The 72,089-nt window shown below is 39.8% G+C and overlaps 2 protein-coding genes across 5 annotated transcripts in view; both read right to left on the reverse strand.

Annotated features, from left to right (window-relative positions):
- Nucleotides 1-16,388: 16,388 nt before the first annotated feature.
- LOC132399837 (tyrosine-protein kinase SRK3-like) lies at nucleotides 16,389-47,174 on the reverse strand. 2 transcript variants are annotated; one of them, XM_059980649.1, is made up of 8 exons: nucleotides 46,747-47,174; nucleotides 45,662-45,780; nucleotides 41,679-41,842; nucleotides 38,732-38,900; nucleotides 33,646-33,804; nucleotides 30,343-30,524; nucleotides 17,970-18,123; nucleotides 16,389-17,869 (listed from the first exon to the last, which is right to left on the reverse strand). In XM_059980649.1, the coding sequence occupies exons 1-8, from the start codon at nucleotides 47,061-47,063 to the stop codon at nucleotides 17,685-17,687; spliced, it is 1,449 nt and encodes a 482-aa protein (XP_059836632.1). In that variant the 5' UTR covers nucleotides 47,064-47,174; the 3' UTR covers nucleotides 16,389-17,684. The 2 variants fall into 2 exon arrangements, with proteins under 2 accessions (XP_059836632.1, XP_059836633.1); XM_059980650.1 differs by having other exon boundaries at nucleotides 45,662-46,172; nucleotides 46,747-46,845.
- A 3,008-nt stretch (nucleotides 47,175-50,182) lies between these two features.
- LOC132399838 (tyrosine-protein kinase Srms-like) overlaps nucleotides 50,183-72,089 on the reverse strand; it is a 44,269-nt gene continuing 22,362 nt past the window's right edge. The window contains exons 2-8 of one of the 3 annotated variants that reach the window (XM_059980653.1): nucleotides 68,938-69,059; nucleotides 66,966-67,126; nucleotides 61,976-62,111; nucleotides 59,506-59,664; nucleotides 53,519-53,700; nucleotides 51,822-51,978; nucleotides 50,183-51,740 (exon numbers count right to left, since the gene is read on the reverse strand). In XM_059980653.1, the coding sequence (XP_059836636.1) occupies nucleotides 51,526-51,740; nucleotides 51,822-51,978; nucleotides 53,519-53,700; nucleotides 59,506-59,664; nucleotides 61,976-62,111; nucleotides 66,966-67,126; nucleotides 68,938-69,059 (1,132 nt within the window). In that variant the 3' untranslated portion in view covers nucleotides 50,183-51,525. The remainder of the gene's footprint in view (nucleotides 51,741-51,821; nucleotides 51,979-53,518; nucleotides 53,701-59,505; nucleotides 59,665-61,975; nucleotides 62,112-66,965; nucleotides 67,127-68,937; nucleotides 69,060-72,089) is intronic. The other 2 variants (XM_059980651.1, XM_059980652.1) reach the window with 2 other exon arrangements.

A 72,089-nucleotide genomic window follows, 5' to 3' on the forward strand; every position in this document is an offset into this window, starting at 1 on the left:
AGTATAAAGCAAAACAACTGTGAGAGAAACACTTATCAAAGAAGCATTCCTACTCTTAACAAACCAAAAAACCCATTTTGAGTAACATACACAGGACATTGTACATCTACGAAATCAATCATTTCATTATAATCATAACAGGAATGAGGAAAAGAAAGCTGAGGGGTTTTTCTGAGGTTTGCACAACCATTAGTTTATTTTGAATGCTGGAAGTGTTCCATATCAGTGCTGGGAGCTCAAATAGATTGACATTCAGTCCTTCACAAGTTAATTTCAGAACAAACTAAGCATAAATGAAAAGAATAACGCAGCAGATGATGGCATTCCAAATGACAAGAAATGCCAAAAATTCTCAACATGTCACCAAAGAAATAAATGGCATTAACAAGTCTATTTGTGTCCCTACTAATTCAGGCAAGAACTCTCTTTGCCTTCTTCACTACCTTATCTATCAATGCTGGCACCTTTGGATGTGAACAATAGCAACCCTTTGTTCACTAATACAGGTCCTCGCATGCCTTACGAATGCCTGATTTATGTATAACCTGTGAGCGAGCTTTTGGGTGACTGACATGATAGATTTGCCAACAGCAGTCAGCTCATGCAACTGTCTGGGTTATGAACAGTTCACAGGAACGTAACTCTGCAAAGGGAGGATCTGTATATGGTGCCCCAAAATGTAATCAGCCCACACTTAGAAACATAGAAAACCTACAACCCAATACAGGCCTTTTGGCCCACAAAGCTGTGCTGAACATGTCCTTACCTTAGAACTACTGAGGTTTACCTGTAGCCCTCCATATTTCTAAGCTCCATGTATCCATCCAGGAGTCTCTTAAAAGACCCTATCATTTCTGCCTCCACCACCACTGCCGGCAGCCCATTCCACGCACTCATCACTCTCTGCATAAAAAACTTACCCCTGGCATCTCCTCTATACCTACTTCCAAGCACCTTAAAAGGTGTCTTGTCGTGCTAACCATTTCAGCACTGGGAAAAAAGCCTCTGACTATCCACACGATCAACGCATCTCATCATCTTATACACCTCTATCAGGTCACCTCTCATCCTCTGTCGCTCCAAGGAGGAAAGGCTGGGTTCACCCAACCTATTCTCATAAGGCAAGCTCCCCAATCCAGGCAACATCCTTGTAAATCTCCTCTGCAGCCTTCCTATGGTTTCCACGTCCTTCCTGCAGTGAGGCGACCAGAATTGAGCACAGTACTCCAAGTGGGGTCTGACCAGTGTCCTGTATAGCTGCAACATTAGCTCTTGGCTCTTAAACTCAATGCCACGATTGATGAAGGCCAATGCACTGTATGCCTTCTTAACTACAAAGTCAACCTGTGTAGCAGCTTTGAGTGTCCTATGGATTCAGACCTCAAGATCCCTCTGATCCTCCACACCGCCAAGAGTCTTTCCATTAATGCTATATTCTGCCATCATATTTGACCTACCAAAATGAACAACCTCACACTTGTCTGGGTTGAACTTCATCTGCCCAGTTTTGCATCCAATCAATATCCCACTCTAACCTCTGACAACCCTCTGCACTATCCACAACATCTCCAACCTTGTGTCATCAGCAAATTTACTAACCCATCCCTCCACTTCGTCATCCAGGTCATTTATAAAAATCACAAAGAGTAGAGGTCCCAGAACAGATCTCTGAGGCACTCCACTGGTTTTCTATTCATTATTTTATTTTTATTGTAACTTATAGCATTTTTTTGTTTTGCACTATACTTCTACCAGAAATTTCACGGCTATGTCAGTGACTATAACCCTGTCTCTGATTCAGAACTACCTTCCCTCACTATCTACAGCAACACCAATTTGCTTGACACCAAAATTACCTCCCACATTTACCTCTAAACAACAGCTAATGAATATGAGCAGGGATAACATGATACAACATTATAAAACATTGGTTAGACCCCATCTGAAATACTACCTGCAGTTCTATTCACCACATAATATGAAGGATATGTTTGAGGACAGGGTAGAGATGAGCTTCACACAGATGTTGCCTGGATTATGGCATTTCAGTTACAAAGAGCAATTGGATAGGCGTGGAGCAAGCTGACTGGAAATCTGCAAATATATTACTTTTATTTGGCTGGATTTGTTCTCCCTGGAGGAACTTGAGGGTTGACCTATTAAAGGTTTACAAAGTATGAAGGAATTTTTCCAATAATTTCACAAAGACTGATGTTAGACTGAATAATCTATAATCACATAACTCATCCCTGCTACCATTCCTGAATCAAAGCAGCACAGCTGCAGACTTCCAGTCACCTGGCACCTCACCCGTGGCCAGTGAAGATGTAAAATCTTCTTCAGGACTTCAGCAATCTCCTCCTGTGCCTTTCAGAACAATCTGGGATACAACTCATTGGGCCCCGGGGATTTTTCCTTTTTGCCTACTGATAAATCTAATGCCTTCTCCTTTTTAAACATAACAAGCTTTAAAATCTCACAGTCCAAACCTTTGGCTATGATGGATCCCTGCTCTGCTGGGTGAGAAGCTGACAGTGATGCAGATGGATGCTTCCCTGGTGTCATGGATTATTGATTACCTGACTGGCAGACCACGGTATGTGCGCTCGCAACACTGTGTGTCAGACAGAGTGGTCAGCAGCACTGGGGCTCCACAGGGGACTGTCCTGTCTCCCTTTCTCTTCACCATCTACATCTCGGACTTCAACCATTGCACAGAATCTTGCCATCTTCAGAAGTTTTCTGATGACTCTGCCATAGTTGGATGCATCAGCAAGGGAGATGAGGCTGAGTACAGGGTGATGGTGGGAAACTTTGTCTCATGGTGTGAGCAGAATCATCTGCAGCTTAACGTGAAAAAGACTAAGGAGATGGTGGTGGACCTGAGGAGGATTAAGGCACCGGTGACCCCTGTTTCCATTCAAGGGGTCAGTGTGGACATGGTGGAGGATTACAAATACCTGTGGATACGAATTGACAATAAACTGGACTGGTCAAAGAACACTGAGGCTGTCTACAAGAAGGGTCAGAGCTGTCTCTATTTCCTGAAGAGACTGAGGTCCTTTAACATCTGCCGGATGATGCTGAGGATTTTCTACGAGTCTGTGGTGGCCAGTGCTATCATGTTTGCTGTTGTGTGCTGGAGCAGCAGGCTGAGGGTAGCAGACACCAACGGAATCTACAAACTCATTCGTAAGGCCAGTGATGTTGTGAGGGTGGAAATGGACTCTCTGATGGTGGTGTCTGAGTTGCATGCCATCTTGGACAATGTCTCCCATGCACTCCATAATGTACTGATTAGGCACAGGAGTACATTCAGCCAGAGACTCATTCCACCAAGATGTAACACTGAGCATCATAGGAAGTCATTCCTGCCTGTGGCCATCAAACTTTACAACTCCTCCCTTGGAGTGTCAGATACCCTGAGCCAATAGGCTGGTCCTGGACTTATTTCCACTTGGCACGATTAACATTATTATTTAATTATTTATGGTTGTTATATTGCTATATTTCTACACTATTCTTGGTTGGCACGTCTGTAACGAACCCCAATTTCCCTTGGGATCAATAAAGTATGTCTGTCTGTCTGTCTGTCTGAATAAATAAGGATGAAAAGTATTCATTTAAGATCCACACCCTCGGGCTCTACGCACTGACTTCCCCTTTTGTCACTGGTTACCCTTTGGTCTTAATGTACATATAAAGTATCTTGAGATTTGTTTTTGCTACTTTTTCTATCACGTTTTCACATCACAGGTTCAGTGTGCATGTGCATATTAAGATTTCCCTATTAAAGCATATCATTGGCTATAACATTTAGCTCCACAAATCGTCCAATATATTTAATACAAATTTTTCACTACTTTTTTCCCCGCAACATCCTAAATTTACAGTCTGAAGTCAGCGTTTAAGCAATATGTTGTGAAATAGATATAAAACTTACTCAATAACAAAATTAATTTTATGCCTTTTAAAGTTTTTAAATTCTCACTCAAAAGTTTGGAGCAACCCAGAGCTTTGAACTTGATGCTGAAATCTGGTGTGTGCAGCCAAGACATGTGCTTTGCTTCAGTTTTCCAAGGTTTTTCCCACCGGTCACCAAGACTGGTGTGTGCAGCCAAGTATATTTAGTCAGCTAGATTGCTGAAACATTCTAGGCAAGGGGCTTTCTCAGAACTGCTTACACAATAAGTAGAAGTTCACAGTCTTTACTTGGAAATATTTAACATTGCGTACTTTGAAAAAAGGCTTGGTCACGTGCTTTTTGTTTTCATTGATTGGACAGGGAGTGGTGCAGGGTGAGTGTAAAGCCAAGGTGCAATATTTCTGGGTACAATATGCTGAGCAATTAATGTGCTGATAGACTGTGGGAGTGTACTTTTCACTATTTTCAATGGCTCTTCCTTTAGGCAGTTGGAACTCATTTTTCATCAGGCAAAGGCATTCTTGGTAATATTGAGATTAATGTCCTTTGAAGTTGTTATTCGAGGACATGTCAGACAAATGAGGCTACATATAGTCTGCTGAAAATATGACTGTGGGAAGGGATAGCGAAAGAAAATTCTTCATATAGTTACCTACTTCAAATTAACATAATTAACAATATTTTGTTCAAAACATCAGAAGGTAAAAGTTTAAGATATCAGAATCAGAATCAGGTTTATTATCACTGGCATGTGTCGTGAAATTTGTTAACAGCAACAGCAGTTCAATACAATGAATACATAATATCGAAAGAAAAAATAAGTAAATCAATTATAGTAATTACATATATGTATATTAAATAGATTAAAATAGTGCAAAAACAGAAGTAAAATATATTAAAAGAAAGTGAGGTAGTGTTTATGGGTTCAATGTCCATTTAGAAATTGAATGGCAGAAGGGCAGAAGCTGATTCTGAATCGTTGAGTGTGTGCCTTCAGGTTTCTGTACCTCCTACCTGATGGTAACAATGAGAAGAGGGCATGCCCTGGGTGATGGGGGTTGCCTTTCTAAGGCACTGCTTCTTGAAAATGTCTTGGGTACCAGAGAGGCTAGTACCCAAGATGGTTCTGACTAATTTCTGTAGCTTCTTTCGGTCCTGTGCAGTAGCAACGAAGCCCCCCCCCCCCACCCCCATACCAGACAGTGATGCAACCTGTTAGAATGCTCTTCACAGTACATCTATAGAAGTTTTCAAGTTTATAAGGTGACATACCAAACCCCTTCAAACTCCTGATGAAATATCATCACTATCTTGCCTTCTATATAGCTACATCGATATGATGGGACCAGGTTAGACCCGCAGGGACGTTGACACCCAGGAACTTGAAACTGCTCACTCTCTCCACTTCTGATCCCTGTACAAGATGTTGGTGAGGCTTGATCTGGGGTATCGTGTGCAGTTTTGGTCAGTTACCTACAGGGAAAATATAAATAAGATGAAACATTACCGAGAAAATTTGTAAGGATGTTGCTGGGACTTGAAGGTCTGAAGCGGTGCTGAAAAGAGCATTTAGAGAGCTAGGTAGAAAGGCGCAATCGGTGCAGGGGCAGGCCGCAGCGGCGAGGTTTTCTTGCAGGTCGGTGACTTTTGTTTAAAAGTACAGAAGGGACAAGTGGGGTGGCCATTGTTGGGAGTAGGCCAGCGGTGAGAGTAGGAGTGTCAGTCCTTGGCTCAAAGGAGGCTTTGGCTTGAAAGAAACATTGGCTTTGGGTATGCTTCTGTCAAGATATCTTGTTTTCCCTCTTACTGTACCTAGAGAAGTAAATGTCTGTTATGTGTTCCTATGCCACATGTTGGTGTCCTGGGAGACAGAATCTGCCAAGGAACTACATCTGCATGAAGTGCATCTGGCTGCAGCTCCTTGAAGACAGTGTTAGGGATCTGGAGCAGCAGTTGGATGACCTATGGCTTGTACAGGAGAATGAGAAGATGATGTTGTTGGGATAACGGAGACATGGCTGCAGGGAGATCAGACCTGGGAAATGAATGTACAAGGGTATACGTGCTATCAGAGGGACAGAAATGTGGGCAGAGGGGATGGGGTGGCCCTGTTGGTGAGGAATGAGATTCAGTCCTTTGCAAGGGGGGGCATAGGGTCAGGAGAAGTAGAATCTGTGTGGATAGAACTGAGGAACAATAAGGGCAAGAGGACCCAAATGGGTGTTGTCTACAGGCCACCAAACAGTAGCATGGATATTGGGTGCAAGTTGATTAGGGAGTTAACATTGGCATGTGGCAAAGGTAATGTCGCAGTAGTTATGGGGGATTTCAACATGCAGGTGAACTGGGAGAATCAGGTTGGTGCTGGACCACAGGATAGGGAGTTTGTAGAGTGCCTACGGGATGCATTCTTGGAACAGCTTGTACAAGAGCCAACCAGGGACAAGACTATTCTGGATTTAGTGTTACGTAATGAACAGGATTTGATTAAGTGATCTTGCAGTAAAGGAGCCATTAGGAGGTAGTGATCACAATATGATAAGCTTTTATCTGCAATTTGAGAAGGATAAGGGCAGCTCGGAAGTGTCAGTGTTGCAGGTGAACAGGGGAAACTATGGAGCCATGAGGGAGGAGCTGGCCAAAGTTGACTGGATGGATAGCCTAGCAGAAAAGACAGTGGAACAGCAATGGCAGGTATTCTTGGGAATAATGCACAAGGTGCAAAATCAGTTCATCCCCCAGAGAAGGAAGGATTCAAAGGGGGGAAAGGGGCCACGGTGGTTGACAAAGGAAGTCAGAGATTGCATAGCATTAAAAAAAAGGAAATATGATAGAGCTAAGGTGAGTGGGAAGACAGATGATTGGGAAGTTTTTAAGGAACAACAGAACTTAACTAAAAAGACAATACGGGGAGAAAAAATGAGGTATGAACGCAAGCTAGCCAGGAATATAAAGGAAGATAGCAAAAGCTTTTTTAGGTATGTGAAGAGAAAGAAGATAGTTAAGAACAATGTTGGGCCCTTGAAGAATGAATTGGGTGAAATTGTTATGGGAAACAGAGAAATGGCAGAAGAATTTAATGAGTACTTTAGATCTGTTTTCACTAAGGAAGACACAAGCAATCTCCCAGGTGTATGGATGGGCCAAGGACATAGGGTAACAGAGGAAATGAAACAGATTGACATTAGGAAGGAAACGGTGATTAGAAGACTGATGGGACTGAAGGCTGACAAATCCCCAGGTCCAGATGGTCTGCATCCTACGGTACTAAAGGAGGTGGCCCTGGAAATTGCGGATGCATTGGTAATCATTTTCCAATGTTCCTTAGATTCAGGATCAGTTCCTGAGGATTGGAGAATGGCTAATGATATCCCACATTTTAAAAAAGGAGGGAGGGAGAAAACAGAGAACTATCGACCTGTCAGCCTGACATCGGTGGTGGGAAAGATGCTAGAGTCCATTATTAAGGATGAAATAGTGGCATATCTAGATAGCAGTGATAGGATTGGGCCGAGCCAGCATGGATTTACCAAGGGTAAATCATGCTTGACTAATCTGTTGGAGTTTTTCGAGGATGTAACCAGGAAGTTAGACGGGGGAGATCCAGTGGATGTAGTGTACCTCGATTTTCAGAAGGCATTTGATAAGGTCCCACATAGAAGATTGGTGGGTAAAATCAAAGCTCAGGGCATCGGGGGGAAGGCATTGACATGGACAGAAAACTGGTTAGCAGATAGAAAGCAAAGGGTAGCGGTGGATGGGTGTTTCTCGGAATGGCAGGTGGTGACTAGTGGGGTGCCACAGGGCTCGGTATTTGGACCACAGCTGTTACCATTTATGTTAACAATTTGGATGAAGGCATTGAAAATAACATCAGCAAATTTGCTGATGATACTAAGCTGGGTGGCAGTGTGACGTGTGATGAGGATGTTAGGAGAATTCATGGTGACTTGGATAGGTTGGGTGAGTGGGCAGATGACGTTTAATGTGAATAAGTGTGAGGTTATCCACTTTGGGAGTAAGAACAGGAAGGCAGATTATTATCTGAACGGTGTAGAGTTGGGTAAGGGAGAAATACAAAGAGATCTCGGAGTCCTTGTTCATCAGTCACTGAAGGTGAATGAGCAAGTACAGCAGGCAGTGAAGAAGGCTAATGGAATGTTGGCCTTTATTACAAAAGGAATTGAGTACAAGAGCAAGGAAATCCTCTTACATTTGTACAGAGCCCTGGTGAGACCACACCTGGAGTATTGTGTACAGTTTTGGTCTCCAGGGTTAAGGAAGGACATCCTGGCTGTAGAGGAAGTGCAGCATAGATTCACGAGGTTAATTCCTGGGATGTCTGGACTGTCTTACGCAGAGAGGTTAGAGAGACTGGGCTTGTATACGCTGGAATTAAGGAGATTGAGAGGGAATCTGATTGAAACATATAAGATTATTAAGGGATTGGACAAGATAGAGGCAGGAAATATGTTCCAGTTACTGGGAGAGTCCAGTACCAGAGGGCATGGTTTGAGAATAAGGGGTAGGACATTTAGGACAGAGTTAAGGAAAAACTCCTTCTCCCAGAGAGTTGTGGGGGCCTGGAATGCACTGCCTCTGAAGGTAGTGGAGGCCAATTCTCCGGATGCTTTCAAGAAGGAGCTAGATAGGTATCTTATGGATAGGGGAGTCAAGGGATATGGGGACAAGGCAGGAACAGGGTATTGATAGTAATTGATCAGCCATGATCTCAAAATGGCGGTGCAGGCTCGAAGGGCTGAATGGTCTACTTCTGCACCTATTGTCTATTGTCTATTATCATATACGCAATGACACACACAAAATGCTGGTGGAACACAGCAGGCCGGGCAGCATCTATAAGGAGAAGCACTGTCGATGTTTCGGGCCGAGACCCTTCGTCAGGACTAACTGAAATGAAAGATAGTAAGAAATTTGAAAGTAGTGGGGGGAGGGGGAAATGCAAAATGATAGGAGAAGACCGGAGGGGGTGGGATGAAGCTAAGAGCTGGAAAGGTGATTAGCGAAAGTGATACAGAGCTGGAGAAGGGAAAGGATCATGGGACGGGAGGCCTCAGGAGAAAGAAAGGAGTGGGAGGGAGTAACAGAGGGAGATGGGCAGAGAGAGAGAAAAAAAACAACTAAATATTGTCAGGGATGGGGTAAGAAGGGGAAGAGGGGCATAAATGAAAGTTAAAGAAGTCAATGTTCATGCCATCAGGTTGGAGGCTACCCAGCCGGTATATAAGGTGTTGTTCCTCCAACCTGAGTGTGGCTTCATCTTGACAGTAGAGGAGGCCATGGATAGACATATCAGAATGGGAATGGGAAGTGGAATTAAAATGTGTGGCCACTGGGAGATCCTGCTTTCTCTGGCGGACAGAATATTTTCAATGATTTTAAATTTCCTGGCCCCACCGCCTTATTTTCACCATGGATGTCCAGTCCCTATATACCTCCAACCCACACCAGGATGGTTTCAAAGCTCTTCACTTCTTTTTGGATTCCAGACCTAACCAATTCCCCTCTACCACCACTCTCCTCTGTCTAGCGGAATTAGTTCTTACTCTCAATAATTTCTCCTTTGGCTCCTCCCACTTCCTCCAAACCAAGGGTCTAGCCATGGGCATCTGCTTGGGTCCCAGTTATGCCTGCCTTTTTGTTGGCTTTGTGGAACAGTCCATGTTCCAAGTCTATACGGGCATCCGTCCCCCTCTTTTCCTTCGCTACATCGACGACTGCATTGGTGCTGCCTCTTGCATGCATGCTGAGCTCATTGACTTCATTAACGTTGCCTCCAACTTTCACCCTGCCCTCAAATTTACCTGGTCCATTTCCGACACCTCCCTCCCCTTTCTTGATCTTTCTGTCTCCATCTCTGGAGATGGCTTATCTACTGTTATCTACTATAAGCCTACAGACTCTCACAGCTACCTGGACTATTCCTCTTCCCAACCTGTCTCTTGCAAAAATGCTATCCCCTTCTCACAATTCCTCTGTCTCCGCCGCATCTGCTCTCAGGATGAGGCTTTCCATTCCAAGGCGAAGGAGATGTCTTCTTTTTTTAAACAAAGGGGCTTCCCTTCTTCCACCATCAACTCTGCTCTCAAATGCATCTTTCCCATTTCCCGCACGTCTGCCCTCACCCCATCCACCCACCACCCCACTCGGGATAGGGTTCCCCTTGTCCTCACCTACCACCCCACCAGCCTCCAGGTCCAATGTATAATTCTCCGTAACTTCCGCCACCTCCAAAGGGATCCCACTACCAAGCACGTCTTTCTATCCCCCCCTCTTCCTGCTTTTCGCAGGGATCGCTCCCTACACAATTCCCTTGTCCACTCATTCACCCCATCCCTTCCCACAGATCTCCCTCCTGGCACTTATCCTTGCAAGCAGAACAAGTGCTACACCTGCCCTTACACTTACTCCCTCACCACCATTCAGGGTCCCAGACAGTCCTTCCAGGTGAGGTGACACTTCACCTGTGAGTCGGCTGGTGTGGTATACTGTGACCAGTGCTCCTGGTGTGGCCTTTTATATATTGGTGAGACCCGACGCAGACTGGGAGACCATTTCGCTGAACACCTACGCTCTGTCCGCCAGAGAAAGCAGGATCTCCCAGTGGTCACACATTTTAATTCCCCATCCCATTCCCATTCTGATATGTCTATCCATGGCCTCCTCTACTGTCAAGATGAAGCCACACTCAGGTTGGAGGAACAACACCTTATATACTGGCTGGGCATGAACATTGACTTCTCTAACTTCCTTTAATGCCCCTCCTCCCCTTCTTACCCCATCCCTGATAATATTTAGTTGTTTGTTTTTTTTTCTCTCTCTCTGTCCATCACTCTGCCTGTTCTCCATCTCCTTCTGGTGCTCCCCCCACCCCCTTTCTTTCTCCCAAGGCCTCCCGTCCCATGATCCTTTCCCTTCTCCAGCTCTGTATCACTTTCGCCAATCACCTTTCCAGCTCTTAGCTTCATCCCACCCCCTCCAATCTTCTCCTAGCATTTCGCATTTCCCCCTCCCCCAACTACTTTCAAATCTCTTACTATCTTTCCTTTCAGTTAGTCCTGATGAAGGGTCTCGGCCCGAAACGTCGACGGTGCTTCTCCTTGTAGATGCTGCCTGGCTTGCTGTGTTCCACCAGTATTTTGTGTGTGTTGTTTGAATTTCCAGCATCTGCAGATTTCCTCATATATATGCAATGAGTTATTGACCATCTTTTCATCCCAGCTAAGACCATTTGTGTGTGCCCTGGAATTCATCAAAAGTACCAGATATTGGCACGTGCTCAGTGAAAACGTTACAGAACTTCATATGACTTTGTGGATGGTAGCTAATCCTTCTGGTTCTGAGTGTCATTGCTCTTCTTTAATTAAAAAAAAAACAAAATATAAAACACTCAGTGACTCAGCTCTATTCCGAACATGTACAACAATGTCAATTCTGGACGTTCAGAATGAATCTCTATTGCCAGGGAAATGTATCTCTATGTTCCCTTATCCATCTCCACATTGGCTTGTGATTTGTCAACTTATAAGATGTTTCTAACATGGAAACACCCACAACAGTTGAGTAGTCTCAAATAGTCCCCAAATCTGTCAGACTGGTTGGATAGATTCATCTAAAATTGTTTGTGTCACAATTGGGCAGCTAATGGGCTTCTATGGTGTTCTAGTTCCCTCCCACATTTCAAAGGTATATAATCTGGTAGGCTGTTTGGCCACCATGAGTTACTCTTAGTATGTGGGCGAGCAGTAGAATCTTGGGGACGATGACTGGAATGTTGGTGAGTTAAATGGAATTAACATAAGTCAGTGCTTTGTGGTTGGCGTATACTCATTGGGAAAAGGATTTATTTCCAAGCTTTCTGACTCAATGCTTGGGCTTTTGTCTCGATTGAGAGGATTCCTTCAGCATATAGCTTCCATTAGAGACAGCACCTATATCATGCAATCTCCAAATCATTCAAGTAAAAACAATACTTGCAATTTAGCATTTGAACTATAAGCAGCTCTGTAAGTTAAACTGTGCTTATGTTATGCATTTAATCATTGGAGAGTGTTGACAGCAACAGAATCACAACTGAATATACCCAGGTTCCAATGCCCTCATTTTGTTCATCGATGATTGGGTTTCATTCAAATAACTCCCTAATGTACATATTGTGGATGAATCAAGAGCGGTCAACTGAAGCGAGCTAGGTGATGCCAGTGCAAGTCTAGAAACCAGGTTTTTATCCTTATCCCTGAAGATTAAAGATTAAATATTAGCTTTATTTGCCACATGTATATTGAAACATCAAAACATACAGTGAAATTCAGCATTTAGCATCAACAACCAATACTGTCTGAATATGTGCTGGCAGAAGCCCACAAGTGTTGCCATGCTTCCAGTGTCAACAGTACACGCCCACAACTTACTGACGCTTGCCCACATGTCTTTGGAATGGGAGAGGAAACCAGAGCACCTGCAGGAAACCTATGGGCTCACGGGGAGAATGTTCAAATTCCTAGACAGTAGTGGGAATTGAATCCAGGTCACTGGTGCTGTGTAAAACATTACACTTACCACTATTTTATCGTGCCACACTAACCCCCTTATACCTGCTGTCAGGAGTGAAAGCAACTTGAATTTCTTATAGGTGCAGTCGAGTAAATTTCTCGCAAGGTAAACATAAAATTGTCCACTATCTTCCTATGTTTCCATTTATATTGCAGGTGTACATTTATCTCTAACTCTAGTTGGCATTGGATCACACAGTTAGATTGCCCAGCAGATTGCCAGGATACCCCACCATGATCTGGTTCCATGTGGAGACCAGCAATGGATTCATGTTGACATTTGTCACTTTGAGTGCACTTGTAGTACTATTGACCAGAGACAGCTCGATGTTGGTTGGTTTAATTTTCACAGAGTACTAATCGGTTGAGAAATTCATTCATATACCATAATAAATATATCACCATTCTAAATTCTACTTTGACCAATTTAAATAACTTTCACATTGTCCTGTGATTCAGCAAATTAGGATCAAAGATGACCTGCAGTGCAAATGGCCCTTTCGGTAACAAACGGAAAATGAATTATCTGAAACTGTAGAATTGGATATTCAGCTAGAAGGTGCAATGTGCCCATGCATTGCTGTTACTCACACTTATTTTGGACTTTGTTAGAACAGTGCAGGAGGTCACAGGCAGATAGTTAGGAATGTATGATTAAAGTAACAAGCAACCCAAAGCTAAGATCGTCCCCAGAGTCTGAACACAAGTGCTCTACAAAGTGGTCACCTGATTTGCATTTGTTTTCTGTTATACAAGGGAAACCATATTGTGAACACCAGATACAATACCTCACTTGGAAGAACAATTTTGATCTCTGGAGTGTGAGAAGGTAAAAGGTAAAAGGATTACCTTTCATGACATCATTGCACCATTCAACAAAGACCCATTCCCTCATCTCTGCCAACCTTTATAGACAATAGACAATAGGTGCAGAAGTAGACCATTCGGCCCTTCGAGTCTGCACCGCCATTTTGAGATCATGGCTGATCAACTACTATCAATACCCTGTTCCTGCCTTGTCCCCATATCCCTTGATTCCCCTATCCATAAGATACCTATCTAGCTCCTTCTTGAAAGCATCCGGAGAATTGGCCTCCACTGCCTTCCGAGGCAGAGCATTCCACACCTCCACAACTCTCTGGGAGAAGAAGTTTTTCCTCAACTCTGTCCTAAATGACCTACCCCTTATTCTCAAACCATGCCCTCTGGTACTGGACTCTCCCAGCAACTGGAACATATTTCGTGCCTCTATCTTGTCCAATCCCTTAATAATCTTATATGTTGCAATCAGATTCCCTCTCAATCTCCTTAATTCCAGCGTATACAAGCCTCTAACCTCTCTGCGTAAGACCAGGAATTAACCTCGTGAATCTACGCTGCACTTCCTCTACAGCCAGGATGTCCTTCCTTAACCCTGGAGACCAAAACTGTACACAATACTCCAGGTGTGGTCTCACCAAGGCTCTGTACAAATGTAAGAGGATTTCCTTGCTCTTGTACTCAATTCCTTTTGTAATAAAGGCCAACATTCCATTAGCCTTCTTCACTGCCTGCTGCACTTGCTCATTCACCTTCAGTGACTGATGAACAAGGACTCCGAGATCTCTTTGTATTTCTCCCTTACCTAACTCTACACCGTTCAGATAATAATCTGCCTTCCTGTTCTTACTCCCAAAGTGGATAACCTCACACTTGGTCACATTAAACGTCATCTGCCAAGTATCTGCCCACTCACCCAACCTATCCAAGTCACCCTGAATTCCTGAATTCTCCTAACATCCTCATCACATGTCACACTGCCACCCAGCTTCGTATCTAAACATTTACTTATCCACCTACACCAATCCCCTGTAAACCTCTTTCGCCGTACACTTTACCTATGCCTTCTTGTTTTTGACACCTCTGTTATAACTGTTGTCTACCCTTTCTATGCATAATTTTGTATAGGCCTATTCTCAGCCTCCTCTGCTCGTAGGAAAACAAATCCAATTTTTACAGTGTCTCCTCCTAACTGAAACACTGATCCCAGGCAAGGCCATGACAGACTTCCTCATTACTCTCTGACTTCCTTAAAGAGTGGTGACGCAAGCCACACACGATAGGAAGGAGATGATTGCACTTGTCTATGGCAGAAGCAACGTTTCATATAAATATAGCACAACCTCCTCACTCTCATGTCCCATGCCACCATGAATGGAAGCAAGAATCCACTCTGTCTTTTTAACCATCTTATCTTCCTGTGCTGCCACCTTCACGGATCTTTGCACATGTACTCCAAGGTATCTTTCAACTAAAATATTAAGTGATGGGAACACTCAAAGGTTTAGGCCTTATCAGAGGGAAGGGGCAGTCAATATCTCATGTCAGAGACCCTTCATCAGAACTGAAAGGGAGTCAAAGGAAGCTAGTTAATCTGCATGGACGAAAGGTTAGGGGGTGTCTCTGATCAGGTAAGACTGGGGGTATCAGGGATATAAGCTGTAAACAAGATTACCCATTGGTCACCCAATGATGAGACGAACATGTTTACAGCTTATTCCAATAGTCACCACAGTTTTACCCTATCAGAGACATTCCCCTCTATCTGTAGCTGGGCAAACTTCTTTTACCTTCTTTATAGTTCTTCAACATGAAATGTTGACTCTGTGTCTCATCCCAAAGATACAGCCTGACCTGCTGAATATTTTCATTATTTTCTGTTTTCTATTTTATACTTTCAGCATCTGCAGTTTTTCTTGAAGCTCTTTCGATTTTTCGGTACTTCCATCTGTGCCGCCACGGGGACATCCCAGGAGGAGGGAAGTACTTGTTGGAGACATAAGAGCAGATCAGGGAGTAAGAAGCAGAGTGGACTTTTTAGAACGCTGAGAAAGGAGGGAAGAGGGCAATGTATCTGATAGTAGAACCCCATTAAATCACTGGTCACAACTTTAGCCTGTTTATTGAAAGTCCTTTCATGGTGAATATTTATCTTATGTTCCATCAATGAATTGCAAGTGCTCATTATCGATAAAGTTTGTGCTAGCCATCAAATAAGAATGCGACAGCACATGTGTCTTGCTCGTGCCGAGAGTTTTCTAAAGGGGCAAGTGGTTGGTTTACTTCACCCACAATGTTGATTCAACACTATTTTGAGCCATGTGGATCCAATTAATGTCAGGAAATTTTACTAGCAGGAAAAAGAGTTTCCTCCACCCATCCACAACTGCAGCCCGCCAATTGGGAGAATTCTCATTGATTTGTATTTTTAATGAAGCATAGTTTATTGTGTATACTTGGTGGCTGCTCAGTTTTGGAGGCTGTTATAATTTCAGAACTTGTGAGCCTTTACCGCAACCTACACCATTTGTATCACATATTGGGATGTAGTAAGGCCTGCCTCCATTCTTCAGCATGGCAAAGTAGAGGAAAGGGCCCTCAGGGAGGGGTGACGCCCTCAGAGGAGGGGAGAAAATTTTCTCTGTGAATGGTCCTGCCCTGCAGTGCCTGTACTGCAATCCTGCAGGACAATGTTCACTTTCACAGTAAGGGTACTGTTGAATTTCTACACCGGCAAGTCTTCCCCTCCATATTTAGTATTCTGAAACAGCTTTTCACTCTGTTTCTTCCTGGTTCACTCTTGCATCTTCATTAATACCGGAAGTGCAACATCTGCTCTTTAACCTCTTTTCTTTTAATTTTCAGTGTCCCAAATAGTCCTTCCAGGTGAAGCAGTTATTCATTTGCACTTTTCCCTATTTACAAAGTTAATGCAAACCATTTGGTAAAATATCCAAGACATTAATATACTTTAAAAGAAGAAAATATACACATTTTATTTGCAAAGGTCTACTTAAGAACCATTCCAAGCAAAAAATATTGGATTTATGCTCCTAGACTTGAATGATTCTTTCATATATTAAATGATTTGAATATTTCAATATTAACAGATGTTTATAACTCACACAATCAAAATTAAACAAATGAGATAAAAGCAATTTTAAACTTATGAATGTTAATTATATAGTATTAGTGGTTGTGTTGGTTAGGTTATTACTCCCCAGTTTTGCATGGATTCTTGATTTTGGTTTGTGGGAAAATTAAATATTGAGGTCTGGGCAATAATGTACAAATATACAATAACTCCTTTCACTTTTAAATACCTACAGTGCCTATAGAAAGAATTCAACCCCCCCCCCTCGGAAATGTATTCATGTTTTATTATTTTACAACATTGACTCACAGTAGATTTAACCTCAGCTCAAAATGTTGAGTATACTCTTTTCCATAGATGCTGCCTGGTCTGCTGAGATCCTCCAGCATTTTGTGTGTGTTGCTTGGATTTCCAGCATCTGCAGATTTTCTCTTGCTAACGTTAACCTGCACCATGGAATTTTGTCTATCTACTGACTTGACCCCATTGCCACCTGACTTCCAATGCCTATTTCAATAGGAGTCTTAGTTGGGGTCCTACTGTACCTGGATGCCTATTTCACCAAAGGGGAAAAATACCACTGACCCTCGAGTATTTTGGCCAGTTCCAAGGAAAGAAAATGTATTTACAAATGTATATTCCAAAGAAAGTGACTTGCAGTGGATTTGGATGTTTTCAATTCATCTCTTGACTGAACTGTCATCACAATCATTAAAATATGTTTTGTTATGCTTAATTCAAAGAGGCAAATATACCCAGCCCTCATCTACACAACTTCCCTCTCTTCCCATAAAAAATTATCAAAGTAAAATATTTAAATTAAAAAAAAATTCTCCTAATTATCCGCAACACTTATAGGCAGTAATCATTGGATATTGATAAGATTACTTTCAAGATCTTTATAAAAAGGAACCACATGTTGCTAATGGTAAGAAATAAATTGTATTCTATGTTTTGTACAGCTCTGGTGATGCCATAGAAAATTAACTCACTACTTAATGTAGAAATTAAGTGGGTTTACATTTGCATGCAGTTAGATGCATTCCAGAAATAATACTGCCAAATTAAAACAGAAAATGGTGAACATTCATCATTTATAGAAAACGAGACAGAAGTGACATCTCACTAACAAAGGCTCTATTGAAAGGCATTGAACATGATACGTTAACTCCGTTTCTCTTTCCACAGCTGCTGCCTGAATTGCTGAGTATTGCTGAGAATTTTCTATTTTTATCTCAGAATCAACAGTTGTTTTAATTTTCACATTTCTGGCTTAACATAAATGATTTATGTTGAAGGCTAACAGATTACTTATTAACATTGCAAATGATGGGCGGTTAGATGCTACTTTCTCCCAGCAATTTAACATAACTTTGTGCAGTATCTTTGGACATCCATCAGGACAAGGCATTCGGTAACCTTGAGAAACCATATTCACTACTTCGTGATTGTTCATACCTGCAGCAAAATGGTTTAAGATAATAACATTAATTCTAAAAGACTTTCTTTAATGTTTTCTAATGTGCAGAGACAGATGGTAATAAAATATAAAGCCAACCTGGATATGGGGTTTTGCCGTAAGTTACTACTTCATAAAGGAGAATTCCAAAAGACCACACATCAGATTTCACAGAGAAATAACCATGTTCAATAGCTTCTGGGGCAGTCCATTTATATGGAATTGTAGTAGATTGTGACACATACATTTCATCCTGGATTCAAACAAAAAAAATGACATTGCAAGTGAACAAGGAAAACGTATTTGGTCCCAAACACACTGTCTTACACAATAGATTCTGCAGATGCTGGAAATCTAGAGCAACACATTCAAAATGCTGTTGGAACTCAACAGGTCAGGAAACTTCTATGAAAATGAAAATGCATTCGACGTTTCCGGCTGAGACCTTTCATCAGGACTGGAAAGGAAGGAGAAAGGCGTCGAATTAGAACTGTTGGGGACGGAGGAAGGAGGACAAGTTGGGTGGCACGATAGTGTAGTGGTTAGCACAAAGCTTTACAGTACCGGGGCCTGGCTACATTTCTTCACGCTGTCTATAAGCAGTTTATATGTTCTTCCTTGGAAACTGCTTGGAAATCCTCTGGGTTTCCTCCTACAGTCCAAAGATTACCAGTTGGTAGGTTGATTGGTCACTGTGAATTGTCCTGTGTTTGGGTTGGAGTTGGGTCGGGGTCACTGGGCGGTGTGGCTCAAGGGGCCGGAGGGTTCCACACTGTATCCCAATAAATAAATCAATCAAGAATGTGATAGATGAAGCCGTGGGTGTGAAATAATAATTAGAATTTGTTGCAATGAAGTGACATTACTCCTTAATTCACACCAAGCAGTAGAATATGGTACTAAGCCAGCCATATAAAACCCTGTCCTGGGTGATATATCTTTAAAGGGCAAATAGTTAAAGCAAGCAGGGAACTAAAAGTGAATCCAGGCATTAGCTATAATGCTACAGTACCATTAGATGGCAGTGCTATTCCAAGGTACTTTATGTGGACTAAATTAGAAATATCTGAATCTAAAAAATGGGATTAGTTAAAAAGATACACCCATGTTTTAAGCCAAAATCATGCATAAGAGGAGTTTAGTATGTGTTTTCACCCATCTCCAATGGAATCCTGTCTGTTTGGAAATTGATCTGGGAATTTTAAGCTATTATCTGTTCAAATGTGGGTGTTATTTCCCCATAGTGTTTTGCAATGTGATAACATGATCAGTGAGCCTGGTGTGCAGTGTGAACTGTCGATTGGTTTTGGATAAATCTATGACATTGTTTATGGATAAATGAGGGGCAATCCACTCAGTATGCTGGGAGTGATACGTGAATTGGAAGGTCTCTGCTGGGACATTTATACTCAGTTCACCTGCACAACTACGCATTAATGCAAACATCTAATCAGCTAATCAATCACGTGGCAGCAACTCAGTAAATAAAGCATGCAGACATGGTCAAGAGGTTCAGTTGTTGTTCAGACCAAGCATCAGAATGGGAAGAAATGTGATTTAAATGACTGATAATGGAAAGATTGTTGGCGCCAGATAGGGTTGTTTGATTATCTTAGAAACTGCTGATTTTCACGCACAACAGTTTACAAAGAATGGTGCAGGAAACCAGACAGCAGCCGTTCTGTGGGTGAAAACACATTGTCAGTGAGAGAGGTCAAAGGAGTGTGGCCAGATGGTTCAAAGTTGACAGGGAGATGTTGGTAACTCAAATCACTACATGTTAGAACAGTAGTGTGCAGAAGAGCGTACAGTATCTGAATGCACAAAACATTGAACCTTGAAGTGGATGGACTACAGCTGCAGAAGACCATGAACATACACTCAGTGGCCACTTTATTAGATACAGGAAGTACCGAGTGTTTTTTGTATATGGCCATTGATTTACAAGTGTTGTTGTTCTGTGGACAGGAGGAAAATACTGAAGTTAACAATCCTGAGTACTAGAAGCTGTCATCCATGGCCCTGATGGCCAATATGGTAATAGTTTGTCCTCAAATAAGCTCCATAATGTGGGCGGAAGGAGAAGACCTGCTTGCCTCCCTAATTGTACTGCTACATTCTTCCTTTGATTTTGTACTTCCCCCTTCTATTTCATCCCGTCACCCCTCTCCTCTCCAATTTTCCCAAGTCTTCATGGCAGTCTGTGTGCTGTTAACTCCTTTGACTCACTCCCAACAGATAGTGTACAAGAGAGACAGCAAGCGAGAGCTCCGCACGAACAATCCTCACACGCAGGTCAAGCTCTGCCATTTTGCAGAGGGAGGAACCACAATAGAGATCGGGAGTTAGTGCATCCGTACATTACACCAAAGCCCAAGTGAAGTACAACCTTTAGTATTGCTTTCTTCCCACATGCCTTAGTCTTATGATGTCAATGGACAGAGGGACTTGGGAGTCCTTGTGCAAGACTCCTAGAAGGTTCATTTTTAGCTTGAGTCTGTGGTAAAGAAGGAAAATGCAATGTTGACATTTATTTCAAGAGGAATAGAATATAAAATCAAGGGGATAATGCTGAGACTTTATAAGACACTAGTTAGGCCGCACTTGGAGTATTAGGCACTGTATCTCAGTAAGGATGTGTTGTCATTGGAAAGAATCCAGAGGAGGTTCACAAAGATGATTCCTGAAATGAAGGGGTTAACATTTGAGGAGCATTTGGCAGATTTGGGCCTGTACCTACTGGAATTTAGAAGAATGCATGGGGATCCCATTGAAACCTAAGGAATGCGCTCAATGGAAGGACATTGAGGAGTGGGTACTTCCCATCCCCATACAAGCAATTTTAGCTGATAACAACCTGCAAAGGTACATAAATACTATTCATAACCCATGGGTGAAATTGACTCTTAAAATATGGAAAACTACTATAAAAGAATATAATGAGAGGGGACTTGACAGAGATCTACAAGATTATGAGAGTCATAGATAGGGTGGATAGCCAGTATCTGGTTCCCAGGGCACGAATAGCAAACACAAGAGGGCACATGTATAAAATTAAGGGAGGGAAGTTTAGGGGAGACATCAGGGGTAAGTTTTTTACACAAAGAGTTGTGAGTGCCTGGAATAACTTGCCAGGGATGGTGGTGGAGGCTAAAACATTAGGGGTATTTAAGAACCTCTTGGACAGACTCCGAAAAATGGAGGGTTATGGGGTAGTATGGGTTTAGTACTTATTTTTAAGGACTATATGGGTCGGCACAAAATGGAGGGCTGAAAGGCCTGTACTGTGCTGTAGTGTTCTATGATTCTATGGTTAATCTAGAGGGAGATACTGCAATTCTTAAATGGTGTGCATATGACTCGGATTTTACTCCAAATAAATTGGATGCTAGATTTAAGGACTGAATAGCTAAAGGAATAACAGTTCTTTGCAACATATTGAAAGAAGGAACACTGTTCAGTTTTGAAATGCTTGAAGAGAAACACTTATTAGAAAAACAAGATTTTTATCAGTATTTACAGATGCGACAATATGTTAATAAAACACTTAAAAATGTAACCAAGGCACGTACATGCTTGATAGAGCTATTCAGAAAAGCATATAATTCAGATAACAGTAGTAGAATCATTTCAAGCATGTATAAAGGGTTGTCAAATCTTAAAACACATTTGACTTCATACATTAAAACAAAATGGGAGAAGGAAGGAGGGATAATTATATCTGAGGAAGAACGGACAATAATATGGAGGTATCAATGGAAGTGTACCAGTTCACAGAAATGGAGGGAGTTTGGATGGAAAAACTTGATAAGGTATTTTATTACACCCTCTCAGAAATCCCATTATGATAGTAACCTCCCTGTTTGCTGGAGAAATTGTGGAAACCAAAATGCAAATCATTATCATATTTTTTGGGACTGCCCTGTTATCAAAGACTATTGGAGAGGGGTACACAATGCCCTACAAGACATCTTTAAATTTGAAATACCCTTAGAGAGTAAGAGTATTTTGGATATATACCTCAAGAATGGTTGAAAAGAGATAAATATTTAATGAATATACTGTTCGTGGCTGGTAAAAAAAAATCTCTTAGTAGGAAATGGTTATCACAGGAGATCCCAACTTTAAATGCATGGATGGAAACTACAATGGACATTTACAAAATGGAGAAGATAACAACACACACAAAATGCTGGTGGAATACAGCAGGCCAGGCAGCATCATAAGGAGAAGCACTGTCCACGTTTTGGGCCGAGACCCTTCGTCCTGAATTTCCAGCATTTGCAGATTTCCTCGTGTTTGCAAGATAACAGCATTTGTTAATCATAAGCTGAAACAATTTGATTCATACTGGGAAAAATGGTTTAACTACATAATGCCTCATAGGCCTGATTTTATTCTCACAGATCAATGCATATGTTGTAAAAAAAAGATCACTCCCTACTTGTACATAGTTTTTTTCCTTTTGCTTGTTTTTTCTCTCCATTCTTTTCTATAAGTGTATACCTCAGATAAATACTATATTGAGATTTGTGACATATATGATTATATGATCTATATGTACAATGTCTGAAATACATCTTATGGAAATGTTTGTTTGATGATGAATTTCAATATAAAAAATAAATTACAAAAAAAAAGAAACCTAAAGAATGTTGAAAGGACTACATAGGGAGGATGTGGAGAGGATGTTTCCTATGGAGAGTGTATCCAGAACAAGAGGGCATGACCTCAAAATTGAGGGGTGGCCCTTCAGAACAAAAGTAAGGAGGAATTTTTTTAGACCTAGATTAGTATATCTGTGGAATGATCTGCCACAGACTGTGGTGGAGGCCAAGCCCGTGTGTACATTTAAGGTGGAAGTTAATTGTTTCCTGATCAGTCGGGGCATCAAAGGATATGGTGAGAAAGCAGGTGTATGGGGTTGAGTGGGACCTGGGATCGGCCATGATGGAATGGTGGAGCAGACTCGATGGGCTGAATGGCCTAATTCTGTTCCTATGTCTTATGGTCTCATGGACGAGGATGATTACCAAGTGAGCCATCCCATACATACTTTAATTAATGCTGCTTTCTAGTTGTCTGGGTGACCAGCTCAGTTTTCCTTCTTTAACAGAGAAAACTGAGAGCGTCACACACATCTCCCCTGATGAGCTGATACTGGGAGTTTAGGAACTCACATCATGGGTGTGAATTTGCATCTCTCTGTTTTTTGGCTCAGCACACATTCATGCTTGCATTAGATCACAGCGGGAGTATATTCTTCAAAAAGGAGCATTTTAGGTGCTAATTGCTCTGACTGTTAGCAGTTTATTCTCACTTTTCTGTTTGCAATAAAGAGAGCATCTGCTTTCCTTTGACATTACTACCTTTTCCATGGTGTGTACATTGAGTATCATAGATGTTACAGCATGCTTTATAACTGAGCAGAAATTATTTAAGTCAGCACCTTATTTTAAACTTACTGTTTTCATGGTCTCTGAAACAAAATTTAAAAAAATGAAAAAATGGGTGTGAGGATAAATGAGCAGCTCACAGAACAATTGTAAGAAAATCCACAAGAGAAATATGAATGATGTAGCCATATAACAAGTCATTTGACCCACTGAGTCCAAGCTACCGTTAGCATTACTCCCATCAACACCCATCCAAAGTGGCATTTTCCAGTGGCCAATGAGCCAATCACTTGGGTTGTGGGAGCCACACCTGGGTCAGGATTGAGCACAAGAGATTCTGCAGATGCTGGAAATCCAGAGCAACACACACAAAATGATGGAGGAACTCAGCAGGTCCAAGTGTCTATCCCAACCTTTTAGATGCCATTAACCAAAGACTCGGTGAACACCAGGCTGGGAGCCCCTGGTGTATGGAGAGGAGCATGCAGTTGACATTTCAAATTGAGACTGTTTATCAAAGTTCAGTGGGGCAGGAGGTAGCAGACACAATGGGCCTACTTGGACAGTCAGATTTGTTGATCTTGGGCAGGAGGTAGGAATGACCAATGCAAGGTAAGGGAACTATGAGGTTAAAGATAATGCTGGGGAGATCTCCAGAGATCATGAGGTTGGTGATGATGTGGGAGACAATCATCTGATGCTCCTGAAAGGGGCATTTTTCAAGAGGTAAGTAAGAGGAGGTGTCTGAGAGCTGCTGCCTGGCCTGAGCACGGTAGAGGTCAGCCCACCAGACTACAACATCACACCCACTCTCTGTGAGTTTGGAATTGGTATTAAGAGAGTCAACAGCAGTATACATAGAGGGTGTAAGGTTTGAATAGGAGAGAGGAATGCAGAAGTTGAGACATTGGATGTCTCGTTGGCTGTGAGAGTTGAAAAAATAAAGAGTGAGCAAAAGACCAAAGCAGGGTTTCCAGGAAGAGGAGGAGGGTTGAAGACAGGAGAAGTGGTCATCAGTGCAAAGTGGGGAATCTTTGCCAAAGATGTAGGCTCGGAGACAGAGACAAAGGAAGAAGAACTTGGCATCGTAGTGGGTATGGAACTCACTGAGGTACGGCACAGGGGGATAAAGCAAAGGCCCTTGCTGAGGACAGAACATTCTGCCTCAGAGAAAGGATGGCAATGACATGGTGACAGAGGGAGGGTTGGTGTGCCAGTCCTGATGAAGGGTCTTGGCCCGAAATGTCAACTGTTTATTCCTCTCCATAGATGCTGTCTGTCCTGCTGAATTCCTTCAGTATTTTGTGCATGTTATTCTGGATGGATTGAAGCTATGAGACAAGTCATTGGAGTTATGAGACAACGGCTCTACCAGTTAGGCCTCTGCTAATCTGCCACGTACATGCAAGTTCATATACACTCAATTCATCTGAAAGCCGTGAAATTTGTTTTATGGTTTGTTTTGTCTTCTAAGGTTGGGGAATGTGCAATCATTGATAGGCTGGTCTTGAATTTGGGTACTAATGACTGCAGGTGCTTTCAGCAGCTTGCAGTTTAGCCTGAATTGAAGAAACTTCAGCTCCCATTTTCACTGCACTGGTAGTTGCCCAGTCGGTGAAAATTTTGTTGTCTATGATTGCCTTGATCTCAGCCACGTACTTGGGGAAGATATTCAGATCATCAGGCACGAGAGCATCAGGGAACATTCAGAAGCAATACTGCAGAAAGCCTTAAGGATCTAAATGTGAAACACTAGTCACATTAATGCTTTAAATAATCAATTGTATTATAGCGTTCCAGAATTAACTAGCAACGTGAGGTGCTTGCCTGGGGGCATCTCATGAAGCAACAGGCTCACTGCTTCTTGATAGATGCAATTATGTTTTGATTAACCACTCATACACTCAGCTGAATCATCAGAGTGATGTACGTTATACTGAGAATGAGAGACCGAAATGGAAAGGGATTCAATTTGAAAAATAAGAAAAGACCATTAAAGGCTGGACAGAACTTTATGTGCAGTAGTGGGTAAAGGGGGAATAGTAGACTTCTCAAAGCTGAGAAGCAATGCACTGGCATTTTAAGTACACGGTATTAGGCAATGCAATGCAGTGAAACAACTCAGCTAGCTAAGTCTAGATATTCAATTACAATAGTGCATCTACACCTTTCTTGAGCTTACTGTATGATTTTACCTATAAATATCACATATCATTAGCCCTACCACTAATTCGAGACAACATTCTGGCATCTTTGTTCATCTATGCTCAATGCAGTTAGTTCTTTGTTGCATGATTTTACACGAAAAGTAACAGCTTTGAGGAATAAAGGTTAATCCATGGTGCATTGATGCAAAAAGAAAAGACTTTGATGATATCTTTCTGATGTGATGTACGATACAAATCTGAATTTAAAGCACAAATTGGCCAAAAGATTTACTATTTTTGAAGGTCTGCAGGTGACTGGTAAAGGATGTCAAAGTTCTGGATATCCCTGGCAAAGCCAGCATTTAAGTACCATTGAGAAGGTGATGGTGAATCACTTTCTTGAACCTTTGTAGTCAGTCTGGCGAAGATGATGCATTTTGAGTTAAGGATTAGACTTCTATATGATTCTGTTATGAATGTGCAGCAACTCTGACGGGCCGAAGGGTATAAAGTCGCCCCCTCCTTTTTGAGAATCGCAAGATCGCTATTAATTCGGGTCTGGGACCCAGGAAATGAGAGAGAGACACGCAGAATCCACAAGGTTTGGAATCTGTCCTGGCCTCAGCGAAACAAAACCACTGATAACGGCTATTGTCTCTTGGAGACATCGGAGACCCCGTGAGTAAGGATAAAAGAGGGTCTGGGGAACAATCCCTTGAGACATACCAGGAGGAATGCTGGAAATCCCGTGACAACGTTTAATAGCGACAGCCAGTGGGGGCTTGTGTGCGTCCTTCCCTTGCCTGGGATTGGCGGGCTCACCACGGAAGAATGACTTTAGCTAAAGGAGAGGCCACAAGTGAACGGCCACATCAACGAGACTCCGATGGATCGAAATCATAAAAGGAAAGCCGGCAAGTTTTTCTCCCAAAACTCTCTCTCTCTTCAACCATTGCAAACCCAGCGGTTCCCAAAGGCTGCAGCCTGCATGAACTGAGTGAACTTTATATTTCCATTGGACCATACATTATCCCATAGACAATGATAGAGCTTATTTCTTATTGATTACTATTATACCCACACTTTTAGATCTAGTATTAATAACGTATATTATCTGTATGTTTGCATTGATATTATTTTTGTGTATTTTTACTAATAAATACTGTTAAAAATAGTATCATCAGACTTCAACAGACCTGTCTTTGCTGGTAAGTGACCCAGTTACGGGGTTCATAACAATTCCAAGTCAGGATGATGTGTAACTATGTACCTGCCACCCTTATCCTTCCTGGTAGTAGAGGTCATGTTGTAAGGTGCTGTCGTGTGCGTAATAATTTCAGTGCAATTTGTTGATGACATGCAGTACATTATGGTTACTGTATGTAGGGAATGAATGTCCAACATGGTGTATGAGGTGTCAATCTGCAGCTGATTTTGGTTTTGACATTCTGGAGAATTATTTGAGCTGCGCTTGTCCATCCAGGTAAGTGGAGAAGATTCCCCTACAGTCCTTACTTTTGCATTGTAGATAGTGAAAAGGCATTAGGACATCAGGAAATAAATTATGTACTGCTGGATACCCATCCACAGACAACTTTTTTTTTAGCTGATCCAGTTGAATTTCCAATGAGTTTTCAATTGAGAATGATGATCACCAGGATACTGATGGTTGGGAGGACTTGGCACCAGTAATGGCATTGGTGGATAGGAGATACATTTCACACATTTTGAAGATGCTTATTGTTTGCCACTTTTATGGCACAAATGATATTTGCAACACATCAGCTGTCATTGTCTAGGTCTTGTTCTTACTGTGCATTCCCTTGGTAACCTGCAGACGCACATGAAGAAAATGCTCAACACCACTCAAACCAGATCACTCGAATTCAGCAGTCAAATGCTGTCTAAGGATTTAGTGGTGAAGGCATTAACCAGGATATATGGCTAGAAATCAGCCATTTCTTTCTCAGGGATGATCCACTGACCTCTGAGATGGAAATGTTGGATATTCAAATTCATCTTATTTGATCTGAATTATTATTACAGCTTAATATGATCCTAATTTTCCAGAGTCTTCAAAGGGTTTTCAGGACACTAGATTAAGGCAGTTAACAAAGTTATCCATTCCATAAGTTAATGCAGGGTTAAATAAATTAATTTCCCTTTAAGCCTTATGACATTCTTTAGAAGAAATAAGATTCAGCTTATTCCTCAGTTAGTACTCCAAGGACCTCTAAATTACAGATAATGTAAAAACAAAAATAAACAAAATAGCAATTCATATTGAAAATATATTGAAACTAGAAAGAATCATTAGTCATATGAAAAATTAAAGTTTTAGGAGCAGCTCCTTCCCCTCTGCCATCAGATTTCTACCTTGCTATTCCTCCTTCACAGCATTCATTCATCTATCTACCTATCTATCTTTTTCCACTGATGCTGCCTGACCTGCTGAGTTCCTCCAGCATTTTGTATGTGTTGCTTTGGATTTCCAGCACCTGCAGACTTTCTCATATCTATCTATCTAATTTTTGTACCTTGTACAAATTTTTATGCCACAAATCAACAAATTTCATGACATATGTCAGCGATATTAAACCTGATTCTGATTCTGAAAATGTTAGAGTAAAACCAGAAAAGAACAAACCAGAATAGATCTAAGTGAAAAGAATATCATCAGAAGTAAAATTAAGACAGAGGCTGTGAATTGTATTTTCTGTGAACTTCTCGCAAGGCTGTAAGTCACAATATTAATCAGGCACCTGGAATCAAAAAGGTTAAATAAAGAGTTTACACTCAAAGACAAGTGCACAAGTGCTTACAAAAGCAATGAAGTGACTTGAAAGCAAATATAAAATGTTAGATACTCAAAATAACTGTGGCAATAAGTATTACAATAAATCTTCAGTGTGATTGATCAGGATTTGCATTGTACTGTAATTCAAGACAAGGTCTTTGAGACCAAGTCCAAGTACAGAAAACGATACAGGGTTATGAGGTGATTAAGATGCAGAGAACTACATGGGCTTACAAGAAATAGTTTCAGACTCTTCCTAATGCAATAGAGTAGACTCATGGGAACAATATAGACATCATAACTTCAACAAAAATGTTGTTTACAGGTCCTAATTCACCACTTGTGTCATAAAAAAACATGTACAGTGTTTGTTGCCTCCCATTTCACAGAATGATCTTCTTTGTAGAAAGACTACAGGGAACATTGATGAAGATAAGTCTGTGATAGGTGTTCCTTGGCGATCAATGGCGTAACAAAACATAGCTGACTTCAAAAGCTATAAATGAAGATTGTCTCAAAGTGAAGATTGTCTCAAAGTCATAGACAGATTTTATGAATGAGTGTATCCTCATATTCATTGTGAAAGAAAATTGATGCAGTACACTCTGTATATGAGTAGGAACACAGAAACATAGAAAACCAACAGCTCAATACAGGCTCTTCTGCCCACAATGCTGTGTTGAACATGTATGTAGGCCTCCGTTAGTCTCGATGGACTATGGATTTGTGCCTTGGAAAGCTCCCAGGGCGCAAGCCTGAGCAGGGTTTTTTTTATGGAAGACTGGTAGTTGCCCAAGCTGCAAGTCTCCCCTCTCCACGCCACCAATGTTATCCAAGGGAAGGGCATTAGGACCCATACAGCTTGGCGCTGGTGTCGTCGCAGAGCAATGTGTGGTTAAGTGCCTTGCTCAAGGACACACACACAGCCAAGGCTTGAACTAGCGACCTTCAGATCACTAGACGAACGCCTTAACCACTTGGCCCCACACCAACACCATCGAACATGTACTTACTTTAGAAATTACCAAGGGTTACCCATAGCCCTCTATTTTAAAGCTCCATGTACCTATCCAGGATTCTCTTAAAGGATTCTGCATATCTGCCTCCATCACTGTTGCTGGCAGCCCATTCCATGCACTCACCACTCTCTGAGTAAAAAATCTTACCCCTGACATCTCCTCTGTATGTACCTCCAAGCACCTTAAACTTGTGTCCTCTCAATGAATGACAGGCTACCTAATGCTGATCAAAAATATTATCATCATAAGTTATTGAAACAAATAGAAGCATATAGATCTAAAAGATTGATTAATGAACTAGAAAACAAGTCCTTTTAAAGAGATGAAAGAATGTAGGAAACTATCAGAGTCCAGACAGAACAATAGTAACATAAAAAATAGGAGATTTTGAGCCTGCTTTGACATTCAAACTGCTGTAGGCTGATCTTCTACCCTATCATGATTCCCTTGTCCAATCTGCATATCACCTGAGCCTTCAAACTGCAAAAAAAACTTTGAATCCCAGTCTTGAGTGATGGAGTCACAGTACTTTTGATGAAGACTGATATCTCTCGACAGTTTAGAAAAAAAGTTGAACTTTGAACATCAACTATTCAGAGTTGGAAAGTTGATCATTCGAAACTATGTAAAATATTTAATGAAAATGAAAAGTTAATCAATAATAACAATAAAATTAAGCATAAAGGACAAACATTTAAATTGGTCGAGGGCAATTTTAGCACTGACACCAGAAATTATTTTTTCAGACTGACAATAACATATGCTCAGAATGAACCAGGTTAAGATCACTAGAAGCAGAAATTGTGGATTTTAAGTTATTTTGGGATAGATGAATGGTTTTCTTCATCCATAACTAACTTGTGATGGAGTGCTAATTTCCAAAAATTGTATGAATTCATTCTAGCAAAATGGCTAATATTCCTGGCATAATCTGTAACATCTATCAGCAATGACCTTTGAATTTGTATTCATAATTTTAATTAAGTATAATTGCATTTTGAGTCATTTCTAATATCACCACCTGCTCACTATATTCCATCCAGAGGTGATCGATAAACCTAATGTCCTCTTTCTCACATTAAATGCTATGATATGAAAGAAAAGCAACATTACCTTCATAAATCTGGCTAATCCAAAATCGGCAATCTTGCAAGTGTGATTATCTCCAATTAGAATGTTTCTTGCAGCCAAGTCACGATGGACAAAATTTTGTGATTCAAGGTATGACATCCCCTCTGCTACTTGTATTATCATGTCAAGTAAATGTCCCAAGTTTAAACAGGATCCTTTTTTACCTGAGAGGTCATAAAAATTGAGTTTTGCCATAAGCATTTAGACTTTTTCATAAAGTCATACAGATCAAAGTCCATGATACATTTATTATCAAAGTAGACACTGTATATGTTACCACATATTACCTTTAAATCCACTTTCTTGCAGGCATGTACAGGAAAATAAAGAAATATAATAGAATTTATGTAAAAAAGCAATGCATAAACAATCAAAGACTGATAAATAACCAAAGTGCAAAAGAAGGTAAATAGTGCAAATAAAAAATCAGAGAATATGAATTGTAAAGACTCTTTGAAAGTCAGTCTGTAGGATGTAAAATCTTTGCTTTGAAGCAGGCACTTTGGATCCCACATCCACGTTGAAGTAACCATATATTCCATTCCCATTGTTAACACTTGGTACAGTATCTGACCTTCTCTGCTGATTCAAGTGCTTGTTCAGATGCTTCTTCAATGTTGTGAGAGGACTTGTTTTCAACACCTGTGGGCAATGTGTTTCAGTTACCAAACACTCCCTAGCTAGAAAAATACTTCCTCAGATTCTCTTTCAACCTCCCACCTGAAACCTATATTCTCTGGTTTGAGATACCTCTACTGTGGGGAAAAGATACTCACCATCTGTTCTACATTGGAGAAACCAAGCGCAAATTAGTTGGGTGCTTTGCAAAACATCTGAACTCAGTGCACAGTAACAACCTTAAACTCCATGTTACCTGGCAGTTGAATTCTCCATCCACTCCTACACTGACCTATCAGTCTTTATCCTCTTTCGACGTTACAGTGAGGCACCTCATCTTCAGTTTGGATATGTTATTTCCTTCCGGACTTAATACTGAATTCTACAACTTTGCATAACTTGACTTTGATTTGTAATAGCAATCCACCTGTTGGCTCAGCTCTTTCATTGTTTCCTTCCCTCCTTTGTTCCATTCTTTCTCTCTCCCAGACTGACCTGCCGGTCATGTCTTCCTTCTCTGCTTTTCACAACTTTCACATTCTTTGGTCTTTTTTTTGCCATTGTTCTCATACTGTAATCGTTCCCAATCAGTCACTCACTCAATAACCTTGTTTGCAGATTATCTTCACGGTCACCTGGTTTTACCCCATCAGAAACACCAATGCAGAATACTGACATTTGTCACTTGTGCTAAGCGTACAACGCATTTAAGAATGAAATCAAAACTATTGGTTTTTGAAGCATGTTACAATGTACATTTGTTAGGTCCATCTGTCCAATATGAGAAACCAGCACAATTAGTGTGAAACATGTGGCAAATTATCAGGTCATTGGAGAGTTCCGTTGAACACATGCTCTGGTGCAGACGAGTCAGACTTGGCTGGCTACATTAAAGCTCAAATCGATGTATATAATGAAATGCTTAGTGCTTTGGGAAATCGACCAAAAAACTAGCATTCAAAGTCAAGAATATTCAAGAGCTTGACGGCAAGTTATTCTAGGGCTTTTCCTGGAGGTTGGAGAATATCTTTTCCAGAATGGCTTAGCATCCAACTTCATTTGCAGTCAAAATCTTCTGACCTACGTCACAGTTTCAGTTGCAGCAAGTGTAGATAGGGTGGTGAAGAAGGCTTTTGACTGAATTTGACTGAGACTGAGCTCTCTGAATCACTCCCCTCCTTTCTTCTTTCCTTTCTTCATGCTGCAGCTCCCCAGCTGTTTGTGATGATGGTTATATGGGCCACCACATTTATGATGTTGGGTCCACCACAGGTCTTGATACCTTCACAACCAAATATTCCAGGTGGTTTGTTGAGGGTTGAGTACCAAAGTCATGGAACCGATGTCACGGTGGAACTGCCTCAGCATGAAGGTAAAGTGGCGGCTTCCCTGACACCTCTCCTTCACTTTCAGGATTCACTGCTTGTGGTTCAACACCACAGACGGAAAATCCCTTTCGGGTTATCCAGCATTTGTAAAACCGTGACTGCATTTAGACTACTGTGTTCAGTTCCAGTTGCTTCATTAGAGGAAGGATATAGAAGCTTTAGGGAAGGTTCATAGGAGATTTACCTGGAATAGAGGACATGGTTTATGAAGAAAGGTTGAGCAAGCTAGGGTTTTTCTCTTTGGAGCAATGAAGGATGAGAGGCACTTGATCAAAATCTATACCATTATGAGAGGCATAGACGGAGTGGACAGCCACACAAAATGCTGGAGGAACTCGGCAAGTCAGGCAGCATCTCTGGAGGGGAATAAACAGTTGACGTTTGGGTCTCAGCCCAAAACGACGACTGTTTATTCCTCTCCATAGATGCTGCCTGACTTGATGAGTTCCTCCATCATTTTGTGTGTGTTGCCCAAAATTTCCAGCGTTGTGTTTAAGAGTGGACAGCCAGTACCCTTTTCCCAGGGTGGCGTTGGCCATACTTGAGGAAATGCATTTAAGGTGAGTGGAGGAAAGTTTAGCAGAGAAGACAGAGGAAAGTATTTTACACAAAGAGTGGTAGGTACCTGAACCACACTCCTGGGGGTAGTGGCAGAGTCTGATACAATATGGACATTTAAAAGACTCTTTGATAGATGTTATGGATGAAAAAAAATGAGAGTTGTGGGCTGTGTAGGATGGAAAGTTTATATAGGCTAATAGTTTGTTTTGCTTTACTATTTTTCCCAGTCATGTGCATTACAACCATTAGTGACACACCCATTTCTGGGCGTAAGTGGCTTGGTGGAAGTGTAGAAATCAGTGGAAGCCCTTTCATATTTTTTATCAGTCTCTGTTGACACTTTCAGCTTTAAAAAGCACAGCAATGACAGAATTATGTCATCTCCCAGAAGAAATAAATCAACAAATGGCTTGTATAATTTTGCTAGCTCCACTTAATGGCTAAACTGGAGATCCATCCAGTGCGAGAGTAAATTCTCTGCCTTGCATCATTAAGATGAGGTGCTGTTTAGGTTACTGAATCTCAAAGTGGCAGTGCTGGTATTGAGTGAGCAGTGGCCTACTCTGCACCTTCTCTGCGGATACTCACCGTGAACACGCTCATACCTACTGCAAGACACATCTGAAGGGAAAAAGGCCACTCATCCGACCAGCAATAACAATGGAAAGAAGCCAAAACACATTATAGGCAAACATTTTAAAGAAGATGTCAACTCAACTTCGTAAATAATTTAGCAGACTGCCATATTTCATTAGTTCAGTCACAATGTAGAAAGGAGTAGCTGTCGTGCATACTGCATACAGAGATAATAGATGTGGATGGTGCAACTTCTTCATAATCTGCATTTCTCTCTTGAAATCTTTTGCATTCATTAAACCTAGGGTAGAAAATATGCTTTATTACAATAAGTGAAAATCAAAAGCCTACAAGTCTGAAAATAATAATTAAAAAGCAGAAAATACAGGAAACAGCAGATCAGGCAGCATCCATGGGAAGTCAATGCTTCAGGTTAAAGACTCCATCAGAAAATTATGTACACTGATCTTTTGATAAAAAATCTTCAACCTGCAACAGTAACTCTGTTTCTCTGTCCACAGATGCTGCCTGAGCTAGGAGTGCTACTAGCATTTTATTTTATGTACATATCGTAAAGGGTTTGAGTGACCATGTACATTGGTATGCAAAAGTTTGGGCACCCCAGTCAAAATTTCTGTTACTGTGAATAGCTAAGCAATTAAAAGATGACACATTTGTTTAATATTTTAATCAAGATTACTTTTTTTATTTCTATCTTTTACAGTTTCAAAATAAAAAAAGGAAAAGGGCCTGAAGCAAAAGTTTGGGCACCCTGGATGGTCGGTACTTAGTAACACCCCCTTTGGCAAGTATCACAGCTTGTAAATGCTTTCTGTAGCCAGCTAAGAGTCTTTCAATTCTTGTTTGGGGGATTTTCACCCATTCTTCCTTGCAAAAGGCTTCTAGTTCTGTGAGATTCTTGAACCATCTTGCATGCACTGCTTTTTTGAGATCTATCCACAGATTTTCGATGATGTTTAGGTTGGGGGACTGTGAGGGCCATGGCAAAACCTTCAGCTTGCACCTCTTGAGGTAGTCCATAGTGGATTTTGAGGTGTGTTTAGGATCACTATTCTGTTGTAGAAGCCATCCTCTTTTCATCTTTGGCTTTTTTTTACAGATGGTGCGATGTTTGCTTCCAGAATTTGTTGGTATTTAATTGAATTCATTCTTCCCTCTACCAGTGAAATGCTCCCCGTGCCACTGGCTACAACACAAGCCCAAAGCATGATCGATCCATCCCTGGAATTAACAGTTGGAGAGGTGTTCCTTTCATGAAATTATGAACCCTTTTTTCTCCAAACATAACTTTGCTCATTGTGGCCAAGTTCTATTTTAACTTTGTCAGTCCACAGGACTTGTTTCCAAAACGCATCAGGCTTGTTTAGATGTTCCTTTGCAAACTTCTGATACCAAATTTTGTGGTGAGAACACAGGAAAGGTTTTCTTCTGATGACTCTTGCATGAAGGTCGCCTTTGTGCAGGTGTTGCTGCACAGTAGAACAGTGCACCACCACTCCAGAGTCTGTAAAACTTCCGGAAGGTCTTTTGCAGTCAAATGGGGGTTTTGATTTGCCTTTCTTGCAATCCTACGAGCAGTTCTCTCGGAAAGTTTTCTTGGTCTTCCAGACCTCAACTTGATCTCCACCATTCCTGTTAACTGCCATTTCTTAATTACATTATGAATTGAGGAAACGGCTACCAGAAAACGCTTTGCTATCTTCTTATAGCCTTCTCCTGCTTTGTGGGCATCATTTATTTTAATTTTCTGAGTGCTAGGCAGCTGCTTAGAGGAGCCCATGGCTGCAGATTGTTGGGACAAGTTTTGAGGAGTCAAGGTATTTATAAAGCTTTGTAATCTGCATCACCCGGCCTTTCCTAAAGATGACTGTGAACAACCCATAGTCCTAACAAGGTAATTAAGATCTGAGACCTTGGTAAAAGTTATCTGAGAGCTCAAATCTCTTGGGATGCCCAAACTTTGGCATGGTGCTCCTTTCCTTTTTTCACTCTAAAATTGTACAAATCAAAAATAAGACACTAATCTTGCTTAAAATATTGAAAAGAAAGTTTCATCTTTAATTTTATGACTTTTGAAGATCAGTTCATCTTCTACTCACTTAACTATTCACAGTAACATAAATTTTTAACTGGGTGCCCAAACTTTTGCATGCCACTGTACAATGTTATTTACAGTACTGCACTTCAAGAGGTAGGAAATGGGATTAACCTGAAATCTACTTTTGGCTGGCATGAACATAGAGGATCTTGTTGGATCTATTTCTCTTAACATTTTAATAAAACCTATTTTAAGGTATAATATCTTCAGAATCATAACATGTTTTCTAAATTGATTAAAATAGATCTCATCATAGTCTTAACCTAGTTTCTAAACATTTCTGAAGGTATCTGGATCAAAATTTCTGCAAAATCTGTCATTTTCTTACAAATAATACAATTGGAATCTTTACAACAAATGACTGGTAAATATTTTGTACCATTGAAAATCAGCTGAGAGGGTTGGGATACAGGATACAATATCAATTTGCTGTTCTAGAGACAGAACAATTACTTCTTTGTACAATATATTTTCATACGTTTGGACATTCTGGATTCAGGATGCATTGCAAACCTAGCTGTTACTAAAAATACTCCACACATCTGTGCATATTTCACATGTAATGCACATAATGCATAATTGTGATCATAGTTTTATTATTAACTTTTCTTAATGTCTGTTCTCCAATTTCTCATTTTTGCCCTTTATTGATATTTCATAAATTCTGGGTAATTGATGTCCTGTCTGTCTTCTCTTTAATTTCCTTCTTATCCGATGCATCACAACCTGGATATCACTGGCATTGCTAATAAATGGATAAATAGAAAGGATGCATGCTGTGTGCTGCTGAAGAGCTTTAATAAATCTTACTAATCAAATTTGGTAAGCGGTGAACTATATAGGAACCCTAGACTTTGATGACTATATTAACCTTAGATGATGAACAAAATAGCAATCCACAAGAAAAGTACAACTTGCATTGAATTCATTTTTCATATATTTCCATAAAATAGAGATTGAGGCCACTCAGCCCTTCTTGTCTATGCCAGCTCTTAATCAATCAACCCCTTGGCCCCATTTACTTCCCTTCAAACCATTCCTATCAATATCTCCTGATTTTCATTCTAGCCACCTCTGTTAAGTGTGGTTTACAGTAGCCAATTAATTTAACCAGTAGGAATTTGGGATGTAGGATGAATCTGGAACACGTGGTCACAATGAGAACATGCAAACTTCACCCAGAAAGCACTGTAGGACAGAATGGAACCATGATTGCTGTTATGATATATTGAACAGGTACGGACTCTATCAAGTAACTAAATCTATTTCAATGATTTTCAAAATACGAACAACTGGATTTTCAGTCAATATTTATTGCATTATTAATGAGGAACCTCCAAAAGGACCTCAACTTTCTCGTAGGGTTTGGAGGCTTGCATGCCTCAGTGACTGGGAAGCTATATTTACTGGAGTCAGGGCTTTATGCTTTGGCTCTTGGTATGGTTACCCATGCCAAACAGGTCAAAGGGTAGAGGCCAAAACTAAGAGTGGTCCACCAGTCCACCAGGTTTGGTGTTTCAGCTCACAGCTAACAACCTGGACTGGTCAAACAAAATTGTTAGGAAAACAGTAGTGAAGAAACCTTGCATATCTGTGTGTGATGGTATGGACAGACAGAGATGGAGGACCCTCATTGTTGCCCTAAATGGCAGCGGTGTAACAGAAAGTAAGTAATTTATTAATAAGGAAAGATTAGTTCATGAAATCATAGAATGATTTCCTTTTAAATCTTAAGTTATGGACACAATATTTTCCATGTATCATAACATGGGCTGGAATAAATTGAACCTACAGAAGTTGCATAGTTCAAGGAAGCCAAAATAGGGCCCCAGTACACGTCAAGAAGGAAATACTTAACATTTGATGTTTTTTTTTTCCCCCATTGCAGGCCTTGCTGATTTACATTTCATTGACTTTGCAATATATCAGCATGGGGAATTAAAGAGTTTTTAAAGCATGTTACAATAAGAGTAGCACTGGCATGACAAATTTATAGTAAGAGTACAGCAAATATTATAGCATAGAATTATTAATTGCATATAATTTTATGGAAATTATATGGAATATTCCATTTTGAGAATAATAGGTAGCTAGTTCCTTGATCACCATTATTTCAGCTGCATTTTATTCTAAATCATTTAATTAAAATCATTTTAAATTCCCCAGCTGCTGAGGTGGCATTTGAAATTATCCCTCGGTAAAATATCACATCCCATCATTAAAATAATCATGATTGCAATCCTTTAGATATCTGTGTAGCTTCTATTGGGCTCCTTGATTTCAGTACTAACTTACATCAGTTTGTTCCCAATCTTCAAGTTCTGCCCTCTTCTACTTACATCTAATAGCACTTGAAAAATTGCCTCTTCAATAGACTCACTAACTTCATGATGAAGTTCAATATTTATGCTTAGATTTAAGTATCACTCTACAATATATGTTGTGGATCATTCATGAATGAGCCAAATAAAAGACATTACTTTAAAATGTTTCAAATTAATGTTAAATTTTGCAAGGGCATATATAGTCAAGAAATGTGGTGTTTGCACTTACAAAAAATATCATGTTCATTTCTATCAACATTAGAAAAGGCTCTGATTCATTATCCTCTCAGTAAAATGAAGTATGAATTAATTAAAATACGAGTACACATGTATTTAATTGATAATTTTTCTGGAATTTAAATAAAGTTTTTCCAACAGGATAGTTTCTTTCCAACATTAAAGATGATAAGAACCTTTAAATTGAAGAGACATTTAAAAAATAACATAAACAACTCAACAGAAATCAGTTCAGTTCTTTATGTCTATCTTTTTAAAAGTTAAAAATCCTGGTAATCTGTATAATTATTATGCAATATACCCCTGTTCATAAGCTAGTTGAGACCAAGTAGCACTTAGTAAGTGGAATACAGGTACAAGCAGATCTTGATTAAATGACCAGATCTACACAATTCTGATATGGTAAGCATCTGTAAATGTATGTATTAGCAGAAAGAGGCAATGTTAGAGAAACTTGAAGAGCTGTACTATCACGGTTCAGAGACTACCTGTGCTTCACTCTAATGTAGTTCTGGTGCCCTTACAACTTATCTCCAATCTATCCTTACCAACTTCTACTGTCTTGATGGCGACTTGAACAGTATCATTCCAATATCCAGCATATACTTCTCCAAAATGTCCTGAACCCAGCTTTTCTGTTAAAGCGAATTCTGACCTGGGCCTCTCCCAGTCATCCACAGTCCAATGGGACAAATCTCTTATATTTGGTTGATGTTGCTTTAAAATACAAAATATGTAGAAGACTGAAATGAAGATTACTTTAAAAAGATGGAAAGCTTCAAGTATCATATTTACTTTCATACCAATTACTAGACCCTTTTATGAACGAATTCAAGTCAGTTCTACTCATCCTCTTCCTAAACTTTGTAACACATACTAAATTCCACTGTGCATCTTTTTTTTTTTAACTGCAAACCTTATTCAGTTGTTGGAAAATATTCATAAACATTTAATTTAAATGGGATTAGTGTTGTCTACATTGGCATTCTGCAGAATTTCAAACTGCTACTGTTCAGAATTTCAAACAGTGAACACTGTTCAGACTCTGCTACATAAATGACATAAATATGAAGAGAAAGTAGAATTGGTTTGAATTTAAGCTGTACGTTTATCTTTGCTCATTCATTTGAATTGGTTTAAATGGCAAATATAGATTAATGGACTGTGACCCAATGTCAAAAGCACAAAATAAAAGCCAGCAATCAGTTCAGAAGAGAAATTCAGTGGAACCCCAAATGAAATCATTGGTTCACAGTTCAAAAATTTCTAAGTAAATTTATTGCCAAAGTACATATGTCACTATATACAACCCTGAGATTCATTTTCTTGCAAGTATTTACAAATAAACACCATAGAATCAATGAAAAACCATGGACATTTTGGACAAACAAACAATACGCAAAAGACAACAAACTGTGCAAATACAAGAGAAAAAACAATATTGAGAACATGAGATGAAGAGTCCTTGAACATGGGTCCATAGGTTGTGGGAACTGTTCATTGTTGGGCTGAGTGAAGTTATCCCCTCTAGGTCAAGAGCTAGATGGTTGAGGGTAATAACTGTTCCTGAACTAGTGATATGCAGTCTGTGGCTTCTACCTCCTTCCTGATGGCAGCAGTGAGAAGTGAGATTGGCCTGATGGTGGGGGTACTAGATGAGGGATGCTACCTTCCTGCAACAATGTTCCTTGTAGATGTACTCATGATGTGGTGGATGTTACTCACGGTGGGCTGGGCCGTATTCAATACTCTTAGTAGGCTTTTCCATTTAAGGACATTGGTGTTTTCATACCAGGGCATGATGCAACCAGTCAGTATACTCTCCACTGCACACCTATAGAAGTTTGTCAAAGTTTTAGATGACATGCAGAATCTCTGCAAACTTATATGAAAGTAGAGGCGCAGCATGCTTTCTCTGTATGTTGGGCCCGGGAAAGATCCTCTGAAATGACAACACCAAGGAAGTTAAGATTGTTGACAGTCTTCAACTCTCATCCCCGATGACGACTGGCTCATGGACCTTTAGTTTCCTCCTCCTGCAGCCATTAATCAACTCCTTGCTCTTGCTGACATGGAGTGAGAAATTGTTGTTGTGGCACAACTCAACCAAATTTTCAATCTCTCTCCTATATGCTGATTTGTCACCACCTTTGAATCGGCCACAAGTGGTATCATCAGCAAAATATGGTATCGGAGCTGTGGTTAGCCTCACTGTCATAAACATAAAGTGGGTAGAGCAGGATGTCTAAGTACACAGCCTGTGCTGATGGAGATTGTGGAGGAGATGTTGTTGCCATTCCAAACTCACTGAAGTCTGCAAGTGAAGAAATCGAGTATCCAATTGCCTAGGCCTTGGAGCCTATTGATTAGTTTTGAAGGGATGATAGTATTGAATGCAGAGCTGTAGTTAATAAAGAATATCCTGATGTATGCATCTTCACTGTCTGGATGTTCCAGGGGTGAGTGAAGAGCCAGTGAAGTGACATCTACTGTTGACCTGTTGTGACGGTAAGCAAACTGGAGCTGACCAAATCCTCTCCTCAGGCAGGAGTTGATATGCTTCATCACTGTGAGTGTAAGTGCTACAGTTACAGTTTGCTTTATACCTGGGCAGTGGGGGCACAATATTAAAATTATGGAACGTTACGAAACATGATAAGGTACCAAATAGTCAGACATCTGGTGAAATTACTAGGAACATGGCTGGTGTAGTGTATGTAGACAAATTCTAAGTGACAAGCTTAGAAAGGACCAATGCAGAGAGAGAAAGGAGAATGTAAAATCGGAATTGTATTGACTCATTTGAAAATTCTCGAAAGTGTCAAGGCAAGTTAACGTGCAAGTTAAAGTATACGAGGTCCCTAGCTTGGTTATTGGTAACTGGATATAAAAAAGAAAAGTTTAGTTCATTTTGTCATTGTGCAAGAAATAGTTCCCTTGCATTCCAATGTAAAATTCCTACCACGAGTAAATAATGCAGCCCATCTTGATGTTGTGGGTTGTTGTATATTGCTGTGTGTAGAATGCCTGCTGTGTTTGCTTAAATGATTTACTTGCTATGGCTGTGTTAACAATGCAGAAAGAAAATGGAAGTGAAATTAAGTTGGTCTCATAGGCTAGCATATGGGGGAAAATTATGTATATTGATGGTTTTATACTATATCAGAACCTAGGTCACACCCCAGGCTTCACTGAATGATTTTCTGATGCTTCATGCCAGCAATATCCAATAATATGGTTCATCCACATTACTGGATATTGCTGGCATGAAGCTTCAGAGTACTGACTGATAAAACTATCAGTGTGGATCACTGACTGGTTTATTTGTGTCTCCGGCACAGTAATATTATCACTGTGTCGTTAAATATAAAGTATTCCATAGTCTCAATGTCTCGAACACTGAATTACTGTCAGACTGGGACTTCTTATTCCAAACATGCTTTAGCTTTGTAGACAGTTTAATAATTTTGAAATAATTTACTTAAAGTAACTTACTTTCTGACAAGGTCTAGTTAACTGGAGGCCTGACCGAAGATTATGTAATTTGTAGTATTCCACCAGTTCTTTCAGACTGGAAAATTGATTGGCTACATTCAGGTAAAACTGCCCAGCTTTGCTTTGGAAGATATGATAGTGTCTTACAATGGTTCCATCTAGTACTGAAGAGAAAAAGAGAAATGGGATTACTGAATAAGGCAAAGATTTTAGATCTAGCAGTATAGTTTATTTTTCCTGAACTCACTGGGAATTTTAAAAAGGTTAAGATGCAATAAATGAAAGCTTTCATTCAACATTGTCTAATTTGAACAGCTGCAGTCTTGCTGGATTCAAATTCTAAAAGGCCCCCTTCTTGTCTGTTTGTGTTTATTGAAGGGAACAAAATTCAATAATGAAAGCAGTTTTAAAACTAGATCAGAAATAATTTGAACAATAAAACATCATAATAAATTGAAATTTCCCAAAGCATTTTGAAAGGACTTAGAAATTTTGATGTGTAGTGCAATCTTCATATGAGTTTCTCACTAAGATTTGTTAAAAAATCAATGTCTGCTACATTCTGCAGTGTTTATCAAGTCCTCAACATTGCTTTCTGGTTGTTCAAGCACAGGGCTGTCTGGACATCACAGAGGCATTCAATGGGGAACAGCACTCATTGGATATCATTTCATACTGCTGCTGCAGGACTATGTCACAGGATCCAGCTCAAACCGTGTCATCAAGTTTGTGGATGACACAACAGTGGTTGGTCTTATCTAGATCAATGGCAATATGGAGTATCAAGATGAAGTGGAGCAGCTGGTGGATTCATGTGAGAAGAACAACCTAAGCCTGAACGTGGAGAAGACAAAGGAAATCAGGAAAGTGCAGACAAACTATATCCCTCTGTGAATACATGGCTCCTCCATAGAGAGAGTAAGGTGCACCAAGTTCCTGGGAGCTCACATCACAGATGACCTCACCTGGTCCCTTAATATCATCTTCCTGAAAGAGAAGGCACAGCAGCACCTCCACTTCCTAAGAAGATTGAGGCAAGCAAGGCTACCCCTGCCCCCAACCATCTTAACTGCATTTTATAGGAGCACCATTGAAAGCATCTGGACCAGCTGCATCTCCATCTCGTATGCGAGCTTTTGAGCATCAGACCAGAAGTCCCTACAAAGGACCAAGAACAGCTGAGAGGATCATAGGGGGTCTCCCTACCATCCACTGGGGACATTTACCAGGAACACGGCATATGCAGGGTCCTTAGTATTATTAAGGATCCCACCCATCTGCGAATGGGCTTTCAAAGCCACAAGCAGACAGAGTTAAGCTACAGTATGGCAAGAGGAAGGGAGATGGGCTTGTTGTGCTTGTGGATGGTGATGGTGTACATAATGGTGTAATCCTGGTCTAATTTCTTTGAAGGAATGAATCTGCAGTTCAGACATTGAACTGCTTGCTGTGTTAGTTTGAGTCTGTTTTATCTACTGCATGAGTTCAGCCATGATACATTGCTCATTGTCTACATTCTGCCTTCATGACACAGTCCCACGCTGCATCTGATGTCATACACACCACCATAAAATGTGTCTAAATCCATCAATCAAGAGAAAACATGGAAAAAGTAAAATAAAACTTCACATTTATAATGCAATTTGAAAGTAAGGAGACACACACAAAATTCTGGAGGAACTCGACAGGCCAGGCAACATCTATGGAAAAGAGTACAGTTGATGTTTTGGGCCGAAACTCTTTTATGCTGCCTGGCCTGCTGAGTTCCTCCAGCACTTTGTGTGTGTTACTTGGATTTCCAGCATCTGCAGATTTTCTCTTGCTTGTGATTGAACGTATGGTATGCAGATTTTAGTGATATTTTAAATCATGATTCTCTCCTTTCCTGAATGAAACTACTTTGCAGGTGTTAGAAATACGTTACCTAAGTCACTTCCCTGCATATGTGGGCCTGAGCAATGAATTTCAGTCTGGGCATATCCTCAGCCAATGATCAAAGTCATGGATACATCCATACACAACCACTTATACACACACAAGAATAAACTGGACATGATTGTAGATTATCAATTGATTGGCCATTATCACTTGGCTCTTTATTTGACCTTGTTATGCAGAAATTGACTACTATGTTTCCTTGGTTATGACTGTGAAAATACATCAAATGTACTTTACTGGAAGTGTTCTTGTGATCACTTAAAGCAGTGAAAAATACAATTCAACTGCAAGTCTTTCTTTAATCCCCAGAGAAGGCATAAGAACATTATTAGTTTCATTCCCTGACTACTCTATGCACGTTGATGCTATATGGAATTCTCCAATTGCTCTTTCAACCCAAGGGCTTTTCGAGGATATAAGAGGAATTTAACCTACAACCTGAACTTCAGTAGTGTAGCCGTCAGTTACATAAATCATCATAAAAAATAAACAGGAATTCTGACGTTGTAAATGGTGCCATCCAAAGTAACATTCAGTCCATCCATTTCAAATCAATCTTACTCTGGATTCAGTCAAATCATCATGAAAGCATTTCAATTGTGTTCGGTAAAGAGCAGAGTTTTTTCGCTCCTGGGTGATATCACCTCCTGTTCAGGTTGCAAAGAAGGGATTCTTGTATTGGGATGCCTGTTTGATGTATTGCTCAGAGTCTGCAAATGCAAAATATGTAGCAACCTTCAAAACTCAGTACTTTCCAAAGTGGCTTATTGCTGATGAAATATTTGGAAATCTATCAGACAAGTTCCCTGAAATAGGAATTTTTAAAATTGGTATTTATTGCAGAATTAATATGGATGAGGGATGTAAAGATAATTCACCTTTGAAAAACTTCATGGGTCTTATATGTCCAGTTGTGAAGGTAAATGGGGATTTGGTTTAAAATGTCATCTATAAGGTCACAGTACTGCAATACTTCCTCAGAGCCATGCTAGAGGGCTAGCCTAGTGCTCAAGTGTCTGATATGAACAACGTGGCCACCATCACAGAGCCCTGAGTGCTGCCTTCCGTCCCACACCTCACTGCAAGACATTCTGGAATATTTTGCATTTGCTAGCTGGTCAGCAGTACATCAAGCAGACATCCCAATGTAGCATATCAGGTTCAGCACAGGAAAGAGATGTGAACCTTTTCTGTCAGATAGATACGTGGTAAGGGTGAGAGGAAATGTGGAGGTTTGGGGTTCTGGAGAACCAAGGTCAAAGTCAAGTGTTTTGTTATATGTTATAAATGCAATTTTAAAAATGTACTTACAGTGGCATCACAGAGAAAGAGCTTCAGATACATAACATTCACAAGAAAACGTGGATTTGACATAAATTATTCAAGAAGGAACACAAATAAAACAAAAAAAAAATCGTTTGTAGTGCCAAGTGGTCATAGTGTTGCTATGGGGTCAACTCAGATAGATCATGACAGGGTTGTTTGAACATTTACCTTCTGAATTCAGGTTAGTATGCTGAATGGAATATAGAGTCATGCTCAAACTTTAACACGTGTTCTATCAGAACTATGTGTATCAAGATCTTAAAAGAACAGATCATAATATTCTGGCTTTAAGATCTGCTCACCTAAGAAACCTTGAGATAACCAGTAAATATGAAATAAAAGCACAAAGTCTCCTGGAGCAGATTGAGTTTTGGTATCAAAATGTAGTGCTGGCTTGTATGTTTAAACTCTCCATCAGCACATGGAACCGACCCTTTAAAGATGTTCTTCTACTGCTACTGCTAAGAAGCGAAACTGTAGAAAAACCGTTAATTGTGGTATGCGCCCCTGCAAGAAAACCAGTTGTAACCACAAACCAACTCTGTTGTAAATGTGGGAATGCACTTATGAAACTCAAATCATTATCGTATAATTTTCAGTACACAATGGATAAAACGCGTGGTAAAGTACACAATTCTTCGCAATATCTAACAAAACCATGAGATAGTGTTAAAAATGCTAAATTGCGGGAAATGCAATTACTTTTGTAGAATGCTTACCTGAGAGTGCGTATGCACTTTCTTGACTGTCGCTTTCACGGATGAGGAAGGACCCAGTTATAGGCTGCTTGGAAAGGATACCTTTTGCATTAGATCGGCTCAGTTTCCCAGCAAACCAGCTACAAAAAGTAAACAGAGGTGGTGTAGACAGACGGAAGATTATATCGATTGTGTACATAAGTAACGTACGATTTTCTTTGCCAAGGTTTTTCTTCAGAAGTGTGCAGGTATGGTATTACTCCATTGAGATTTACTCGCGACAATGGCCGTTTCTCAAACTCCCGTCAGTCGAATATTAATTTTTTTCCAACGTTTTGGTACTTCACTCAGAGTTAGAAAAATGGTCATGTTACGAGTTATTTTGATGTAAAATAAAGGGGAGACACAAGGGACCGCAGACACTAGAAATCTGGAGCATCATACAACATATTGAACGAACTCGGCAGTCAGGTCGCATCTAAGGAGGGAAGTGAGTGGCCAGTCGGCATTTAGGATTGAGATCCTTCAAGACCTTTCTTCAATGTAAAATAAAACACTGTTAATCCTTAAACCACAAACATGCAGGGGTAAAATCCAACATAAACTAAAGCAATGTTCTACTCTTTACAACATTGACAAGCCAATACTAAGCAACAATTCTAGACTCGGCTGCTAGTCTGATGTGGGTTAGGGACAGGGTAAGAAGAGGTAGCTCAGAGAGATGTTAACTCAACTGTTCACTTTATTTAACCTTATACATACCTATCATCCTTTCGTGATCATTTTACTATTATCTTACGCAGAACCACTCTTTTGCCAAAACAGTGGAACAAGCGACAACTGATGAATACTTACGGTGTTTCTTCACTAACGTCACCTGGTAAATTTTTTAAGGTGCGGAGACAATGAGAAATGTGTTAAAGGTCTGTCACCCACATCAATATCGGAAAGATAGAATCGATTAAAATGAGAACCTTAAATAATTCACTTGTCTGGCAAACAAAGACAGAAATTGCACTAAGAGTAGGTGATGATCGGAAAGTGCAGCAAACGCAAGATTTAACTTCAAGATCCACCTGCTGTGAGATAAACGTCATTTCACTTACGGTTCTGCGACTATACTTTCTTTCCTGGCAATGTAATTAGCGGGAACGTATCCCGTGCACTTATCGCCATTTTCACAATTCCGTTTTCTGGCAAGCAACCAAGATCTGTCGGAGTAGTTGTCATAGTTCATGATTTCGAATTCCTCCCCAGTTTTGAAAGAGAGTTCATCGCTCGTTCTGGCCCAGAAATCATACAGCGCTGTGAAGACAGGGTGAGGACTATCTCCGACATGAGAAATTATAGATATTTTGTCGTCTGTGTTCCTCTTCGGAGTCGAATTTAAACAGGGGCAAATCCTCTTTAAGCTTTTGGCCATGAAGCTGGATTTGGGGGATGATTTGACAGATCGGTTGGCGCGGTGCCTTCTTCAGCTTCCTAAAACCTGATTGCTGTGCATTCTTACATTTCCAAAATGTGAATCTGCCTGATGTGTGTCTTGCTTCCTGTTGCTTTAATTGACGTAACCAATGAGCACTGTTAAAAATAAGACAACAAAGTAGCATATTGGCACGTTCTATTTTGGCGCTAGAAAACTCTGGAGTTCTTTATTTCATCCAGGAATGTTGGTTAGTCCAAGATTTGTTGCTGATTCTAAAGTGCCCTTGTATTGAGTAATTTGTCAATCACCTCAGAGTGTAGTTAAGTGTCAGCCATTGCAGTAGGATTGGAGTTGCATTACCGGGTGGCGAGGATGGCAGATTCCTTCCCTCTGGCCCAGGTTGAAAATCACGTGGACTTCCTCAAGTTGGGTATGGTTCCCCAGTGCCTCCTCCCCCCCACACCTCCTTACTCTGACTCCTCTTTTTTTTTCACTGTTCTGCAGAAGGGTCTCGGCCCATAACGTCGACTGTTTACTCTTTTCCATAGATGCTGCCTGGCCTGCTGAGTTCCTCCAGCATTTTCTGTGTATTGCTCCGATTTCCAGCATCTGCAGATTTTCTCTTGTTTCTGATTGGATTACTTATCTACCAGCCAGGATCCTGGAATATTGATCCAAGGGTATGAGCTGGAACTGAGAAATACAAGTTAATGCATTAAATGAGTAACTCACACAATATGCTGGAGGAACTTAGTAAGGTCAGTCAGCATCCATGGAAAGGAATAGAGGTGACTTTTCAGGCCAAGATCCTTCATCAGGACTGGGTGAAGTCTTTGTTCCTTTCCATAGATGCTGCCTGACCTGTTGGGTTCCTCCAGCATTTTGTGAGTGTTACTCCAGATTCCACCGTCTGCAGAAACTCTTGTGTTAATGCATTAATTGAGTTTAGAATTACATTAAAACAATTAACTTCAGTACAACATCCCTTCTGTTTTTTTTTTACAGCTGCATGGAGTTCATTGCTCTGAGCAAGAAATTTTTACACAGTCTGAAAGCTGCATGGCACTTTAAATTTATTAACTGAAGGGCATAGTGGCATGCAGTATTACAAAGAAAATCTTTCTAGCTGTGTCCGATTCCAGCAGCATGACAACAAAGGTTATGTGAGTGGGAGCATTTCAGTTACTGTGCGGCTGTGCACCCACACAGCACAGTGGGAACAGTACTTCAGTACCGATAATCACAAAAACTATTGCATTGTCATTAAAATTTCATCTGGTTCACTAAATAAACAGAAGTTCTGTAGATGCTGGAAACCTTGAGCAACACACACAAAATGTCAGAGAAACTCAGCAGGTCAGGAAGTATCCATGGATGCAGCATCTATGTCTTTGGTTCACTCATGATCTTCAGGGAAGATTTGCTGTTCATAACCCCTCTGGCTTATGTATGATTCCAGATCCCCTAATGTGATATTTCCCTGAAATAAAAGTACATCTAGTAGGGCAGGTGCCATCCATAGGAAGAGAAACAATATAATCATCAGATTCTGCTGGAGAGAGTGTAGAACAAGTTTATCAGGGCATTACCTAAATTGGAGGACTTCAATAATAGGGAGAAATTGAATCGACTGGAGGTACAGAGACTGCAGATGCTGGAATCTGCAGCACCAGGCCCTGAAGAAATTGAGCAACATTTCTTGAAGGGTGGTGGGGTGAAGAATTGCTGATTCATCAGATCCTACATGTTGAAAAGACCGGATTTTGCTCAACCTGCTGTCTTCCTCCAGCAGATGGACTGTTGGATAGATTGGGCCTGTTTTCCCCAGAGTGAAGGAGATTGCAGGGTGACCTGATAGAAGAATTTAAAATGAAAGGCTTCATAGGGTCAAAATCTTTTTCTTATGGTAGGGGTATCAAAAAACAAGAGGGCATAATTTTAACATGGAAATAAAGAGATTTGAAGGAGAGCTGCGTGATACTTTTTTTTACACACAGTGGTTGATATTTGGAACACACTATCAGAGGACATAATATCAGGTACAGTTACTACAGTTAAAAGACATTCAGACATCTACTTAAATACACAAGACATAGAATGATGCTGTTCTGATGTCAGAAATGGGATTAGTATAGAAAGGGAAAGAGGTCAGCATGGATGTGGTCCGGCGAACGGCCAAGTTCTCTGCTGTACAACTCCATAACTTTGAGAACCAAGAAATGCAGAATGTATTGCTTTTATTTCATATTCCCAGTCTCTAAATGCACTGATTCCTAGTGACTCTTCATTACCTCCTCAGTTCCAGAGTGATTAGGGATGGGTAATGATACTCTAGGCTCTTTGGATATTACCAGAGGGTAGGGTAGTTAGGTTGTGATTGACTGAGGAAGCAGCATTTGTGACTCTGGACCATACAAGTTGCAAATCTCACCCACCATGACTGAATTCACCTTGTTCTATTTTGGAGGGATATGGCCCAGGTGTAGGTCAGTGGGACTAGGCAGAAAAATGGTTTGGCACAGCCAAGAAGGGCCAAAAGGCCTGTTTCTGTGCTGTAATGTTCTATGGTTCTATGGAATATCATGAGGTGATACTTTAGTGTAGCTCTCTTGGTAGCTTTGTGTTTCAGAAGTGACATAGATAGAGGTCTTGATTAAAACTAATCGATACTAACCACTCGGAAGATTTGATTCATCATGGTGTTTTATGCTTCTTTTCATTACATCTGTTGCCTTTATTTATTTTCTCTGGGGAGCTGGTAGGCCTTCTTCTTTATTAGTGCATACTTTCTGCCAGTGGTGTTTTCACAGTACTTTGGGTAGGACACTATAGATGTTAATCCAGTGACTATATGCTTACACTGCGATTGGTACTTTTTAAAAAAAAACTATTGTCACTGTCTTAAAATGCATTCTATGCGACCTTGACAGCAATCACCTATGAATGTTTCCCAGCCACACCTCAAGTCCAACTCTCAGGGTGAGTCTGGAGTTACATATGAGAATTATCAGACCATTGCTTAACAATATTGATTAATGCTTTTGAATATTATATTACTTGAAATAAGCTTCACTAAACGGTTAACATCCTTGTTAAAACAGAAAATTCCATACGTATTTGTAAGATGTCTTTCTCCCAAGAAAAGCTTCTACCCATTTTTCACTTAAACATAATTTAATTGCTGGAGCACAGAAAGTGATTATATTTCTAAGCACTTTTTATATTGAACATTGTTTTCTAAGTCTAGGGTAAATAATTAGCTAAGACTTGAATGACGTGTGAGGGTGAAGTTGACAATTGTGCATTAATAGCAAGTGCGCAGAGACAAGACCTTGAATTTTTGGCATCATTCAGTAGAGCCCAATTACTTGCACATGACTCCCTGTTGGAGCTGATAACCATGAACAGACCCTGGAATTAAGAGAAAGCATTATATAAATTGTCCTCTATTTTAGAAGGATTAAACAACAAACTTAAGAAAGCTACTTGAAACATCGAAATACTTTTACAAGGAATGAAAATCCATGATAAATAAGTGAATAAAATGTGCTCTAGTTATGCAATATCTTGTTACTGACATTTTTAAGTGTAGTTCAGTGGAATGGCTTCCTTTCATTGTGTTCAGCCTTAATGCCAAGAGAATAATTATGTAAATGGTAAAACCAGGCATTGCCATTTGGAATAAAAAAAGGCAGCATGGGGAAGATTATGGCTTGTGGCTTACAGTAATCATTTCTCCTGTCACTAATCTTTGAACACTAACTGCATCAATATGGTACATGGTGCAAAATTAAATTCACAACCATAAAGTCATTAAATATTATTTAAATTCTTCAAACTTCAAAGTGAAGACAGGTTTACCATGTTTGCTTCCATAAGGTACAGAGAGGACTTATGTCATATTTCTCTGTTAGAAATCTCAGGTTTAGGCTGTTGGAAGGACAGTGATATGGAAGCCTCTGATATGAGCACCCACTCCCCTTCCATCAAGTTATCCAAAAAATTTAAACTTATAGTTGCTGATGGCAGTTAAAATTGTATTTCCTCTAAAAGTAAATTTTTACATTACTTAACTATTTTTGCTATCCAATTTCTTTCAGTGTTTAATATATACCAATGCAAGGCTAAGAATTATTTTTGCTGACATCAGAAGACTAGTACATAAAGATTATTGCACCTTTCCTTACTCTGCTATTTTACATAGGCATCTCCATATTTATTTTCTGTAAATTAAAATTCTTATGACAGCACACAACAACGCAATGCTATACACTTTCCCCTTCATACTGCTGATGGTAACTTGAGGGAATTAGCTCATTGTCGTAAACTACTGTATCAAAAGTTAAGGACAGAAACAATCCATTGTCATGAACCAAATATAGAGCTGATTCTCATCCAGATCCATGTAGAATTGCACTTCTCATAATGATATTAGATTGTATTTTCTTTGAGCTTGAACTCAGTTTTGCTTTTGACCTTGATCTTGGTTGTTGTAAAAGTATTGAGAGTACAGTGAATTGAGTTCCTCTGTTATTGCACTGAAGGACGGTCGGCTTTCCTCAGATTCATTCCAACATCTGAGCATTATTCCATATATATCTGGGGTACAGGTTTTGGGACAAGGCATTCTGTATCCCTCGTTTACTTTCTCCACTGTTTCCTGGTTTGTCATTCCTGCAACATCAAATTAAGTTATAAATTCATTACAAATGGATCTTACTGCTTTATACCTTAAAATTATTTCAATTTACTTACGCTCATAAGGATCACTGCCATAAGTCACAATTTCATACAGAAGAACACCAAAAGCCCATACGTCTGATTTTACTGAATATCTCTGGTAATTTGCAGCTTCTGGTGCAGTCCATTTTATAGGTAATTTGGTCTCAGCACGGATGTTATACACATCATCCTGTTCATTTAAAACAAGTGATTTGTTATAAATACAAAATAATGACAGAGATTTTTATTCACCCCTAACTCAATTTTCCATGCACTCCGTGCGTGAACGAAAGTAGATAGGATGGTAAAGAAAATGTATGGTATTTTATTGGATAGAATATTGAGTATAAAAGACAGCAAGTCATATTGCATTTGTATGAAATTATGGTCAGGCCACATTTGGAATATTGTGTGCAAATCTGGTCATCCCTTTACAAGAAGGATGTGGAAGCTTTGATGAAAGTGCAGAAGATGTTGGCTGGACTGGAATAGGAGCTACAAGGAGAATCAAATCAATCTTGGATTGTTTTCTCTGCAGTGTTTGAGCCTGAATGGTGGCCTGATAGAAGTATACAAAATTATGAGAGGCGTAGACAGGGTCGATGAATCTTTTTCCTATGGCTGAAATGTGAGATGTGAGACGTGAGTTTTAAGGCAAGAGGAGGAAAAACATTTAAAGAGATTTATAAGGCAATTTTTTTTTTACAGAGAGAGTGGCAGGTGCCTGGAATGTGCTCCGGAGGAAGTGATCGAAGCAGATAAGATAGTAACATTTAACAAACATTTGGACAGGCACTTGAACGGACAGGGAATGGAGGGATATAGATCATGTGATGGTAGGTGGGATTAGTTGAAATTGGCATGATCAGTACAGATAATATGGGCCAAAGGGACTGTTCTAATTCAGTACTGTTCAATGTTCTATGAGGAAAGGCAATAATAAGAAAGAAATGGATAGCTTTTGGGGATGAAGTGCATTGTTCAGTCAAAGGTACAGTTCTATTTAAACTAAGCTGAAATACCAATAGAGACACAAGAGACTGCAGATGCAAGACCAATGATTTGTGCGTATTTGGAGTTGCACTGGTCTACTGCTTTTGTAAGATCCTTGTTGAGCAATTTCCCCCATTTCCTCCATCTCTTGCCTGGTTGACTTGGTAGCCTTGAGGACACAGGCCTGTATTCTGGAAAGGAAGACTTCTCCTCCAGAACAAGTAACAAGAATACAATTGTAGTTGTGAAAAGCTTACATCAATGTGACAAAAAAATCACCCCACAGTTTGAAAAGTGTTGAACCAGTGCTGTCAGAAACCTTACATCCAAATTAAGATGCAGGCTTAAAGTGCATTTCCACAGAGCAATGAAGTACAGATACATAAAAAACTGCATAAATATGAAATATTAACCTCCAAAACCCTAATGTTTACGAGATGGAAACATTACTGTTCACACAGAATAAGCATCATCTGGAATAAACTGCGTGAATATTCATGATGGCCGTCCTCTAAACATTACAGATAACACTGCAGAAATAAAACCTTCTGGATTATTGCAAAAGTAAATGCTCCAGATGTTTGAAACTTGAAATAAGTGTAGGGAATTTAAGAACTACTCAGCAGATAAAGCAGTATTGGTGAAGACAGAAACAGATGACATTTGTTTAACGTTTCTAGGAACTGGAAAACAGGATTCTCATTTACAGTCACGGCTATTAAGAATGTGAACCTTACCCGGATCAATCTCATTAATCCAAAATCTGCAACTTTACAAACAAGATCTTCTCCAACAAGAACATTCCTTGCAGCCAAATCCCGGTGGACAAATTTATGCCTTTCTAAGTAAGCCATTCCTTCAGCCACTTGGCTAGCAAAATACACATGGTGAGTAATTGTTAATGTTTTACCTTCATCTCCTAGAAACAAAATATTCAAAGATATTATCACCAGCAATCACTTTATCATCCAGCAACATCTCATAAGAGGCACACTGTGTTAGTAGAGAAAGCTTCCCTGCTGCATCTATTTTGGTGATGGCATGAAAATCTCCTTGGTTTATTGTTTACAATATGATCTCTGATGAGATTTCAATCTAACTGGCAGGCTGGAGTTGCAGGTATCTAAAATATGATGCAATTGACCTTTGGCAGTGCTCAGAGGCTGCCTGTTAGCAAGCACATTGTCAACAGCATCAGTTTTATGTAGTACGAATATCAGTAAGAAGTTCAGCTGGAAAATACTGGTAGTAAAACTTTTTAAAATTAATTTTGCATTCTGTCAGAGGTAGTTAAAGTGATCTTTTCCAAGCCAGCATTTTGACATGCCTCCACATAATTGGAAAATTGAAATAATGCTCACAATTTTCAGATCAATCAATGTTGCTGCATATAGGAGCATTAACAGTATGTGCCAGCCTTTTTACCATCCTTTGCTAGTGGGCTAATTCATATATAGTAGAGGGAGGGAGAAGTTAAGTATATCAAATCAAACCTGAAATTAATGGAATTTCTAAATGATTTGGAAAAGACAAATATAAAAACGTTTTAAGTGTATATATCATTCCTTTTTAACTTAGGCCAGTTTTTCCACTTGCAGTTATGCTAGGTTATTTTCAACATGCTTTCATATTTCCATGAATTTCCCAATTTTTAAATATTTAATTTGCTTTGTCCACTTGGACACAATTTTAATTGGAAACCTTTCCACTCTCACACAGGAGATTTCTTCAGTGGCTCAGATTTGATTACCGTGACTTTGCTGACCAAACTTGCCACCCATAGTCACCACTCATTAGTCCCACGGTCTTCACCCTTGAGGTTTCATCACTTGGGACATGTTTTTGAGAGATTCTACATTTTTAACAATATGTCCAGAGTCAATTCAAAGCTAAAGAAGAAAATGCACAGACATTTCCTATATGCATCTTTCTGAATTTGTGTGTAATCTAATTTCTTTATAAGTGAGACAAGAACATTTTGCATGTAATTGTGATTAAGTTGCTTCTTGGAGAGTTAGAGGGTAGGGTTCCCATGCAGATATGTTAATTAATTCTCATTATGCTATCTCTTATGTGACAGAAGGAAGCAGCTGACTACATGCTATAAAAAATTCCCAAATGACAATGGGATCAGGCACCTGTAATCCTAAAGAAAAGCAATAACTTGCAGATGTAGAACATCTGAAATAAAGCAAAATATGTTGGAAACACTCAGCAGGTCATGCAGCATTTGTGGAAAGAGACACAGGATCAGTGTTTCAGATCTGAGAACCTCCAGCAGAATTTGGAAACAGAAATGTTAGTTTAGGTAATGGAGAAATGGAGTGGTGATGCAGTGGGAAGGGGTGTTTAGGGACTGGAATCCATGGAATTTCTCTGGTAGAGTAACCCTAACACCTTATAATGTCAAAATACAAAGTCATTTTTGGGTGCAATGACTTGGTTCAACTTTTCTTGTTTAGCAATTTGTTGAACTGTTCCATAATATCCTGCCTCCATTTCTGGTCTTAATGCTGAGGCTCAGTGACAGAAGTGAACTGGACTTCCTCCTTCCAGTTGCCTAAGAGGAAACAAAACCGGAAATGTATTTCCATTTTTTTAAGCAATTAGCTGTAAGTTTGTGGTTTAACAACATATTGCAATATCCAGAAACACAAAGCCAGAAATGTTTCTCAACTGTATTCTCTATTCCCACAGAACATTTGATCACACACTTCCAGTAATGCATCAAAGACCGAGGATTAGGATTCAAAACTAGATGACTTTACATCCAGTTTTCATCCAAGAAAAAAGAGTGGAAAAGTAATTGCCACCTTATTTTTGACATCTTGACCAAAATTGATAATGCCATGGCTGAGAGAATCACTGGAGTGCACGACAGTCAGACGATGCAATGTGCTCATTGGTCCCGTCACACTTTCAGTCTAGCTTAACTTTGTTTCAATAGGTCAGTATGTGATTTGAGGTGCTGAACTGGTTAAAGAGACGATAAAGAGACAATCAAAGAGCTCTAGTTTGGGAGTTGTTGCTTTGTGTTTACATATTAGAAAATAGAAACACAGAAAGCCTCCAGCACAATACAGGCCTTTCGGCCCACAAAGCTGGGCCGAATATGTCCTTACCTTAGAAATTACCTAGGGTACCCATAGCCCTCTATTTTTGTAAGCTCCATGTACCTGTCCAGGAGTCTCTAAAAAGACCATATTGTATCCACCTCCACCACCGTCCCTGGCAGCCCATTCCATGCACTCAACACATTCTGTGTAAAAAAACTTACCCCTGACATCTCCTCCGTACCTGCTTCCAAGCACCTTAAAACTGTGCTCTCTTGTATGCTTTAGATCCCCATTTAGACTTCACTTAAATCCTTTGAATGCCTGGAAGCCAGAATATTTTAATACTGGAACAATAAAACTTCGGAACACCTGAGAGCTGAGAAGGCACTAAATTTAACCTGCTGATTTCCTCCAGCAGTTTTTTGTGTGTACTGGTATGTGTTGCACTAAATTTATGAAGATTTTGTTCAGTGTTAAGTGCATTAGGCAGACCAATACAAAGTCTTTAGTTTTCTGGAGTAATCTAATAAGATTATGGAAAAGTGTAATAAAATTCAGCTATGGACAAGTGCATACTTCATTCGGAAAGGTAGCAGGATGCTCTAATGTTTGAGGGTTCCAGCAGCCGGCCACCAGAGGGCCAACGTTCACTGCCTATTGCTAACTGTACAGCTAAAGCCATTTCTGAATGGCATCTCATGAAGAAAATATTGCTATTGTGCTGTCCGATGAGAGTTCAGGATTTAGACCCCAGTGACACTGACGAAGTGGTGATGTATTTCCACATCAGGATGATGTGAAACGAGAAGGAGAACTAGGAAGTGATGGTGTGGTAAAGTATGTGTTGCCCTTGCCCTACTGATGGGACAATTCATAGGTCTGAGAGATGCTGTTGAGGATGCCTGGGACAGGGACCTGGGAGTACAAGTATAAAGTTTGCTGAAAGAGTTTGCACAAGTAAATGAGGTGGTGAAGAAGGCTTTTTATCATGCTGGTCTTCATCAAGTGGGCACCCAGGTAGAATTAGGGACATTATGTTGCAGTTATATAATCAACAGTGAGGTTGCACTGGGAGGATTATGGACAGTTCTGGTCACTCTTTTATAAGAAAGACATTGTCAGGCTGGAGAGAGTAGTGCAGAAGAGATTTACGAAGATGCTGTCTGGATTGGAGGACCCGAGTTATAGGGAGAGATTGGCCATGCTGTATCTTTATCCCTGGGTCACAGGACCTCATAGAAGTTCATAAAATCATAAGGAATGTAGATAAGGTGGACAGTCACAGTCTTTTCTCCAGACCTGGGGAGTTCAAAGCTAGAGGGCACAGATAAAATATCAGAGGGAAGATATTTCAAAGGGACCTGAGAGGTAACATATTTGTACAGAGTTTAGGAGCTGGAAGTGGTCAAAGCAGGTACCACTGCAACAGTTAAGAGGTACTTGCATAGATATATGGAGGAGAATGGGCCATACACGGGCTAGCAGGAAGAACAGTGGACTAGCAGGAAGAACAGTGGTTGGCATGGATCAGCCAGGCCAAAGTCTGATTCAGAACTATATCATTCGCTGACTCTATGCGTTGGTGATCTTGTAAATGACATAGGTTGCATCCAGAATGGGGTGGCAGCAGAGGGCGTGAATGTATAAGGGCTACTAATCAAGTTGATTCCTTTGTCCTGCTTAGTGTTTTATCTCTTAGGTACAATTGGAGTTTCATTTATTCAACAACTGAAGAATATTTCATTACACACCTGGTACTTGAAAGACTTTGAGAGTTCAGAAGTGAGCCAGTCACAAGACATCCAACCTCTGATTAACACTGATCAACAAAGTAAGTTACATAGATGGTCCAGTTGAGTTTAAGGCTAATGGGAACCTCAAGGGCATTGATAATGTCAATGAATGTCAAGAATAGATGAGTAGACTGTCCCGCAAAAGTGACCTTTATTACAAGGGAGACGGAGAACAAAAATAGTGCAATTTGATGTGATCTGGAGTAATGTGTACAGATTTTCTATCCATATTTCAAGGATATACAGTACACATATTGAAAGCATTTAAATGTATTCCTAAAATGAAGATGTTATAAAGCACATTTGAGTGGGTTGTGACTAAACTCACTGGAAACATCTGAGACACTGAGGGGGATTAACAGGGCAGATAGTCATTTTGTTTGTTATGTTTTCCTTATGGGGAAATCAAAAAAGTAGGGGTGAAACTTCAGAAAATAAGGTCATCCAATTAAGATGGTGATAAAAAGAAATTTCTTCTCTCAAAGGAATGTGAATCTTCAGAATTCTGTTACAATAGAGCGGTGGAGGCTGACTTATTCTGGCTGAAGTAAATATTTGTATGTGAAGGGAACCAAAGGTTAAGGGCATGAAATGGCTAAGACATGAAATTGAAGTTAAGTCCAAGATTTGATCAGTGGTGGTCTTGCAGGCTTGAGAGATTTCCCTCTTCTCATTGCTGTCATTAGGCATGAGCTACAGAAGCCTTAAGTCCTACAATACCAGTTTAGAAACAGCTACTTTCCTACAACTATCAGGTTCTTGGAATTGACTTGCAAAACCTAACCTTTCCTCAGCAGTGTAACACTATAGACTACCTCTTGTACTAGCATGGGATTGTCTCTGATTAGACCTTTTCTTTGTTCTAAGGTCTTGTTTTTGTACAGTTTTTTTTCTCTCCTCTGTCTTTTATAATTCATGTACAGTATAATTTATATTCGATGTGGTACCAGTGTTGTTGCTGCAAGCAGGTTGTTCATTGTATCTGCACTTCACTGCACTTGTGCATATGACAATAAACTCGGCTTGAATGGCCTCTTAATTCTGCTCCTGATTCAGTTATTTACGCTCTTTGTTGGAGATGATTACGGTCTGGCATTTTTGCAGCATGACTGTTAGTTGTCTTTTCTAAGGCCATGGCTAAATGTTTAGTGGTTTTTGCCATATATGAACATGGGCTGGTTAATTTTTCTGAGTAATTGTGCATAGAATTGAACATTGCGTAATCAACGGTGAGCACTCACATTTCTGCCCTCTCATGGAGGAATGGTTTGATGAAGCAACTCAAGATGTTTGGACTGAGGAAACCCTGCGGTCAGTAAAGCCCTGCAGACACACTTCCCAGATATCAAAGCCTGTGTTTAAATTCAGCACTTGTGATCATAAAAATATATTAAAAATTAAAATATGATTAAAATGTTAAAATCATGAAATATTTTAAAAATGAATCCTTCTAGAAAAATGAGAACACTATTAATATCACTTAAACTTGCAGAATAAACTCATGTAAATCAAAGGAAATTAATTTGTTCCCTCCATAACTGCTTTCCATTGAAATTAATTGAGTTGTTGACCTAGCTGAAAAATTCTAGATCTAAGGTAGCGTACACTCCAGAAATGACTTCCCACGGAGCAGAGCAAGAGTCACAAAAGTCCTGAGAGCAGTTTGAGTAGAAGGCTTAGACTGGACTCAGGGATCCTGATCCACCAGTTAAGAAGGGAGAAGCAACAGGTCCTAGTCGATCTGATAGTTCTCAAGGAAAAGGTCCAATTCAAAGAATCTTACAGCATAAAAGGAGACCACTTGATCTCAAGCACATAAGCTTTCTGATACAGGTATATTCTTGTTCCTACATGTCCGATTTTCCCATTACTAACCAGATAAGTATTCCTTTAGGTTTCCTTTGCTCATGAGTTCTGTGATAATGTAAACAGGTTCTTCAATCGAACAAACTGCATAAAGCTGGATTAGGTTTGGATGGTTGATGCTCTTCATAATTTTAATTTCTTGAAGAAACATATCCACATTCATATCATCTGTAAATAAAATGGAACTCTAAATACTCAATATTTTATCTGATAAATTCTTTACAAAGTTTAAATACAGTCTGTGTTACAAAGAGAAGTGAACGACACACAATGGTTTACTAATTCTGAGGAGAGGGCTAGAAAGTGAAGACTGCTCCCACCAGGCAGCACTTCAGAGCAAATTTAATAATCCTGCACTGACAGAAGAAGAAGTGGAAAAAAGATACTCTACAATGTCCTGTCCTATTTGCCCATGCACGGAACTTTAGTGAAAATTCACAAGCTGCAACTACTTCTCATATGGTAGATGTTGCAAATTCAGCAAAAGCAAGCCAGAGATCTCTAAGGAATGAAAGGTGGCTGAAACTGTGGGACAAGCTCTGCAAATTTAGATCAAGTTTTAGATAACATTGTCAAACTACAACAGAAGCTTACGGGTAGATCATGAATTCTATTTTAATACTTTCTGAAGCATACATTGACTACAATATGGAGAATAATTATTCATTACCCACCTCAATCTCACTACTTTGTGTGTATTTCCTGTGGTTACTCTGGTTTATTCTAATATACCAAATGAATGTGTATATACCAAATTAATGTGGGTTGGTAACTTAATTGGCCACTTGAATTAGTGTGTAGGTGGAGTGGAAGAATCTGAATTTGAATTCATTTAAATCTTACATCCATTCCGCACTGTGTGGGAGTAAATATCTTTGCGTTACGACTCCGTCACAATGTATCGACATGTGAATTTATAAGTCTAATGGCTTGTAGAAAGAAGCTGTGCCGAAGCCTGTTAGTTCTGGCTTTGCTACTGTGGTATCATTTGTCAGACGGAAGCAGCTGAAAGTTTGTGGTTGGGGTGAATGGTGTCCCCGATGATCTTCCAGGCCTACTTTATGTACCTGTTGCTGTAAATGTCCTCAATGGAGAGGAGTTCATGTCCACAGATGGCTGGATGTTGATAGGAATGTGGAAAACAATTGCAGCAAAAGTGAGTGGAGGAAGGGCCTTCCCTCTGAGCTTCTCCAATAAAAGGACATATTCCTCCATGCCAGCTGTTCAATATCGTGGAACCTGCTGCCCAGTTACATCGCAGGAGAGTTTAGCAAGAGGACTGCAGTAATCCCAGACACAAGTCCAGTGCCATCACCTCAGGATACGAGGTACAGTCCAAGAAAAGGAACTGCTAGAACACCCCACCAACTAAAATCTAAATGAACACTATTATAAAGTATAGAATTATACAGAACACTATTATACATTAATATCTTTACATGTTCAGTCAAAAAGAATATATCAGCAAGCAAATATACTTCTATTTTAAGAATGATAAATGAGACATCTATTTTCTGACAATGCTATTGGTTCATTTTTCTGCACTGCAAATTCCCTTGGTTCTCTAACATGTCTTTTGACGAACTGCAAGCCATTTTTGTTGTGCAGTTTGTAAGAATAATTTTATGAGACAGGTAACGCTGCTGAACCTTTCTATACTGATGTTTGAAACCAGAACTGATTCTGTGACCTGCACTGTAGTCTTGCAATTCCTTCACAAGCTCTACATTTCAGGAAATTATCCTGCCTCATTTTGATTTGAATGTAATTCATTTAAAAATTACAGTTGTGATCAGGTTACTCATTTCTGACAGGGAAAGGAAGAATAGGTGTGGATGGAGAGGAAGAGAGAATTTCAAACTCATCCAGTAGCAGTTAAATGCATTAACACAGACCCAAATGTGCATGGAAATGTTTGTAGTGGAACAAGCAGCTGTTCCTTGTTTGTGCCTCTTCAAGGGAATGAATATGGAAATTTCAAACTAGCTGATAGCTGTTTGCTAGTGATTCTACAATTATATTCTGACACTAGATTCCTTTAGGGGTCTTGTAGAAGTGTGTAATTCCCCACACTTACTTTGGTAATGTTCTATAATTTAATATGCTTGAATAACTTCCAGTTTGCAAATATTAAACTGTTAACATTCTTCCAGCTGTTTGTAAGTGGGACATTCTGGTCCAAATCCTGTCCGCATTCGCAGCCTCCATGATGGGATTTTTGTGCACAAGGTGCAGTGCTTGCCAAAAATCTGGTGGAAGAGTCTGTATCCAACAAGTTCCCACATTGGAGTTGAGGGGTACTGTTGGGATGAATATAATTGGATGTAGTCTAGAGAGCAGCAACAATTGTGTCCCGTGAGTAAAATATTATGGGCATGATAATGGTTATGCATTAACACTCTGTTTTTCCAGCTGTATTTGTCCAATACCCACTTACATCGATTTTTCGTACTTCACATAAACACATTATGTCACAAACCCTTTTTAAGCATTTTGATTGCCACGTGCTGGTTTTCATTCCAAATTCCTTCCCAGACTTCTCCAAAGTGACCTTCTCCCAGTTTCTTTAACAAAGAAAACTCTTCTCTGGGTCTTTCCCATTCATCAGCATCTTGCTGCAATAGGAACCAGAATATTAGTACACTTTATTTATTTTTCAATAAACCACTGACTTTCTCTTTACTGTATATATTTTTGATTAAGTAAAGACTAATAAATTCAATTATGAAGCATAAATTTAATCAAACACCCAATTTAGTAATGTTTATAAGTCTCACTGGTAGTATTAAACACAGAGTATTAGGGCCACATACTCTATGTACTTTACTGTGTAATTAGTTAACTAATTAGAACTGGTTAACGTAAGATGGTTTACTCAAACTTAGGGCTGCAAGGAATTCTTGGATTCTGCAAAAGAATATTGTTCAGCACGATGCAGGCTTCATTTAATCTTTACTTTAGTAACTAAGGATGAGGTTTCATTTTAAGTAATTATTTAATAAAATTTTTAAATTTTTTTAACTTTATATTTTTATCTGCAATGGGAAACAAATACTATAAAGTGATAAACAAGTTGCAAGACATTCTGTAAGTAAGTAAAAAGCAAAGAAGATTTGGCATGACATCGAAAACTTTGACAAACTTCTACAGATGTGTAGTGGAGAGGATATTGACTGTCTGCATCACAGTCTGGCATGGACACAGCAATGCTCTTGAATAGAAAATCCCTCAAAAGTAGTGGATTTGGCCCAGTCGATCATGGGTAGAGCCTTCCCCACCGCACAGCAGATCTACATGGAGCATTGTCACAGGAAAGCAGCATCAATCATCAGGGGCCCCCACCACCCAGGCCATGCTCTTTCAGGAAGAAGGTACAGGAGCCTCAGGACTCACACCATCAGGTTTAGGAACAGTTACTACCCCTCTACCATCAGGCACTTCAACCAGAGGAGACAACTTCATTCAACTTCACTTGCTCCATTACGTTACTGTTTCCACAACCTATGGACTCACTTTCAAGGACTCTAAAGTAAATACATGTTCGGCACTGCATTGTGGGCCAAAGGGCCTGTATTGTGCTGCAGGTTTTCTTTGTTTCTTCATTTCATGTTCTCGATATGTATTGCTTGTTTATTTAGGATCATTATTATTACTGTTTTTCTTTCCTTTTGCATTTGCAGTTCATTACCTTTTGCACACTGGTTTATTGCCCTGTTGGTGCAGCCTTTCATTGACTCTATTACAGCTATTGGATTTAATGAGTAAGCCGCAAGAAAATGAATCTCAGGGTGGTGTATGGTGACATTGACAGTAAATGTATTTTTGAACTTTTTGACTTTTATAAAAATAAAGATAGCCAGGGACAGAATGGGTCCCATGAGGGATCAAAGGGGGTAATGAACTGTATGGAATAAAGTGATGTGGATCAAGTCTGACATGAATACCTCACCTGTATTTATCAAGTGGAAGGACATGGAAAACAGTGAACTCAAACGGAGAACACTGGCAATCTGGAGCAGTCCAGTAATACAAAGATGGAAGTATTAGATGTCTTTGGATACATGAGGGTTGGTAACTCACCCGGACTGGATGAGGTCTATCCCAGGTTGCCATGGGAAGCAAAGCTAGGGATAATTGATGGAAATTTTTGTATCTTTATTAGCCATCAGAGATGCGATGCCAGAAGACTGAAGGATAAACAAATTGGTTCAGATGAGCGGACATTTTGAAAGTACTAGGTAGGACACTCAGACAAATTAAGATTAAAATATTAAAGACAAAATTGAAGGCTCTTTATCAGATGAACTTATGGAAATGATGGGTACAATCTAATAGTCATGGCACTGCAAAATTACAAAGTTGAGAACTAAATACTTGAGTGATGGAATAGGCAAATTAGAAAAGAAAGGATAAGTGGACAGCAAATTAATATTACTTGACCTACAAAAAAGTAATCCATCTGTGGCTAACAAGAGATGCTAAAGATGATATTAAATCAAAAAAATGGCTTATAATGTTGTACAGGTGGACATTAAACTTGAGGACTGAGAAATTTCAAAAGACAGACTAGGAAATTCATAAGAAATGGCAAAGTATAAAATCAGAGTAACCTGTTGAGAAACTTACATAGCAGTTCCACCGGTATGCAAAAATGACAGGATTTGCAAAATTTAATGTAGGTTGTTTTCAGAACGAGACAAGAGAAATTATACTGGGTATAAGGAAATGGCAGAGATATTAAATCCTTTTTGTGCTTGTTTCACAGATGAAGGCATAGAAACCTCTTGGTAATAGTGGCAGATTACAGATCTGATGAGATCAATGGAATTAGCATCAGTTTAACAAAAACATACTGAAGAAATTCATGGGAATGAAGTCCCAAGACTGAAAAATGAGTGGCTATGGAGATGGCAGGTGCTGTGTATCATCTTTTAAAAGTTAAGTTCTAGAATAACTTCTCAGATTGGACAGTATCTAATATGATAACATTTAAGAAATGAGGGAGATTAAAAATATAGGAAACTGAAGAACAGTTTTCCTTAGCGATATTAATAGGGAAATTAAATTAACTAGAATAAATTAACAAAGTGACAACAATATACTTAGAATATTACATTAGGATTGGGTGGATAACTTCTCTGAAGAGAATCATATTTATATAATCTTTGAGAGGTATTTTAGCTTGTAGCTGGCAGAATAGATAAAGGAGTTTGTGTGAACAAAATTATAGCACATGGGATCTATGATAACATATTCACACAGACGAAGGATCGATAGACAGGAGATAGGAAATAACAGTACACAGGTACCTTCTGGTTGAGGTGCTGTGATTAGTTGGATGCTTTTGCTCTAGCTAGTCACAATCCATATCAATGATTTGAGTGAGGGGATTAGATACAATCAACTTGACATTGACAAGCTTGGTGGTTAAGTAATGATGAAGACAACGAGTTGTGTCATGTGATGTAGATAGACTAAGTGAATGATAACCTAGGAGACAGAATTAATGTTGGAAATGTGAGGTCATTTGCATAATGGAAAATGAAGAATTTATTAGCAAGTGAGAAATTGAGTAATATTGATATTTAAAATTAACTAAATGTGCTTGTACACAACAGTGAAGATGAATATGCATGTATGGCAAGAAAATAAGAGAGCAAATGTTATATTAGGACTTTGAAGTGTGTTTGGTCTTGGTGAAAACACATCTGATGTATTCTGCAGATTTTTGATATTCTTATTTAAGAATAAATGTACTTGCCTTAGTGTAAGCACAGAAAAGATTCATTAAACTGGCTCTTGGAGAAACAGGTTTGCTGTGTGGGGAAAGGAGGAGAAATGTGAGGCTCTGCTCTACAGAGCTTGGTGGAACGAGAAGGGATCTCATTGAAACGTGCAGATTTGTTACGGCATGACTAGCTGCATTGGATCCACCAGAAATGAATACAAGGATGAAGACTACAAAATAAATTCCTTTGAAAGGTGTTGCAATGAGTCTGATGTCTTGTATCATTTATCTATGCAATTACTGCTGTGTAATGATGAGGGATTCTTGCTTGCGGTTTGTGACTGGTCTGAACTGAGGCTCCTCCCATCTATCGTGTAGGAAAGTCAAAATCTAGAGGCAGAAACTAATAGAGAAGCCAGAGACAATGTGTTATCATGTTCATGATATTTACTAAATTTCCCATTATAGTTCAAACATCCACACTTCCATCTACAGATATAGGTTCTGTTAATTGGCAATTTACATAGTCACTGATGATCAATTGATAAGATAATTAGTGAGTAACTGCATTTTGAGGAAATTAATGTCAAGAATTTTTCGAATTTAATTCAGCGGAATTCCCTTGTTTCTGTTCTGAGGTTATCTTTAAGTGTCCTGAATGCTCTCATCTGAAAAATATAATGCTTTTGGCTGATCAGGTATAATGCGGGAAAACATGAGGCTATCACTTTGGAAAGAGTGATAAAGCAAATCATCATTGAAATGGGCTGAGGCAACAAGGTTCCATGTACCAAAGGGGTCTGTAGATCTAGCACGTGAAGTCCATGTAGGTGAAGCATTGATCTTGTCCTTTATACAATATACAAAAGGAACGTTTTAAATGATGTAATTTATAAAAAGGTTTGATGCAATTTAAAGTTGCTACTGGGACCACTCCTTGACAACTGCGTGCAGCTTGAGATATTTTCACATTGGGGACCATGCAGAGAAGGCTGAAAACATTGATGTATGATGAAACATTGAGCAATTTGGCACTACACTGACTGATTTTAGAAGAATTAGGTAATCTTATTAAACATGTATGATTCTGACCAGTATGGTAGAGTGGGTGCTGAGAGGATATCTCACTACTTGGGGCACCTCAAACCTGGGGCATAATTTCAGAATAAGAGTTTGGTCAATTGGGACAGGTGCAGCTGAAAATTATTTCCAAGTGTGGACACTCTGGAGTCCTCTGTCCAAGAGATCTGAGCAGGTTGTTATTGCCAACATTCATTTCAATGACAAAGGAGTCATGAGTATGGGAAGAGGGAGAGAAAAAATAATACTGAGGCCAAAATTGGATAACCCATGATCTTAAAAAAGAGAAAATCTGCAGATGCTGGAAATCCAAGCAACACAAACGAGCCAAAACGCCAGCCATACTTTTTTCCGTAGATGCTGCCTGGCCTGCTGAGTTCCTCCAGCATTTTGTGTGTGTTGCTTTGTTAATCTAAGATCTTGCTAAATGGCAGAATGGGCTGAATGCCACACTTCTTTTGATTTTTGAAGGTTTTTAGTTTAGAAATTTGATATAATTTGTTGGACAACATAATTAGATCATAAACAATAGAATAAAAGGTCATCCCAGAGAAAACAAGGGATAGCAGTTGGAATAGGGTAAAGTTGTATATGGTACAGTGCAAATCCGGGAAAATTCTAAACAGTCTGCTTTTAAACAGTATGATTTCCAAGAAAATACCTTTACACAAGGTTTTGTCAATGGAAACCCAAAGATCTTCCATTGTGATTTGTAGAATTCCATAAGGTCACTAACTGTGGGAAACTTTTGGTTCTCATGTAGATAAAAGTATCCCTCAGATGAAGTCAATATCCGATAGTGATGCACTTTGTCATTTAGAGCTGCAAATGAAAAAAAGGTGTTTGAACTTCATATTAATAAAGGTTGATTCTTTCAATATCCAGCCTCCATAAATGGAGCTGCATAATGATAAGCAAGAAAGGAAACAATCTAGACCAAAAAATGCTTTGTAAAAACCAAAAATATTATATTTTAAGTAGATAGTTGATATGTTATTTTAATTCTTGCCTTTGCAGTCTAATCGATATACCATTTCTCCCTATGCGTGTTTAAATTTCATTTTTAGATTCCAAGTGTCTCGGGAAAGTGAACAAACAAGAAGTGAGGAATGATTAGTGCTAGGAGCCAATAGTCGTCTGGGGTGGCAATGCGTTAGTAGCAGATCCAGCCAGTATGTCTTGTGAAGGGAAGAGGAGAAGTAGTAGTTATGGTGTCCAGAATAAGAGGGGTGGTGTTACGTGTCCCTTGTGACTGTATCAAGTGATGAAAGGGGCTGAATTAGTTGAGTGTCGTAGGGGGCGAAACTATTTTTGGTTTCTGTTGACAAAGGTTAAGATATAGGTGTCTGTTCACCACATATCCATATTTGTGAAGACTTTGTCTTCCACATTGAAACTAGATTCTGAAAAGAAACTGACCACTGTCCAGTTTGATTATATTGTGTAACACATAATTAGGAACAAGTCAGACAAGCCCTTGATCCTCCTCTGTTATTTAGAAAGATAACGGCTGATTTGGCTGTAAAAGCTCCGCTGCCCATAATAGTCTTTCACCCCATTTTTGTGAAGTATTTATCTAAGTGCTTTAAAATATTCCAAGGAAAGAGATTCAAATTTTCACAATCCTCAGAGGGAAAAATATCACCTCATCTCTGTATTAAATGGGTAACAATTATTCATAAATAATGTTCCCAAATTTTACACACACACAGGGAACATCTCCACATCTTCCCTAACAGGACTCTTTATGGTTTGTATGTTTCATTCAAGTCCTGCCTTGGTCAGCTAAATTCCAGCAACTTAACCTTTTCTCATAAGTTAACCTGTCCATTCTAGTGAAGTAAACCTTCTCTGAACTTCGGGTGAATATTCTGCTACATTTGGGGAATATCCACTCCCTCATTCTGTTTGGTCCTATGTGAGAATCTATTAGAGAGATCTGAAGTGTGCCTATAGCCTTCTCACCCCGTCATAAGGCATTCCAGGCAACAGGGAAAAATGCCATTAGGAGGGATAACAATGAATTCCTGTTAAAATAGTGCTAGCAAAGCACGTTGCTTGCCTTCTGAAACAATCATATTTATGTTACAATGAGGAAAAGGAGCTAAATGAATTTTGTTGTTGTCATTATCATGTGACTGCTGCACGATAAACACAGGGTTTCATTTTTAACAACTGAAATGGAGCAAGGGGCAGAGAAACAGAAGGCTCCTTCGCTCAGACAAAAATTCCTACATTTCTTCTAAAAACATCAAATGATCTGTGTTCAAAAGACACATGGGGATTTAAGGAAAACATAGGAAAGGAATGGTGATGGAGAATTGGCTGAGATGAAAATGGATCTGTAGAGAGCAAAGGATTTAATGAGTTTAATGAGTAATTTGTGGATATGGAATAGGTAGTGATGGGAATGGAGAGGCCATCCAGTAGCAAACTGAGCAGCATCACAGTCTGCCTTCTATCTGTTAGTTCAGAAACAATGCAGTGATTTGTGGTATCATCATCGCTACAATGCCTGAGATTAACTGCCTGAATATGGAAGCTGGAACCATGCAGTCTACACTGCCAGATACCATATTGCAGTAGTGTGTGCCTTAAAATCAAAAAAGTCAATGCAGCCAAGTTTTCCATACCTGATATTGAATAACCAGCATTATCAATGTCTCTCCTGCGGACCAGGAAGGCTCCATTTTGATTTTGGGCAGATGTAAGTAATTTTTCCGCATCGACTCTTCCTATTCTTCCAAAATACCACCTGAAGGAAACATGGCCCACTTATTTTATTGTGAATTAGCAATTTCCTGTTGAGTTTAAGAATATAATAGTATATACTGCATGCCGAGGTAGCAACTCTGTGAATGTACTTGGCTTGCATGCTTCAGAACTGACCGCACACTAGCCTCACTTCTGTTTTCATCTTCTAACACGGGTAGAAACAAAAAAAAAATCACACTTTTCTTCTCTGCCAGGTGAAAAGAAATGAACGGCGATGAGAATCTTCTCATCGTCTGTCCAAGAAAGATCATTGCTGTGAGAATGTAGCACTTTGTCCAATGTCAATACGTCTTTTGTTGAGGTGCGACATGAGCTGAAAAATAATCTATATCAAAAACTGCACAGCAAGGCAGGGGAAGAAATATTTGTTATTAGTTGTGATGGTGACATTGTAAATAACTGTCATCTGTTTGATTTGGATTGCTTTGCTGTGGAAGTTTATAAATAGATTTACACTATTTGCACAGAGGATGTGAAAGACATCTGCTGATTTGAGCCGTTACTTTTCTAAATTGCAGGAACACAGCGAAATGCTATTCCTAGTTCTGAGACAGCATCAGAAAGAAGCTTGCTGATTTTTAAGTGACTAAGTGCATTTTTTTTCTGTTACAAGAAAAGAGTCCAACACAGTTAGAAAAACACAAAGTACACTGCAGATACTGTGGAGAAATCAAGATTTACAACACGCTGGAGGAACTCAGCAGGTCGGGCAGCATCAGTGGAAATGAGCAGTCAACGTTTCCGGCCTGAGTTTGGCCTCATTATGGCAGTAGAGGAGGCCACGTATAGGCCAAGCTCAGGCTGGAGCAGCAACACCTCATATACCGTCTGGGTAGTCTCCAGCCCCTTGGCATGAACATCGAATTCTCCAACTTCTGGGAATTCCCTCCCCCTCCCTTCCCCATCCCAGTTTCACTCTGTCTCCTCTTCCAGCTGCCTATCACCTCTCTCATGATTCTGCCTTCTTCTACTACCCATAGTGCTTTCCCCTTACATTCCTTCTTCACCTTTCCTGCCTATCCCCTCCCTGCTTCCCTTCCCCCACCCCTTGGTCTTTCCTCTAATTGGTTTTTAACATGGCACCTACCAGACTTCTTTCCACCCTCCCCCACCTTCTTTATAGGGCCCCTGCCCCCTCCCTCTTCAGTCCTGATGTAGGGTCTCGGCACAAAACGTTGACTGCTTGTTTCCACGGATGCTGCCTGACCTGCTGAGTTCCCCCAGCATGTTGTCCATGTTGACAGTTAGAAAAATCTCTTTGAAGACCCTTGTCCTAACAGTGGTTTGCTTTTGTAAGAAATAAACAGTGTTGGCAGTAGTTAGTGAGGAAAATGAATCACTGGTAACTGGAGTTGCATGCAAATCTGTGCCATTATAAGTCTTCCAGAGGAAGGCTTACAGCAGACTCAATGATTCTCTTGTAGAATGTGGATGAAGATTGCACACATTGGTGAAGGGGAGTTCTCTAATGCAGTTGAATTCTTTAACAGTTACCTGAATCTATGGAAACTGGCATTTGAGCAATTTGAATGTGTCCTGTTGTAGTACTATCTTAAATGGAATGATTTATAAATAACCCTGGTATTTGCAAAGCAAGAACTCCCTCCATAAGTTTAACTAGACAAGAATTGTCTTTCTGAAGAATGGGCAAAACCAATAATCTCCACTCAGACTGGAGCACCCAGAAAATCCCGTTTTCTGAAAGGTGGTGCAACATTCTCGGGAGTTGAACAGAAATACGGCGGAATATCAAAATCTGGCAAAGGCAGTTGTGCTCAATTTATGCCTATCTGGCAGCACAAAACCCCTTTGAAAGAGTCTTTTAAATAATGAACACTACCCAATCACCTCAGTGGTTCAAATCTGATGACCATTTTGCTTGTGTGGACATATTTTGAATTTGGACCATGCAACATTCTATGATAAATTGCTGAATGAAAAATGGACCTTGCAAAAGATTGCTTCAAAAAAAAAATGCCAGCCACTGAGAACATTGTACTTAAGACAATTGAACAGCAAAAGGATCTACCTCCTTTGTTCATTAATGTTGTGATTTTCAACAATTCCACTTTATACTGACATGAAAGGTTGGTGTGGGGATGGATATGTTGCTTAATTATTCCCATCCGCTTTTCAAAATTTAGTTTCCCAAATAAAGACATGGATAAAGGATTGTGCTATCAAAGACACATAACATTGAGAAAGGGTCTAATGCTTTCCCGGTGTCTCTGCGGAATTAACTCTTCTCGGGTTTCCAACTGGGTACAGTATTGATTATAACTAACATTTCGATATCAAACTCTGCCATGGCAGAGTTTATCTTTGAAACATCGGATATAATCAATACTTGGACCTGGCTGGAAGCTGAGAAAAGTTTACTCAGCACTTAACATTATTTCCAGACAAAATCCTAAACTACGAGTATTTGAGAACCATTTACTTTGGTGGAAACTATAAAACTGTGTACGATGGCCATTTTGTGGATTTTATTGCTGATTTTTAAATGAATTTTCTCATTTGTATTGAAAATGGCAAAGGGTCAGACTCATCTCTATGTTGAGGGAGGTGAAGCAGGGAGACCCACTTTCCCTCATTGCATTTAACTTTGTTGTGTTCACTAGATTGGGATGGTTCTGAATTCCATCTGTATCATCAGCTTTTGCTGATGATATGACAAGGGGTCCATGGACCCCAGGTTGGAAACCCCTGTTCTAAATGGACTCCAAAGCATTTGACAATGTCTACCATCCGGTTTTCATCATAGTACTGCATGCTATGCTGACCCAGAATGTTGGGTACATAGGATCCAAGGCAAGCTGGAGAATTGGCTTGGTGATGGGAGGCAGAGGGAAGAGGAAAAAGGAAGTTTTTGAGATTGGAAGTCTGTAACTAGTGGTATTTGGTTTTGGAATCTTTGCCGTTTGCGGTGTAGTTGATTTGACCATCTAGGTACAAAGCATGCAAATAACACAAAAGTGTTGTTAGTGAGAAACGTATTTCAAGGCCACAG

Source organism: Hypanus sabinus, chromosome 9 (assembly GCF_030144855.1).
Source record: "Hypanus sabinus isolate sHypSab1 chromosome 9, sHypSab1.hap1, whole genome shotgun sequence".
Classification (NCBI taxonomy): Eukaryota; Metazoa; Chordata; class Chondrichthyes; order Myliobatiformes; family Dasyatidae; genus Hypanus; species Hypanus sabinus.

Bases quoted from the DNA above. Each gene is read 5' to 3' on its own strand.
- LOC132399837 (XM_059980649.1), bottom strand. From the start codon at position 47,063: ATGGCCAAAAGCTTAAAGAGGATTTGCCCCTGTTTAAATTCGACTCCG. The intron at 45,781-46,746 runs GTAAGTGAAATG...TACTTTTTGTAG, and splicing joins GAAAGTATAGTCGCAGAACC to CTGGTTTGCTGGGAAACTGA. The intron at 30,525-33,645 runs GTTGAGTTGACA...ATGACCTCTCAG, and splicing joins TCTGCTAAATTATTTACGAA to GTAAAAAAGGATCCTGTTTA.